This window comes from Chiloscyllium plagiosum, unplaced genomic scaffold (genome assembly GCF_037043375.1).
Source record: "Chiloscyllium plagiosum isolate Xiang-an unplaced genomic scaffold, Cpla_swu_hap1 HiC_scaffold_40, whole genome shotgun sequence".
Lineage (NCBI taxonomy): Eukaryota > Metazoa > Chordata > Chondrichthyes > Orectolobiformes > Hemiscylliidae > Chiloscyllium > Chiloscyllium plagiosum.
This window is the reverse complement of record NW_028270178.1, coordinates 13,639,846-13,711,934: the sequence shown is the minus strand read 5'-3', so window position 1 is coordinate 13,711,934 and position 72,089 is coordinate 13,639,846. Positions and strand designations below refer to the sequence as shown.

General features: G+C 42.8%; 2 protein-coding genes and 1 pseudogene across 2 annotated transcripts; 1 reads left to right on the top strand and 2 right to left on the bottom strand.

Annotated features, from left to right (window-relative positions):
• Positions 1–1,579: 1,579 nt before the first annotated feature.
• LOC148138343 (putative G protein-coupled receptor 139) lies at positions 1,580–3,626 on the bottom strand (annotated as a pseudogene).
• Positions 3,627–31,719: 28,093 nt separating this feature from the next.
• On the top strand, positions 31,720–41,277 carry LOC148138342 (putative G protein-coupled receptor 139). Its single transcript, XM_087981638.1, has 5 exons — positions 31,720–31,786; positions 33,330–34,191; positions 37,391–37,483; positions 40,427–40,505; positions 41,125–41,277. Exons 1-5 carry the CDS (start codon positions 31,720–31,722, stop codon positions 41,275–41,277), a joined length of 1,254 nt encoding a protein of 417 aa, XP_087837764.1.
• A 16,582-nt stretch (positions 41,278–57,859) lies between these two features.
• LOC148138341 (putative G protein-coupled receptor 139) lies at positions 57,860–65,016 on the bottom strand. Its single transcript, XM_087981637.1, has 2 exons — positions 64,947–65,016; positions 57,860–58,815 (listed from the first exon to the last, which is right to left on the bottom strand). Exons 1-2 carry the CDS (start codon positions 65,014–65,016, stop codon positions 57,860–57,862), a joined length of 1,026 nt encoding a protein of 341 aa, XP_087837763.1.
• Positions 65,017–72,089: the final 7,073 nt, after the last annotated feature.

Genomic DNA, 72,089 nt, shown 5'->3' with positions numbered 1-72,089 from the left:
CACACACACACACACACACACACACACACACAAACACACACACACATGCAATCATCGTGTAAAGGGCAGTTACTGATGGGAAATAAATGCTGACCAGCCAAAGATGGCGCCATCCTAATGGTGAGTAACAAACGTGCCGTACTTGAACGTATTCACTCACGCAAACAATATCATACATAGACCGACACAAAAGCAAGCACAACTACAATACACAGACAACCAGACAGGCGTGCACAAAAAGTACGAGACAGACACACTTATACACACAGAAAGGCAAAATAACATACACACTTTATCAAAAACACACAGAGGAAACAACACACGAATGCATAAACTCAAACACAGATTGAAATTCTTAAGACAAACTCATATCCAACTCAACACTACAGAAACACTTGCACTATCACACAAATACGGAGGAAGTGCTTCCACAATAGTAAATTCATGGGAATCAGTAATGCGGAAGCAATATTCCAATAATTCAGTTCATGCCCTCGAGTCACAGATGTTTAATTCTGCCTTCATTAAAATCTGTGCCAAAACACAAAACTCCCTTTTTAACTGCTGCCACAATAGTCCAGCTTGATCACTCCTTTAGGGAAGGAAATCTGCCATCATTACGAGGTTCCAGGGTCTGGTTGACCTCTGTGCAATTGGAACTGAGGTGCAAATGCTGGTTTTGGCAGCAACGCGCAGCAATCCACAAATAAAGAGAAAATAAGCAGCGACTCGCACTCCCATTCACTCATATTTCAAGACACAATGGAAAACAGAAAGACTGGATTACGATTGGTTAATAAGTTGCACGGATGCTAAGTGATGGACCGAATCGATTCTCCTTGACATTGTCGGTGACCAATGGTGATGCTGAGCTGAGGAGGGAATTCTGACAGTGTTTGGTACTTGAACCATCAAAGTCGTTCTTCCTGGATTTTTCCAATTAACCAGGATCTTGGACCACGTGGTGCAGATGTGAGGCAGAGACCATGTTCATTCAATTGGAGAAGAGAGAAGCAGGTCAACCTTAACACTCTCTGTTCGTTACACCAACTACTGGTCACAGGTCAGCCTCTGTCGGAATTACCAACTGGTCGTCCCAGGCGACTGATGTCACGAGTCAACTTCTTGTTTTAACAGTGCTCTCTGTTCAAGGTTGGACATTGGTTAAGCTTTTTCACCAGTCCATGGCTTCAGTTATCTGACTGGCTGATTTATTTATTTTCACGAGTACCAAAGTTCAGTGAAAAGCTTTGTTTATGAGCAGTACAGGCAGATCCTGGAAAGGAAGAATGTACAGATAAAATAAACTTAGACAGAGGCATTCAGATGAAACTTCACAGGGTGTGCGCTAAGCGATATAAATGTTAGCAATATGAGCATTATTTGAGGCGAGAGAGTGCAATCATCTGCCTAATACTGGCTGAAAAGGAACTGTTCCAGAGCCTGTCGGTACATCGGTCCAGGCTTCTGTATTTTCTGCCTGATGGAAGAAGTTGCAGCAGATCATTGTCTGTTTGGCTGATCTGCTTTCAGTTATTGCATGGTGCTCTCTGATTGGCTGGCTGCCCTTGGACAAGTCTCAGTTGCTTTATTTCTTCAGTAATTTAATAATTGCTGTAAAGGGATATTGCAACATGTTCAGGTGTTGCTCTCGAAACTTCTACTGAGTCAACCCATACATGCAGGTATTGATGCAACAATTTGCATCTAGCAACATCCATCCAATTTTTTGAAATATATACTCAGACAATGTGTAATACATCGGAACAGTTCCTGTAATTTTAGAATACAAGAATTCTACAACATACACTGACCACAGAACGATGAAGTTGCCCGAAATGGTGAAAAGTAAAATCACAGACTTCCGTCTGCTCTCCATCTCTGAGTCTCTGGCATTCTCTCCATTGCTCTGACCTCTCAGTCCCTTATGTACTCGACTAGTCACTAAAATGTGTCAGACTGTCAGTGCATTAATCAATAGAATTAAAGTGAAAGAAAGTATAGGGGTTAAAATCCGATCCAACCAATCAAATCCCCCCATCCAGGATCAGTATAATAACTTGGTTTCACAGTGCAGAGCCATGGTACATTGTCGATTATACTCAATGGCTCAAATGTAAAGTAGTATGGGATGTTTCTTAAACAGAGTAGAAAGCAGGTTACTGTTAGAACAATGACTGCAGTTTTCTCAGTGCAATATTCCATTTTCAGCTTCTGGCAACAAATGGCCACAAATCGATCAAAGGAGAAAACAACTGTGAACCAGACAGAGCAGTCTATCGTTGCAGAGGCGAGTACAGTTTTGAGGCTGCACACAAGAGCAATATCCAGCAATGTCCCTGGAAAATAATGATAACTGATGTGCCACAACAAGTTGATTAAACAAATGACTGAAAGATCTGCTATTGCCATGGCCACCAGGTAGCGAGTGGTACAGGTATATAGGTCACACTTTCCACGAGACAGGATCACAAATGCCATTAAATTAGCTGAAAGGAAAGGAATGGAAAATGATGTGAAAATGACTGAACATACATCCTCCAGGTACAATGAAGGTTGTAAGTTTAGCTTGCCGACTGAAGGGAGGAAATCAGAAAAACTATCAGTCAAACTGTGTTTGAACCCCCTCAAATACACAAGGAACTTTTTTAGAAATGATTGCAGTGATCAAATCTGAAAATATTTACGTAAACAGTTGCTGCTATTGAAAGGAGAAGGAGTCTGTTAAGTGAAATCGAGGGAGCTAATTGCATATATCCATTTCCTTTTGGATCTCTGCAAGAAGACGTTCAGACCTTAATTTCATTGTGTTGTGACAGAATGGTCAGAGGGACAGAAGGCAAGTCAATACGTATTGCTGATGGCGTTGATGGATGAGGAGGCATGTTGGAGGATGAGATAAATATCTGTTCACTGATAAGACAATGGGAAACTCGATAAAAAAAATTCTGAACGAGAAGTGAAGAAGTCAAGGAAGGCTCGTGACAGTGATAGACTGTGTGAAGAAACAGTGTTCTGGAACTTCCACCAATACAAACATTAAAATAAAAGATAACATGTATGAAGGTGAATAAGAAGAGGGGACGAATGTTTCTGAAGGTGACTGCATATGAGTATAAAGCAAAACTATACAAAGCATTTAAGGGCAAATGTTTACTTATGCTACCCTGTGTAGAACATACGTATGCAGGAAAACTCAGAAAATACGAAACTCGGGTAGCAACAACAAGAATAAAAAGAAAAAGTAACAATAAAAAGACAAACGTATTGCCTATGGAATTAAATAGACAGTATTCAGACAAAATTAAATTAATTAATGATATGCATGCAGCTGAATAGGTCTGACCTAATAGCCACTGCAGTGACACTGATGTATTAACACCAATCGATATCGGGTAAAGCATCAGGTATAATTCAAAACGATTAACTTAACCAAATCATTTTACTCTTCACGACAACTTATAAGTGTGACAATTAATTTAGCACGAAGTATTATGAGACATACAGTCAAAGCAGAGAGCAACATAATCACACAATATCGCTGGCTATTGTCACTTACCAGGAATTCCAATAACAGCAAATATCATGTAATATAATTTCAGCATATCATCAATTGGACGGGACATTTTCAGTGTGAGGTGCTAACTTTCTCCGAGATGCAGATAGTCTCTCCCTGAATTATAAACTGAAGACTTTAATTCCCCAAGTCTTTCAATTGTAGCCTGTAAGATCACCCCTCTAGGGATATGGCGTTACATTTTCAACTCAATGAAAAACAGATCGTGACAACGTTTCTGTGTGATCAGTAACTGAATACAAAAAAAAATTCTTGAAGAGGTTTATCAGCAATGCCATAGAATTGTGGTATCGTCATTTCAAGCAGAGAGACAAAAGCAGAAAGGGGAGGGAAGAAAAATAGAGAGAAGTGGGGTGAGAGAGTCAAAGACAGAGATAGTGTGAATGAGAGTGGGATGGAGAGATTGAGAGAGAAGAACGAGGGAGACAGAGCGATAGACACGTGGAAATTAAGACAGCAAGTGTGAGAGATAGAAAGAATTAGAGAAAAGATGGAGATCGAGATTGACAGGGACAGAATGGCAGAGGAGACAGTATGAGAAAACAGAGATATACAGATAGAGACAGGTTCAGACAGACATAGACAGAATTAAGGAGGGAGAATAAAAACACACACACACACACACACACATTCAATCCCGCTTTTGTTCTCTAAAATCAATTCTGAAGAATGGTCACTGAAACCGAAAAGGCTATTTTTGCTTCCTCTCGACAGTTGAGGCTATATCTGCTGAGTTTCTCCAGTCTGTTTCGTATGTCCAGCATCCCTGTTTATTTGTTTATTTTTAATTGCTGGTTCATCCTTGTTTAATAAATCCCAGACAAGTCACCCATTTGTTCGAAACAAACAATAAAATGTTAAAGATATCATCAAACACAACATGAAGGTCCACAAAATAATGAAGGTACAGCTCCAGCAGAAATAAGGTTGAGCAGAAATTGACAAGCTATTTAATATGGAGGGTGCACGTGGTTTGAGGAAACAGACAGTGCACTTTCTACGATTTGAAAGAATGTGAGGCAATTCCAGTGAACGTTATGAAATGTTTCATCGGTGGATGTGAATTAGATGATTCCTTTGTCAGGTGACTCCTGGACCAGGCAGCACAGTGTGAGAATTAGAGGTACATGGTTTAAGTTTAAGACAGGGACATATGCAATGGATTACAAATTCAGCTCATCAAGGCTGATCCGCCATTCAATATGATCATGACTGATGGAACACGACAATGTTTTTACTCATCCCATCTCCACAAACTTGCAGCTTCACAAAACCTTGAATAAAAGCATTCTGAAACTATATTTCCAAATCTTTATTTCGATTGTACATGACTGGGTAGGGAGGAATTATCCGTGGTAGGAATTTGCCAATAACTGCGGACATTTCACGAGGTTGGGATTGGGTGATGTGAGACGTGGTTGTTCCAGTCGACTTTAGGGGCGTGAACAACAAACCAGGTTATTGTCTGAACAGCGTTAGATTGGGAAAGGGAGAGGTGCAACAAAATCTGAGAGCTCACCACACACCAGTCGCTCAGGGGATGCATGTATGTGCAGCAAGTGGTGAAGAAGTTAAATGGTGCTTTGGCCTTGAGCGCGAGAGGATTGGATTACAGCTGCGGCGATGTCTTGTTGCGATTGTGCAGGGGTCTTAATGAGACTCCACCTGGAGTAATGTGTGCAGTGTGGGGTCTCCTTCTCTGAGGTAGGATGTACTGGTAATGGAGGGAGACAAAGCATGTGGGTGGCATGATGGCTCAGTGCTTAGTACGGCTACCTCACATTGCCAGCTACCCAGGTTCGATTCTAACCCTGGGCGACTGTCTGTGTGGAGTTTGCACATGCTCCCTGTGTCTGTGTGGGTTGCCTCCGGGTGCTGCAGTTTCCTCCCACTCTCCAAAGATGTGCAGGTGAGGTGAATATCCAAGTTAAATTGCCCATCGTGTCAGGTACCTTAGTTAGGGCTAAGGGTAGGGAAATGAGTCTGGGTGGGTCACTCTTTGGAGGGTCGGTGTGGACTTGTTGGGCCGCAGGGCCTGTTTCCACACTGTAGGGAATCTAGTCTAGTTTCCAAGACTGATTCCTGGGATGGCAGGACTGATGCATGGAGAGAGATTGGATCTGTTAGGATTTGTTCACTGGAGTTGAGAATAATGAGGTGGAACCTCATCGGACCCTGGAAAGTTCTGCTATGGTAAACACAATTAGAATATTTCCGATGACCAGGGATCCCAGAACTAGGGCGTCAGGATACGGGATGGGTAAGTTCATACTGAGATGAGGAGAAATGTTTTCACCCAATGAGTGGGGAACCTATGAATCAATCTGCAATAGGAAGCAGTTCCAACCACAAAATTGTATGTTTACGAGATGGAAGTCAATGTTGTTCTTAGGGCTAAAGGGTTCAAAAGAAATGGCGGAGAGAACAGGAACAGGGGATTGAACTGGGTGATCAGGCAGAGTGCGTTGAATTGCAGATCAGGCTCGCAGGGCCGAAAGACATACTTCTGCTTCTATTTCCTGTGTTTCAATGTTAGACGTAGTGTAAAGCCCTTAAGAATCTTTCTATGTGTCAATATGTGTTTGGGAGGAAACTGCAAACAACACATGACCAGCTGCCTGCATGAAGCTGGCACATTGAGGGCACAGAGTAAATTTCCCAAAAGTGGGACGACTCACACGCACCAATGTGGCTATCTGACCCTGACATATTGCACATCTTATCGCTCTGTCTCGCTGTCCCATCGTCACTTGGAAATATATCAGCGTTTCCTCAGTGCTAATGGGTCAGAATCCAGGAATTCCCTCCCTAAGGGACATTGTGAGTCTGTGCCAGAGTAAATCTCTCACTACGCTGTCCCCGATCAAATATTCCCAGTACAGTGACAGTACGGGTTTGATACAGAGTAAATCTTCCTAAGAAATAAGAAGAGTTTGTTGACGTTATTGAGCTTGTTCTACAGGTCCCCAAGTAGTCAACGGGAATTAGAAGATCAAGTATGCAGAGTGATTGGAGGGACTGGGATTATCAGAGCGTTAAGGGTCCAGATATGAATTTGTTAAGTGCGTTCAGGAAAGTTTCGTTAAGCAGTATGTAAAGAATCCTACTTGGCAAAGAACAAAACCTGACCAATGTTTGAGAAATGGGGCTGGACAAGTGTCACAGGGGACAGTTGGGAGCACTTTGGAACCAATGACTATAGATTATTAATTCTGAAATATTTATGGAAACGGACATAGATGGTCAACAAGTTCAAGTTCTAAAGTGGGGCAAGGCGTATTTTGATTGAATTAGACAGTAGATTGCAGGTGTGGTCTGGAGTACTTTGTTTGCAGGCATAGTGATCTCCGAAAATTTGGAGGGCTTTAAAAGTGAAATAGCTTCAGTTTAAGGTCTACATGCTCCTGTGAGGTGGAAAGGCAAGACTGACAGGGATAGGGAACCCTGGGTGACCAGAGATATTGAGGGTTTGACCAGAAGAAGTGGAGGTATGGCTCAGCTACAAGCATCTGGTACCAAGGGAATCCCTGGAGGTATATCAGGAACGCAGGAGTTTACTGAAGAAGGAAATCAGAAGGGCAAAAAGGGGGCATGAGGTAGGCTTGTCTGAGAAGATTAGTGTGAATCCAAAGAGGTTATTTCAGCATATTAAAGGTAAAACAATAACTAGAGAGAGAATAGTGCACCTCAAGGACCAAAGTAGACATGTATGGGTGATGTCCTCAATGAATACTTCTACTCTATGTTTACTGTGGAGAAATACGTGAAGACTTGGAAACGTGGGAACGTTAGTCGTGATATCATGAGGACCGTTCATATCATAGCAAAGGTGGTGTTGGACATATTAGAATGCATGAAGGTGGATAAATCTCCTAGTGCTGACCACATATATCCAGGAACACCGCAAGAGGCGTGAGAGGAAATTGCCGGGGTCCTGGCTACTATTTTTGCATCATTTGTTGGTATGGTTGAGTTCCTGGAAGACTGGAGGGGAGTGAGTATTGTGTCATTATTCAAAAAGAGCTGGAAAGAAATACCTGGGAACTATAGATGAGTAAACATAAAATTTTGGTGGGCAATTAAGCTGAGAAAATTCAGCGAGGTAAGATATGCATGCATTTGGAACGAGAGGGTTTTATTAGGAATAATGTTGTGCGTAGGAGATCATGCCTCACAAATTTGTTAGAGTTCTTTGATGAAATTATCAGGAAGTATGACGAGGGCAAGGTGGTTGAATTAGTCTAGTGGATATCAGTAAGACCTTGGATAAGGTTGCTCATGGTACGCTGCTCTGGAAGGTTAGAACGCTTGGAATCCAGGGGTCGCTGGAAAACTGTATATGCAACTGGCTTGATGGTAGGAAGCAAAGAGTATCAGCGCAAGGATGCTTTTTGTCCTGGAGGTCTCTGACTAGTGAAGAGATGGAAGAATTTGGAAGATGGAAGAGATCGATGCAGATCCCATTCCTGCTATTATCTATATCAATGATTTGGATCAAAGGTTACAAGCATGAATGGTAATTTTGAAGATGACACTAAAATAGGTGGTATCATGGACAGTGAGGAAGGTTATCAGAAATTGTAACAGGACCTTGATCATCTGGGCAAGTGTTCGAGAAATGGGAAATTAAGCTTTGTGTAGATAATTGTGAGGTCTTGCATTTTGGAAAATCGAATCAAGGTAGAGTTTCATGGTGAGTGGTAAGACCTTAATCCGTACAGTGAGACATGGGGAACTTGGAGTTTAGGTGTATGGTTCTCTGAAAGTGGAGTCGCAGGCAGACAGGGCATTGAAGAAGGCTTTTGGCACACTGGCCTTCATCAGTCAGGGTACTGAGTAGAGAAGTTGGAAAGTTATGTTGTCCATGTTTAAACCAAGACTATAAAGAGGTCAGGCGCTGAGTGACCCTGGCGAAACCCAAACTGGGCGTCACTGAGCAGGTTATTAGTGAGTAGGTGCTGCTTGATAACACTGTTAATGACTCCTTCTATCACTTTATTGATGATCGAGAGTAGACTGGTCATAATTAGCCAGTTTGGATTTATCCTATGTTGTGTTGCAGGTTTCTACATTGTTGGGTGAACGCCGGTGTTGACCAGTGGTCAGCAAGTTCTGAAGCACATGTTTTCAGTACTATTGCTGGAATGTTATGAGACCCCATTGCCTTTGCAGTATCCAGTGGCGTGTATCGACTTGGCTGGAGGCAGGTATCTGCGATGCTGATGACCACTGGCGGAGCTCGACATGGATCACCCACTTGGCGCTTCGGACTGAAGATTGTTGCAAATGCATCAGCCTTATCTTTTGCTCTGATGTGCTGAGCTCCCCCATCATTGAGGATGTGGATATTTGTGAAACATCATTCTCCAGTGAGTTGCTTAATTGTCCACCACCATTCACATTGGATGTGGAACGACTGCAGAGCTTAGATCTGATCTGTTGGTTGTGGGATCGCTTAGCTCTGTCTATCACTTGCTGCTCATGCCGTTTGGCACGCAAGTCGTCCTACTTGGTAGCTTTAGCAGAGTGACACCTCATTATTAGATATGCCTAATATGCTCCTGGCATGCCCTCTTACAGTCTAACCACTGCCCCTTGACATTCAACTGCATTACCATCACTGAATCCTTCATTGTCAACATTCTTGGGATTAACACTGAGCAGAAACTCAATTGAACTCACCACATAAACAGTAGTTGCAAGAGTCGATCAGAGAAGAAGGATACTGCGGCAAGTAATTCACCTCCTGACTCGCTAATATCTATCCATCACCTACAAGGTACAAGTCTGAAGTGTGATAGATTATTCCCCACTTGTCTGGATGGCTCCAGCTCCAAAGAAACTCCGGAAGCTGACACCATCCAGGGGTATGTGCATCTCAATGTCATGGGGTCTCTATTGCTTTGGCACTGAAAACGTTGAAATGGGGTCAAACTTCCTCTCTTCGTAATTCCCCTTGTTTTGAAGGCAATACAATTGATTGTCATGTCGATGCGAGTATCTATGTGTTTGTGCATGTCTGTGTGTGTGCATGTGTGTATGTGCGCACGCGTGCCTGTGTCTGTGTGTGTATTTGTGTGTGTGGAGCACGCGTGCCTGTATCTGTGTGTGTTTCTGGAAGCCTGTCTGTGTGTGTGCCCGCATATGTAACCATGCATGTATGTTTTTCTAAGTATATGTCTGTGCATCTGTGTTTATATCGGTGTATGTTTGTACGTGTGTGCATATGCATATGTGTGCATATGTGTGATAATAATTTAAACATGCTGAACACTGAATGGTCTGGACACCGTGCATTTTAGGAAGACGTTTCCATTCGTGGAGAGTGTAGGACCCGATGGAGCAGGCTTACAGGAAAGGGAAAACCTTTTAGAACGGAGATAAGGAGAAACGTATTCAATCAGAGAGTGGCAAATCTGTGGAATTGACTGCTACAGAGGGCTGTGCAGGATAGATCATCGAATATATTTAAGACAGAAATAGATAAGTTCTTGATTGTCAAGGTGATTGACGGTTATAGGGAGAAAGTGAGACAATGGTATTGATAAATTATCTGCCATGGTTGAAAGGTGAAGCAGACTTGTTGGGCTGAATAGCTCAATTTGTACTCCGACATTTTGTAGTTTTAGGGTCATATTTTGCGTCTGTGTAAGTGTCCATCTGTGTTTGCAATGGGAATCACTTTGCTCTGATGGACGTTTGAATGAATGAATGAATTAAAATGTGGTGAATCTAAGACTCAGAGAATCTCTCGCTCTCTGTCTCTGTGTCCCTCTTTAAAGTAATACAATGCCACCCTCTGCTGGACAGCCCATGCCACTGCACAAGCAGCATTGTTTTATTTTGAGAAAACAACAGTCTGAGAATCTCTCACATAGCACGTTTATTTCACATTTCAAAGAAACCATTGCAATGAACTCCCTGAGGTATGACGTGAAAAATACGAAACTGATCGATGAGGGGAATGCAGTGGATGTTGTCTATATGGATTTTAGTAACACCTTCAATTACATCCCTCATGGCAGGCTAATCCAGAGTATTAGGTGCATGGGATCCATGGTGACTTGGCCGTGTGGACAGAAATTGATGTGTCCATAGAAGTGGTAATGTCGGTGTTGGACTGGGGTGAATAAAGTTAAAAATCGCACAACACCAGGTTATAGTCCAACAGGTTTATTTGGAAATACTATCGTTCAGAGCGCTGCTCCTTCACCATGTCGCTCGTAGGACAGGATCATAGGACACAGATTTTAAAGTAAAAGATCAAATCGCCTTTCAACAGATGTGAAGTATTGATCAAAAATAGATTGCTGTCTAGAGGTGCTGAAAAAGCACAGCAGGTCTATTGCTGATGATGTTTTTTTTGCCCGATACCTCGATTTTCCTGCTCCTCGAATGCTGCCTGACCTGCTGTGCTTTTCCAGCACCACGCTAATCGAGACTCTAATTTCCAGCATCTGCAGTGCTCACTTTTGCCTAAAAATAGAATGCTCTTCTTTAAGTACTTAGAATGTGGATGTAGATTTCTCTATTTTAATATTTATATCTAAGAACTTCCTTCAAGTCACAGTCTCGAGATAACTTAAGGTTTCATCTGAAAAGGTGACATCTCAGCTGAGAAAATGCATTAAAGGTGTAAGTTCCGAGTCTGTCTGTCTCTCAAACTACAGTCAGGTTGGTTTTATTTCCAAAGTAGGAATTTATTAAGTGTCACATGAACTGATTGCCTTCTGGTTGTGTACTTTTAGAACAAAGTAGCAAATACAAATCGGCAAATGCAAATTCACCCCCAGACAACAGTGAAAGATGCAGAAAATGAAATAAAATTCACTCCGTGTCCTCATGAAATGGGACACTCAGAGGTGCCTGTGTACAAATGCAGCAGAAACACTCAATTTAATGTGCATAATGTGAGGAATAGTTCTGAAAGACAGATTATTTCTGCATTGCAGGGAGAGCATAACACACTATTTAATGTGTATAATGTGAGGAATAATTGTGAAGGAAAAATGTTTTCTATGTTGCACAGGGAGCATAACTTTTCTCCACGGATTGTGTTGCACTCTGAGAAAGGTCAGTCCAGTTTCAAACCTGTGCTTCTTTGTGTGTGTGTATGTGTGTGTGTGTGTGTGTGTGTTTCTTTGTGTGAGTGTACGTGTGTGTTTCTCTTTCTGTGTGTGTGTTTCTATGTGTGCCTGTTTCTGCGTGTGTGCGTGTGTGTGCATTTTTCTGCTCTGCACCCATTCGCAGGAAATTATGGCAATTTAGAAATGTCAGTTTATATGCAAAAGATTACATGTGGAGGGGAATGGAGTAAATAAGTAGCCGGGTCAAAGCCCATTTAGAGAGAAAAACAGTTGATCAGAGAAAGGTGAAATTAATGACAGAGGACACGAAGGAAGGAATGGAACGGTAGTCCCGTCGGCGACAGGAACAGAACTTCTCCAAAGTTGGCATGCCTGGAAGAGACGTGGCAGTGAGTTAAATACTGTACCGACCTATCAGTCATTTATTACACATTTCCCACAAAGCTATCTTCTGCATATAAACCGAAATTATTCTACTACCACCAGTTCTGAGGTAGAGTCACTCAACCTGATAAGTTAACTCTGATTTCTCTCCAGAGATGCTGCTGGACTTGCCCAACATTTCCAACAATTTCTGTTCTTGTTTCAGTCATAGGACTGGCGATTGGACTGTCAATAAACAAAACTTTCCCATTCTCTTCGGATCAAATTATCTCCTGTTCTTAGCATTCGACCAAACTTTGTAAGTGTTTGCAGAATAATCAGGAAAGAGGTCATCAGAGCCTGCATAGAGTTTCAAAGATGACTACTCCACGTGTCATTCCCAATTACAGCATAACAAAGTATGCAGGGGGCCTAACGTGACAATGTGTTAGCGTGAGGACAGCTGTGATACTTACACCGGAAATCTGCACATCTCGACATGACAGAAGCCTCAATGTGCAGGGACCAGGAGGGCGAACTGTCAGGCGTTGAGTTCCCTAACGAGAGAGGTTGAGGAGGAGAGAATTTCCAGAAGGGAAGGTTACATTAAGCTTTATAAATCAAAGCAGGGTGCATATCCCTCAACTCCTTTGCTTGCCAAAAGAAAAAAAATACGATATCAGATTGAAAACGAACAACTGATCCGTTTGTGAGAGAGATTTGCAAACCTCTCTCATCGTTTATTTCTGATGTGCAGCGTAATATCTTTGCTGAACGGTCTGACCTTAATTCTCAGACTATGTTCACTCATTCAACAGTCCCTCAACAATTGCAAACCTAGTCTTTTCGTGTTGATACCTTGTGGGGCATAGTGCAGATTGGACCTTAGCCTTCTAAATGCTTGTGAAAATAGGCCTCATTTGTATAAGAAAAAACAGAAGTTGCTCAAAAGGTCAGGCAGCACACGCGGAGAGAAAGCACAGTTAACATTTCAGGTCCAGTGACCCGTCTTCAGAAATAACTTGCATGACCTTTCCTTATACAACCGAATGAATCCGGAAAAGATGACAGAACACAGAAATCTGAAATTGCTACAGCAGCGGTGAAGTTGGGAGTCTCTTTCTGTGGAGAATTGTAATGAGAATGCTGCTCGGTGAATTGTTATCACTGTTCTGGTATCTGGCAGATGAGTCAGTGAGCTGGAGACATTATTTTTTCAGATCAGCGCCAGATTGAAGCAAGTTCAACAATCATAATGTCACACCAGAGGAGCCCAGAAAAGTAAGGTTGGTGTCGAAAACTTTCTAAACTTGATTAGTTGGTCTGAGTATTTTTCTGCACGAGATGTTCTGTCCCTTCAGGCAGCTGACAGGCTTCTTGTTTGAAACTCTGATCTGATACAATCCAGAGACATTGCCTTATACTGTGTGAAAGCTCCTTGGGGAGATCAATGTTACAGCATTACCCAGCTTAGTTACTCTTTTTCAAATTTCTGTAAATGAACAAGTTCATTACAATAACACGTTTAATGTCAAATTATGAAGGCGCTTTGCTGTTCATGCACCGTGATGAAGTAACAAAAACAGAATCTGGGATCTGCCAGCAATAACATTGTCCACTCAAACACCATGAGCTCCGTCCGGAGATCACAAATTATTTCAAACAAAGCTGCATAGAGACAGTTTATTCCAAGTGCAAAAGTATGTCTCAGCGCTGTCTTTCTGTGCTCTGGTGTAGCAGCTTCCCCATTACACAAGAACATTGAGTTGATTGAAATGTGATTCCTCTCACACTCTGAATGTGCGTATTGCTGCCAAGGTCAGCAATTATTCCCTATCCCCAAGTGCCCCCATTGAAGTCATATGAAGAAGAAATTGATGAGAACATGCTGTCTTTACAAATCTCATTTGGCTCATCAGGGCACCAATGCTGATATTGATCCTTTGATGAAGGCTTATGGTAATTATAACACTCATGGACTAGAACCACCTGGACTCATTGCTAGTCTGCCGTTGAGTTTCATTTGTTTCGATATTTGCTTCAGAGATGTTACTCAAGACATATGGAGCAGGTTGGAATGATGTCGGTCCTCCTTTCTCAGAGTTAGGGACACCACAAGAGCCCACAAACATATTTTCTACTTATTAATTAACAGAATAATTGGTGTGAATAGATACATAACAGTACTCTGCAACTGCTCTCTGAACCTGGATTGAGTCGCCGTGTAAGTAAAAGTGTTTGTGCAGCAATTGATGTTCTGCAGAATATACCCAACTTGTTCAAAAATATAAAATGAAGTATCATCAAAGTAAGATGAAACGTTAAAGCGATATAGGACATATACAAGCCACAAAAGTATGAAGCTTCCAGAAATGGCGAAGAGTAAAATCACAGATTTCCTTCTGTTCTGCATTTCTGGGTCACAGGGATTCTTGCCCTTGTTGACACTCCTCAGTCCTTCTCGGACTCGACTTGTCAATAAAATGTGTCTGACAGTCAGTGCGTTGAACAATATCATTAAAACAAATGGGGGTATTGGTGTTAAAATTGTATCAAATTGAGAAAATGCTAACCACCCAGGCTCAGTATGAAAACTTGACTTCACAGAACAGAACCATGGTACATTGTCAATTAATTCTCCAGGTTCATATACGAAGTAGAAAGGAATATTTTTCAATAATAGTAAAATGAATGTCATTGCTAGAACAAAACCTGCGGTTTTCTCTGTGCAATATTTGATTTTCTTCTTCTGGCAGCAGATGAACATAAATCGATCAAAGCAGAAAGTGACAGTGAACCAGACCGAACAATCTGTGGCTGCACAACTGAGGACACTGACAATGCTACATACAGGGGTAATGTCCAAGAAACACAGTGGGAAATAATAGCTATTCATGTGTCTCAATATAACCTCAATGATAATGAGCAATAGATCCATCACTGCCATAGTGACGAGGTAACACGTGATGCAGTTGCTAAGTCCACACTTTCTCCAAGACAGAATTATAATGGCCATGATATTGACTGCAAGAGCAGACGGGAAAATAAAGGGAATTAGTCACAAACACATTTTCTTTCATGAGCCAAGACATTTTGGTGTTGAAGTTAGCACCCATAACAATACATTGAATATGATCAGATGTTTATGAATGTCAGTCAATGGTTCACATCTTCTCAATATGAACTGTTTGGATTATTAACTGAATTAGGTTAGAGAGAGAGTGGTGTGTCATCATAGGAGGGGGAACACATATAATTTTTATGTAGACTGCCCTGATTAAAACAATTACTGTATTAATAATGCTCAAGTCATCGTATTCTTACCAAACCATTTAGCTGCTCTCTCTTTAGAGAGAAATGACTGGTGATGATTTAACCTTAGGGCCACCACGCCTCAGGTGAGTGAAGAGAATGAGTAGGAGAGAGCTTCATGTTCATCTCAGATAGTGATAGGAATTCCAAGGATGCAGAGATTTAAGGAAACGGTGCAAGTTAAAATAAGTGTATCTCGTAGTGATTGTAGGAGAATGCAACAATGTACATAAACACAGAAACACACAAAAAAAATTAGGATCCAGTATACACGATTTTGCCCTTTGAGCCTGTGCAGGCATTCAATATGATCGTGGATTGTTATCCAACTCAGTCCCCTGTTCCTTTTTATCTATCCATATCCATTTGTTTCTACAACGCAAGGGCTATAATGCAACTCTTTCTTGAACCATACAATCCTTAGGTTTTGAATGCATTATCTAGTAATACATGCCACAGGCTGTGGAGGGAAAAAATTCTTAACATCTCAATCCTGCATGTCTCACCGTGTATCCTTAAACTGTGACCCCTGGATCTCCAGTTGCTGGTCATTTGGAACATCCTTCCTGTGTTTACCGCGAACAGTCCTGCTAGGATTTTACAATGTCCTATGCGAGTTCACCTCTCATTCATCTGAACTCCAGCAAATACAAAACGATCTGATTCTATTCTTAAGTGGAAGGCAGGGTTGATTCAATGAAGTCAAGTGTATGATCAAAGCCAATAAGTGTCAAGTGGAGAGTGATCCAATGTCGGGAGAACAGTGCTACCTGACCCTGCATTAGCCTTTCGCTGTCTTGTCAGGATACAATGGAATACAGGAAGAGAATGAGGAGGCTCTGAATGGATCATTTAAGCAATTGGGCAGGAGGTAAAAATGTCGGTCCTCCACAGTCATAAAGCTGGAATACTGCTGCTGCCATATGCTGATAAAAGTGGGAATATGGGGATAGACCAGATTAATGCATAGCTGAGGAGCTGTTGCAGGCGGGAAGGTTTCACATTTTTGGATCATTGGAATTTCTTCTGGGGTAGATGTGACTGGAGTGGAAGGACGATTGGTGCTGAATCAGAAGGGAAACAATATACTAGCGGGGAGATTTGCAGGAGCTCTCGAGCAGGCTTAAACTCAATAATTGGTGAGGGGTCAGGGGGTGGGGAAATGTAGTGAGAAAGGTGCTAAGTTTGAGGCTGGTACCGTTGAGAAGTGGAGCAAGTCAAATAGTTAAGGCAGGAGGGAAAAGACAGCAAATGCTTTAAGACTGATAAATCACACTTCCTTTGTCACAATGTAAGACGCCTGACAGGTAAGGCAGATGCACTCAGTGTGGTTGGTGACATGGGACAGGGACATCACAGATATTTCAGAAGCATGGCTCAAAGCAGGGCAGGACTGACAGGGTTCTATGATTACTGGTAAATCAGTGATTACTATCGCTCACAGTACAGTTAGATCTTCAAGGTGTGGTATTTCCTGCTGTTATGAACGCAAATTTTGTGTGCCTTTACCATGATCACATCTCTAATTTGTGCAACATTGAGTTACACAAGTGCTGGGATCGTCTGAGGAAGCCACCGAGACTGAATACATGTTAAAACTATCACAACATCAGTTTATAGTTTAACAGGCTTATTTGGAAGCACCAACGTTCGGAGCACTGCTCCTTCCCCGAAAGCTAGTGATTACAGATAAGCCAGTTGGACTATAACCTGTCGTTGTGTGATTTTTGACTTTGTCCATCCCAGTCCAACACCGGTTTCTTCACATCATGGTTACGGAATATATTGATATTCGAATAATGAATCCCTCCAACGAGTGGCCATTTGACCAAATGATCCAGTAGGTGAATTAACTTTGCAAACTTGGATGGTGGCACACGATCTCAATAAAACATGGAATCCTCTCCATATAATGAACCAGACACAGTGTAATTTAACATTACATTGTGTTCCTCCTTCGCCCGGACAATTATTTCCCCTCAAGTGGAAATCAAAAGTCCGCAGTGCTGCTAAATGCCAAAGATGGGCAGAATGAGCAATGTGTGTGAGACATAAGATCAGGTGTTCAGGAAATGAAATCGAGCAAAACGGCAGAGTTAAACGAGGAAGATCATCTTTCTGGATATAGCAAATAAATGGGAATGCTGGAGATCTGTATCAAAATCAGAAGCTGTGGGGGAAACTCAGCATGTCTGGCAGAATCGATGTAGAGAGAGAAAGCAGAATTAACGTTTCGAGTGCAGTGCGACTTGTTCAGAACTCAATGAAGTCTGGACTCGAAACGTTAACTCTGCTTTCTCTCTCTCTCCACAGACACAGATAAACCTGCTGAGTTTCCCACACTTTCTGTTTTTGTTACATGTTTGTTTAAGTTATTTGTTATGGCTAAGCAAAGGTTTCAGGTTGGCACAGTTAAATGGGGCTGCACGATGGCTTAGTAGTAAGCACGGCTGCCTCATAGCGCCAGGGACCCAGGCTGAATATCATCCTCGTGCGACTGTCTGTGTGGAGTTTCCACACTCCCCCCGTGACTGCATGGGTTTCTTCCGCCTGCTCCCTTATCCTCCCACAGTCTAAAGATATGCAGTTTGGGTGGCTTGGCCTGCTAAATAGCCCACAGTGTCCAGGTGGATTGCCTGTGGGAAATGCAGTGTCATAGGGATAGATTAGGGCGTTTACTCTGGCCAGCATGTAATTTGGAGAATCTCTGTGGACAGATTAAGCCAAATGGCCGGTTTCCATACTGCAGGGATTGTATGGAAATTCTGATTTATGCTGTAGAGGCAGACCAGAAAAATGAACTCAATTCCCTACCCTGCCTGAGGTTACTACGAAGTACTTCCCTCCTCAATCTCTCCCCTTACCTCAGACGTAATGATCCTTGAGCTCAAACACCACCAGTCAACTCTCTCTCTCTCTCAAGTGAAATAATGGCTCTCTTTTTGGGTGAGAACACGCTGATTAGCACTGAACAAGATAACGGAACAACATGCGACTGCCTATCAATCCGACAACAAAGACAGTAACCAAGTAAAAACTGAAATAACTGCGGACGCTGGAAACTAAAACAGAAATGGCTGGAAAAGCTCAGGAGGTCAGGCAGCATCTGTGGAGAAAAAGCAGGGAATATGTTAAGTTTGATTTCTGTCACAGATGCTGCCAAACCTGTAGAGATCTCACAGCAATTTCTGTTTTAGCAAAAACAATAACAGTTCCCCAACAGATTCAGAAACCTGAACTTGTTATTGTCACTTACCAGGCACTCCAATGATGGCGATGATTGCGTACACTATTTTAGTAATACTGTGGAATACTTCAAGCATTTTGTTCTCCGTTAATTGGTCTGTGATTTTGAATCCGAATAATTTAAAATTAAGGCATGACGTTGTTGCAATCTGCGATTTATACCTGTGGGAAGACTACAGGGAATTTACAGTTGTCAGACCTCTTTGCTTGAGATCCAAGAAACAAGAATACCCATTTGTCAAAAATAAAGACAGCAGACTTGAGGATTGGGGGTAGTTTTGATTTCAGCAAAGTAGAACAAAGTGTTGATTAAGAGGGGAAGAGAGAGAGAATGAGTGTGAACATGCACAGAAATTTTTTTAAAATTCTCAAACATATTATGGGAATATCAGGAGAAAATGATTAATAAGGAGGAATAACTCAAAATAAGGGAATTAAAACTGTGGAAAATGGTTGAAAATCCTGGAAATACATATTTTAGTTCTGTCTTAACAACGGAGGGCGTAAATAAAGCACTAGTAATACTGGGGACAGAGTCTAGTGCGATGAAGGAGCCATAGAGGCTCTTCAGCCCATCGAGTTTGCACCTCAAAACAAATTATCCAACGTCTGTGCTAGACCTATGTTCCAGCATTCGGCCCACAGCCTTGAATGATCTCACATTTCGAGTACATACCCCAATACTTTATAAAAAGATTTTTAGGTTTCTGCCTCCACTATCCTCATAGGTCATGCATTCCTGATACCCGCCGGCCTCTGGTTTCCCTCATTCCCCTTTTAACCTCCTGCTTGTCACTTTAATATCATCCCCCGGCTCGGCCTTCCTTATTATTGATCCTAAGCAAACAGCCGCTTGTTATCCACATTGCCATGCCTCCCATAATCTTCAACACCTTGCTCAGATCCCCAATCAACTTTCTCTGCTCTAAACAGAAAAAGAAGGACACCATCATTCGTCAGAAAAATGGTGTTGGGTAAACGGATCACATTAAAGGCTGATAAATCACTCGGCTCAAATAACCTGCATTCCAGCGTACTTAAGGACGTGGCCACTAGAATATTGGATGCATTGATGATGACCTTCCAAGGTTCTATTAACTCTGGAACAAACGAGCACAAAACATAAGAGCCAGGGATAAATTGAAGCAATTCAAACCTTCAAGCTAGCTGCACCATTCATTGGTGATCTCAGGTTGGCCGCAATTCTACTTTCCTGTCCCCTCTGCATCGCCCCTCAATCATTACTGATTAAACACTTGTCCATCTGCTCCTTAAATTTACTCAATGTCCCTCATCCACTGCACTGTGGGAGAGTGAATTTACGACCTTTGAGAGATGTAAATCCTCCACATTTCTGTTCCCCCTTCCCCTAAAAATATGACCTCGACTTCTTGACTATGAGAGAACATCCTCTCCCCGTTTACTTTGCCAATCCCCGCTACTCAATTAGATCTCTTCTCATTCATCAAAACCCCAGGGCGAATAGGCATAATCTGCTCAATCTCTCTTCACAGGACAGTTGCTGCGGACTGAAGGGTCACTAATGTAGGTTAGATTAGATTAGATTACCCGCAGTGTGTAAACAGGCCCTTCGACCTAACAAGTCCATGCTGACTCTCCGAAGAGAACCCCCCCCCTATATTTACTCCTGACTAATCCACCTAACACTACGGGCAATTTAGCATGGCCAGTTCTCCTACCCTGCACATCTTTGGACTGTGGGAGGAAAGCTGAGCACCCGGAGGAAACCTGCGCCGACACGGGGAGAACGTGAAAACTCCACACCGACAGTCGCCCGAGGCGGGAATTGAACCCGGGTCCCTGGCGCTGTGAGGCAGCAGTGCTAACAACTGAGCCTCCGTGCTGCCCCGTAATTCTATTATTAAATGTGAGAAAACAGCAAAAGAAAGATGAGTTGGCCTGAAATCGAAATCGGAACTAATGCAGTTTTGGATTTTTTTTTAAAGCTATGCTTAAACTTCACCTCACCTCAGACATCCATAAAGAGATTTCAGCTACTTATCTGAGACCACATAAATATCGAACATCATCAAACAGGGAACGTGCAGGAAGCACGTTCCAGAACCAGGAGTCAGAATGCAAATGATTGTTTTTGTTACTTCATTTACTTTGCAAAGATAGGGGATAGTGAATATTATAGCTTAAGTTCGTTCTCTGTTAGTAAAGACAGTATAGATCTGAACGGCTTCATCAACTGTACACAAGGATTTATTTGTATGAAGAAAATGTAATTTTGTATATAACTCTGTGTATTGCGCCCTGCTGTTGCTTCAGCTAAAATGCCAAGAGGTTGATTGCAAACACAGAGAATGGTGAACATCAAGGCTTCATTTCTTCTCTGTATGTAAAGAGTGTATAGATGTCAACACCTTCGTTAATTGCACATGTACATAAGGATGTATTTTTATGAAGAATGTATATTTTTGCAAGAAAATCCATACGCTAGTGTACAGAAACGAACTACTTTAGTGACTATTTGCGTCCATGAAGATACTTTTATGAATAAAGTATGTTTCTGAAATTTAAAAAAAAATGAGGACAGAGTGTTGCGAAAGATGGACTTGGTCTCATCGCCACCGAATTGTCCAGGTAGTTGGATCGCTCCTTATCACCTGTCCCTCATGCAAAGAGAAACACCTTTGACCACAGTCTCTCAGGAAGTGGAGAGTAGGTAGCTTTCGTGAGATCCTGCGGAAAAATCTGAGGGTGGGTTCTGTCGCGCGCTTCCCTGGGCAGGCTGTCAGATTCACTTGGTAGAATGCCTCAACAGCAGTATTTTTCAAACAAGAACCAAGACATGCCATGGTTAGTGTCGAGAAGAATACTGCCTGTCAGAAACCACATATATGCCCGGTGGATCTGTACCACCATACGCTGCCCTCGAAGCTGTTGGGGGTGTGGGAGTGTGGAGATGTACTATAGACTATCACACATCTCCTTCTGGAATTTGCCTTTGCCAAGTATGCAACAGACATCGACTGCTCCTGGAGGACCAAGAGGTTGATAAAAAGACGCTCATCGATGTGTCCAAACTTGTTGGTCTTCCAGAACAAGGAGTTGATCCTGACCAAGTGTTGCAGATGGGCACATTCCAAGGTCCAGAACTATTTTGTGAGGGCCACGCGATAGCTTGAGGCAGATGCCTCCATGGTGCAGTGGCGAAAGAACACCATTTAAAGGTCTTTCAGCCAATGCACGATGAAGCTTCATTCAATTATGGGATCCTTCCAGTGCCTCAAATGCACTTAAGTATTGCCTTTATGTGTAAGAGATGTCTTTGGCTTTTTGGAGCGAGACAAACTCCTTTCTTTGTCCCTTGTCATGCTGTTGTACAGAACCATCCTACATTTGTGACTATTTCTATATGAAGGTCTTTCAAATGGATGAAATATATTTTTGAAGTAAAAAGAAATGCATGAATGTGGTATAATAGAATATTGATAATTGAAAAATGACTACGCCAGTTCATATTCGACGCGTGATTTAAAGCTATATTTATAGGCGATGTATTCAATACAATAAGATAGAAAGGAAATTTTCCTCGCAATCCCACCTAATTTCTTCAGAATGCCTCTGTCTCAACCTTTCAAAGTTAAAACTCATACAACAACAGGTTATGGTCCAACAGGTTTGTTTGAGAGCACTAGCTTTCGGAGCCCTGCTCCTTCATCAGGTGGCTATCAAGCAGGACCATAAGACACAGAATTTATAGCAAAACCTTTCAAGGTCATGCAACTGAAATGATACATTGAACAAACCTAGATTGTTGTTAAGTCTTTCGTCTTTTAGAATAGATTGCAGGTTTCAGTTCACTGAATGGGAGGGTGAACAGCCTTGGCCTTGGTGCATATCGGCACCAACGATATAAGTAAAGAACAAGATGAGGTCCTGAAAACAGAACTCAGGGAACTGGGAGAGAAGTCAAAAAGGAGGACTCAAAGGTACTGATCTCGGGATTACTACCAGCGCCACGTGCGAGCCAGCGTAGAAATGAAAAAATAGGCAGGATGAACACGTGGCTTCAGGGGTAGTGGAAGAGGGAAGGGTTCAGATTGTTTGAACATTGGGACCAGTTCTGGGGCAGGTGGTACTATTACAAATTGGACGGTCTCCACTTGAACCAGACTCGAACCAATGTCCTTGGGGGAGTTTTTGCTGCTGCTGTTGGGGAGGTTTTAAACTAATGTGGCAGAGGGCTGGGAACCAAGAGAAGACAGGTAGACAGCGAGGTGGAAACTGGAGACTATAAGAATCATACAGTTAGCATTATTAAGGGGAAGAGTAGGCAGAGAGGAAATGAATGCAAAATGACTGGTGGCCTGAAGTGCATATACTTTAATGCAAGGAGTATAGTGGGAAAGGCAGATGTACGTATGGCTTGTGTTGGTATTTTGGAGAATTACATTATTGCAATCACAGATACTTTGTTGAAGGAAGGGCATGATTGGCAAATAAATGCTCCAAGATATAGACGCTTCAGATAGGAAAGGGAGAGAAGTAAAAGGGGCGGGTGGCGGAGTTGTATTGCTGGCAAGGGAAGGTATCACGGCTGCACTAATGGAGGACACTATGGAGCGCTTGAGTCGTGAGGCATTATGGGTGGAATTGAGAAATAGGAAGGGTGCAGTTACATTGTTGCGGCTATATTACAGGCATCCCTAAAATGAGCATGAGGTAGAAGAAAAAATAAGTCAAAAGATTATTTCAATAGTCCGACGAGGAAAGGCGCCATATTGGACCTGGTGTTGGGGAATGAGCCAGGCCAGGTGGTAGAAGTCGTGGTGCGGGATTTCCTTGGGTACAGTGACCACAATTCCATAACTCTTACAATACGCATAGACAAAGGTGATTGTGGTCTAAAGGGAAGAGTACTAAACTGGGCCAAAGCCAATGAATCAAAATTAGGCAGAAGCTAGGAAATGTGGATTGGGGGCAGCTATTTGAAAGGAAGTCCACATTTGATATGTGGGAGACTTTCAAAGATAAGCTAAAGATAGTGCAGATTAGGCATGTCACCTTGAAACCAAAGGATAGGAAAAACAAGATTCATGAACCGTGGATGACAGGAGAAATAATACGACTAGTCAAGAGGAAAAGGGAAGCATACATGAGGTCCAAGCAGCTAAGAACAAAACAGGCCATGGAGGAATATTGGGAGAATAGGATCAGTCTTAAACGAGGAATCGTGCAGGCAAAAACGGGACATGAAATAACTTTAGCAAGCAGAATTCAGGTGAATCCCAAAGACTTTTATTCTTATATAAGAAGCAAGCGGGTAACTAGAGAAAGGACTGGTCCACTAAAGGATAAGGAAAGAAGGCTATATGTCGAACCTGAGAAAATGGGTGAGACTTTGAATGATTACTTTTGTATCAGTGTTCACTGAGGAGAGGGACATGATGAATTTTGAAATTAGAGATAGAAGTTTGGTTACTCCGGATCACATTGACAAAAGTAGCGAATATATGTTAAGGAGGACAAATCCCCACGACCTGATGGGATCTCTGCCAGGTTGCCGAGGCAGGCGATAGAGGAAATAATTGGGACCATGACAGATATCTTTGTAGCATCCTTAAACACAGGTGAGGTTCCAGAGGACTGGAGGGTTAATTATTTTGTCCCCTGTACAAGAAAGGTAGTATGGAAATTCCGTGTAACTACGGACCAGTGAGCCTGATGGCAATGGTGGGAAAGTTGCTGTGGAAGGTACTGAGGGATGACATCGATTTATATTTGGAAAAGAATGGGCTTATCAGGCAACATGATTTTGTGCTGGAGAGACCACGCCTTACCAACTTAATAGAGTTCTTTGAGGAAGCGACCAAGCTGATAGATGGAGGAAGGACAGTAGATGTCATAGCCATGGACTTTAGTCCGGCGTTTGATAAGGTTTCCCATGGTAAACAAATGGAGAACGTGCTGTCACATATTCCGCAGGGTGTTCTAGTTAGGTGGTTAAGAACTGGTTGTGCAACAGGAGACAGAGAGTAGTTGCTGAAGGGAGTTGCTCAAAATGGAGAAAGGTGAACGGTTGTGTTCCACAGTAGTCAGTGCTGGGGCCACTGTTGTTTGTAACATACATAAACGACCTGGAAGAGGGCACTGTTGGTATGATCAGCAAGTTTGCAGATGACAGGATGATTGGTGGAGTAGCAGGAATCACAGAAGACTGTCATAGAGTCATAGAGACGAACAGCATGGAAACAGACCCTTCAGTCCAACCCATCCATGCCGACCAGATACCCCAACCGAACATAGTCCCACCTGCCAGCACCCGGCCCATATCCCTCCAAACCCTTCCTGTTCACATACCCATCCAAATCCTCTTAAATGTTGCAATTGTACCAGCCTCCACCACGTCCTCTGGCAGCTCATTCCATACATGCACACCCCTCTGAATGAAAAAGTTGCCCCTTAGGTCTCCTTATATCTTTCCCCTCTCACCCTAAACCTATGTGCTCTAGTTCTGCACTCCCCGACCCCAGGGAAAAGACTTTGTCTATTTATCCTACCCATGCCCCTCATAATTTTATAAACCTCTATAAGGTCACCCCTCAGTCTCCGACACTCCAGGGAAAACACCCCCAGCCTGTTCAGCCTCTCCCTGTAGCTCAAATCCTCCAACCCTGGCAACATCCTTGTCAATCTTTTCTGAACCCTTTCAAGTTTCACAATATCTTTTTGATAGGAAGGAGACCAGAATTGCACGCAATATTCCAACAGTGGCCTAACCAGTGTCCTGTACAGCCGCAACATGACCTCACAACTCCTGTACTCAATACTCTGACCAATAAAGGAAAGCATACCAAATGCCTTCTTCACTATCCTATCCACCTACGACTCCACTTTCAAGGAGATTTGAACCAACACTCCCAGGTCTCTGTTCAGCAACACTCCCGAGGACCTTACCATTAAGTGTATAAGTCCTGCTAAGATTTGCTTTCCCAAAATGCAGTACCTCGCATTTATCTGAATTAAACTCCATCTGCCACTTTTCAGTCCATTGGCCCATCTGGTCCAGATCCTGTTGTAATCTGAGGTAACCCACTTCGCTGTCCACTACACCTGCAATTTTGGTGTCATCCGCAAACTTACGAACTGTATCTCTTATGCTCACATCCAAATCGTTTATGTAAATGACAAAAAGTAGAGGATCCAGCACCGATCCTTGTGGCACTCCACTGGTCACAGGCCTCCAGTCTGAAAAGCAACCCTCCTACACCACCCTCTGTCTTCTACCTTTAAGCCAGTTCTGTACTCAAGTGGCTAGTTCTCCCTGTATTCCATGAGATCTAACCTTGCTAATCAGTGTCCCATGGGGAACCTTGTCGAACGCCTTACTCCAGTCCACATAGATCACACCTACTGCTCTGCCCTCATCAATCCTCTTTGTTACGTCTTCAAAAAACCTCAATCAACTGTCAACGAATACAGGAGAATTTAGATATTCTGGAGAGTTGGGCGGAGAAGTGGCAGATTGAATTCAATCCAGGAAAATGTGAGGTGATGCATTTTGGGAAGTAATTCTCGAGTGAATTATACAGTGAACGGAAGAGCATTGGGAAAAGTTGATGACCAGAGAGATCTGGGAGTTCAGGTCCTTTGTACCTTGAAGGTTGCCGCACAGGTGGATAAAATGGTCGAGAGGGCATATTATATGCTTGCCTTCATCGGACAGGGTATTGAGTGTAAGAACTGGCACGTCATGTTAAAATTGTACAAAGCATTGGTTTGGCCGCATTTGGAATACTTTGCACAGTGCTGGTCACCATATTACCAATTGGATGCGGACATTTTGGAGAGGGTGTAGAGAAAGTTTACGAGGATGTTGCTTGGTATGAAAGGTGCGAGCTATGAAGAGAGGTTGAGAAGGTTTGGATTGTTTTCATTAGAAAAAAAAAAGGAGATTGAGGGGGGACATGCTTGAGGTCTACAAAATCATGAAGGGTATCGACAGGGTAGATAGAGATAAGCTTTTTTCACACAGTGAAGGATTCAATAACGACAGGTCGCACTTTCAAGGTGAAAAGTGAAAAGTTTAAGGGGGATACACGTGGCAAGTACTTTACACAAAGGATGGTAGGTGCCTGGAACACGTTGCCAGCAGAGCTCGGAGAAACAGGCACTATAGATTCATTTAAGATATTTCTGGATAAAAACATGAGTAGATGGGGAGCAGAGGGATACAGATGCTTAGGAATTGGGCGACAGGTTTAGACAATGGATTTGGATCGGCTCAGGCTTGTAGGGCCAAAGGACCTGGTCCTAGGCTGTAAATCTTCTTTGTTCTTCCTTGTTCTTTCTATGCCAGTACTTGTTTTAAGTCACATTCTCTAGACGACTTAAGGTTTTCAAAAAAAAAGTGACATCGGAGCGCAAACAATGCATTGAAGTTGTGAGGCTAGAGTCTGTCTGTATCCCAATCGTGAGTCAGACTGATTCTATTTCCAAAGTGGAATTTTTAAAAAATACATGGAATGATTTCCTGCATTGACTGCCTGCAGATTGTGTATTTTTGAGCAAAATAGAATGTTCCTGCAAACATAATTCTGCAAATCCAAATGCAGCCTGATTGACTTATATATGTGTCGTGGGGCTGCGAGAGAGAATGCATGTGCATGTGAGTATATGTATGTTAGTGTGAGTACACGTGAGACGGTGTGTATTATCGTGTGTACAAGATTGGTAAACTGTGGGAGTGTGATAGAGTATAAGCTTGTGAGCGGGTGTATACGTGGGTTTGAGTGTGGGGACTGTATGTCTGTGTGTGTATGAGACAGAGAATGTGCGTGAGTGCATGAAAATGTAAGATGGTGTGTGTGTGTCCATGAGAGAGAGAGTGTATAATGTAGTGCGGTCACCTCTAGTGTGACATGAACCCAAGGTACCAGTTGAAGCCATCCTGATGGGTCACAAACTTAGCTATCAGCCTCTGCGCAGCCACTTTGCGTTGTTGCATTTAATCGTAGCTACTATCAACTTATTAAAAGAGAGTTAGAGTTTGCACAGTGTTCTTGGCCCTGTACTGGAAAGCAAGACATGTCATGCTTTCAGTTGTAACAGAAGTCAATGATTTGAAAATCCACATAGAATTTGTCATTTACTGTCCTCTTAAACTAAAGTTAACAGGAAGCATTTATTTCTCCATTTCAGCCATGGGAGTTGAGAGAGCGGAAGCCAGGGGGCAGCTGGGAAGTGAAATTTAAATATTAAATGCTTACCTCATGAATCAACTGAGCGAAGGCTGAACAGGAGTGGAAGTGTACATGGCGACTGCTAGGTACATGAACTAATATATTCGGGCAGTGATTAAACCTGAAACACTACACGTGTAAGGTTATGTATCCGTCTTCCTCTTCCTATCTAATAAAAGACTCAATATGGAGCATTAATCAGGTAAGGATTTAAAAAAATCTTTTTGGCAATTTAGATCGGAGTGCGTGTGTGTATCTGCACACACACACACACCACACACACACACACGGAGACGCACATAGACGCACACAGTCATACATACATGGTCATGCATGCACATGGTCACACATACCCATACACACATGCACACAGGAACACACAGACACAAACAGAAATACACAGAGACATACACACACGTGCATACAGACACACAGTAAGAGAAAATACATGCACACAGATACATGTATGTCCACACACTCAGAAAGAAACACACACAGAATCAAACATACACACATTCACACTGCCACATGCAAGGTCACACATACGAATTTACTCTTGCACACGGCCTCTCACAAACAGACAAGGTCACACAAACTCAAACAGTCTCACAGACCCACATCAAGTCATACGCACACACGCAGTCACACACACACACGCAGTCACACACAGACACCTTCACACACAAGCAGTCACATACACACACAGACATGCGCACACACATAGACACTCACATCCATGCAGTCACACTGTCACACACATGGTCAGAATCACACAGACATGTGGTCACTAACACTTGTGGTCTCACACATATGTATGGCCCCATACACGCATACACGGTCTCTAACATGCAGTATCATACACACAGAAAAGCACAGTCACTCACAGACACACGGTCCCATGCACACAGTCAGTCACACATGCACACAAACACACACACACGCACACATATAAGCAGTCACACGCACTGGCATGGTCTCACACGCACATACACGCACACACAGCAATTCACACACACGGTGACATCATCACACACAGATATGATCACACAAACACTGGTGGTCACCCACACATGCAATCTCACATCCACACACGCAGTCACACACATGCATCAACATACGCATGGTCACACACACACTTACATGCAGTCTCGCGTGCATATGGTATGTCACACACGTGGTCAATCACACACACAATCACACACAAATTCAGTCACTCACCCCAACACACATGGTCTCTCTCTCACACACACATACACACACAGACATACACAGACTCGCACACAAATGTGGTCTCACACACCCAAATGCAGTGACACACACACGCTATCACATGCAAACACATGGTTATCCACAAACGCAGTCACTCAAACGCTCATGGTTTCTCACAAACACACACACACGCACGTTCACACACATACACATGGTCACACAGTGGCCTGCACATGCACAGTCACACAAATGCATGGTCTCTCTCACACACACACGATCGCTTATACATGGTCTAACACACACAATTGATCTCACACACACGTGTTCTCTCACACACTTGAGAACCCACACACGTGTGGTCCCACACGCAGTCACTCACACATCTGTGATCACATACAGTAACTTACACAAGCACAATCTCACACACACACACACACACACACACACAGGAAATCTCATACAAACATACAGTGACATGCACGTGGTCATATCCGCTCCAACAATCATTCGCAATCACAATCACTCACAAGTAGTTGCATGCATGTGATCTCTCACACAACACATAATCACATAGTCATCCACATAGTTACTCTCTCACACACAGACACGCTCACACAAACACACATACACATTCACACACACATGCACACGAGCACACAGTCTTACAGCAACATGCAGTCACAGATACAGACACGATGTCACATACATAGTCACTCACACACGCACACGGTCACACAGTCACACATACATGTGGTCACTCGCACATATATGGTCACTCACATACAGTCACACACATGCGATCAGGCATACACACAGTCACTCACACGCAGTCATTGTCAGAGACACGCACGAGCATTCAGATGCACAGACAGAGCAGTCACATATAATTGAGATTGCACAGTCACACAAATGGACACTCACAACTGCGTGCGCTCTTTTCTCACACACGCATACACGCAGACACACATATGTGCGCATATGCGCACACACACACACACACACACACATATGGTCACATATGCGCTCACTCACACGTGTGGTCTCATAAACACATGCAGTCTCACACGTTTGCGCTTACACATGTGCATGCAGGTTCACACACTCATAGTCACACATGTACACACACACAGCCACTCATACAAACACATATATGATCTCAAACACATGGACACACACATGCATGTACACATTGTCTCCTGAATGTACGTGGTCACACTGTGACACACACAAACATGGTCAAATATTCAACATAACTTTAGTTAAGACAAATTAAATATATCCATTTTTTATCTCTGCCATATCCTTGTGTTCTATGAGCATGTTACAGTGCTCTCTCCTTATGGACCTCATTTTATTCTTCTCTTTTGATCATGATTAATGTCTTAATATATAATTAAAGGTGAAAGTTAATATCTCATCATTTCCTGAAGGATTTATTCTAAAATCAGTAATGGATCCGGATGGCCAATGGCAACAAGAGTGAGGTCAGGGAAGCATCTAGATTAGAGTGGTGCTGGAAAAGCACAGCAGGTCAGGCAGCATCCGAGGAGTAGGAAAATCGACGCTTTGGGCAAACGTCCTTCATCTTGCTCCTCGGATGCTGCCCGACCTGCTGCGCTTTTCCAGCACCACTCTAACCTAGACACTGATTTCCAGCATCTGCAGTACTGACTTTTGTCCAGTGAAGCATCTAGTTGGATTGTGACAATAGGAGTGAGGTGAGTGATTTACTTGGATGGAGAATGATAGCAAGACTGAGATCAGTGATGAATCTGGGTGGGCAGTGAAAATCAGAGTGATTTCAGTGTTGTATCTGAACAAAGAGTGACAGGGAAAGAGAAGTCCGGAACGTATTTGGATGTACAGTGAAGTCAGTCATGTCTATAATGTTGGAAGTCCTTCTTGTTCACTGAGTCCCGTGCTCTCAGATACGGCAGTATATTCACCTCACTTGTTTTTTCATGTGACTATAGATCCTAGCAATGGGGGATGGGGAAGAACTGTTGACCTCAGCAGCAATGCATTCATTCACTGAGGTGGACGAGGTGGTTTTCGACTGGAGTGGGCAAAGTTCAAAATCACACAACACCAGGTGATATTCAATGGGTTTACTTGGAAGCACTAGCTTTCAGAGCACTGCTCCTTTATCAAGTAGTTGATGAAAGAGCAGCACTCTGAAAGGTAATGCTTCCGAATAAACCTGTTGGACTATTAGCTGTTGTGTGATTATTAACCGCATTCAGTGTGTGAAATGAATCATATTTTAATCAGCCAGTGAAATGTTTTTGTTTATAGGGAGCAGCCCCTACCATAGAGTGCAGAAGAACAGCTCTGAGACATATATTCACGCTTGGAATAAGCTGTCCCGCTGCAGAATCGATTGAAATAATTCATAATCTTGGGATGGAGCTCTTGATATTTGTGTGGACAGCGTTATTGCTGCCAGATTCCAGATTCTGTTTTAGTTATTTCATGACAATGTTCTAAGCAGCATCAGGTCTTCATAATTAGGATTAAACTCATCATTGCAATTAGTTTGTCCACTGACTGAAATGTGAAAAACAGCAACAAAACTGAGCAATGCTCTCACCTCGATCTCCCCAAGGAGCTTCGACTCAATATAAGGCAGCGTCCCTGGGACTGTATCAGCTCAGGATTTTAAAAACGGAGCTTGTCAGCTGCCTGAAGGGACAAATCACCTCGCAGAGAAATGAATCTAACGATTGAACTTTTGGAAATAGTGTTTTACACCATCCTTGCATTTATCGGGATCCCTGGTATGGCATTATGATAAGTGAACTTGTATTAATCTGCTGCTGATACGCTCTTTGCTGTCATGTCACAAGCTCACTAGCTGGTCAGCATTATTCAGAATCTGGATAATTCACCAGCAATTCACTGAGCAGCATTCTTGGTACAATTCTCTGCTGATAGAGACTCCCAACTTCACTGCTGCTGCTGCTGCATTTTCTGATCTCTGTGTTCTGCCATCTGTTCTGGTTTCATGCGGTTTGAAGGTATGAGGAGTGATCATGCAAATTACTTCTGCAGAAGGGTCTCTGGAAATGTTACATTAAACTCTGCTTTCTCTCCACCGATGTTCCTGGCATGCTGAGTAATTTCTGCTTTTGTTATTCAGATGAGGACTTTGGGGAATCTAGAGTGAGGAAGCACAGTCTGAGAATTAGGGCCAGAGTGTTCAGGAGAGATGTTTGTCAGCACTATGACGCACAAAGGTCGGGAAAGTTTGAAACTCTGTTCCAGAAACCGCAATGGAGATCCTGAATTTTAAATCAAAGACAGATTAGTTTTTTGTTATAACAAAGGAGTTGAAGTATATGCCGCATGAAAAAATAAACAGAAGTTGCTGGAAAAGCTCAGCAGGTCTGGCAGCATCTGTGAAGAGAAATTAAAGTTAACGTTTCAGGGCTGGGGACTCTTCCTCAGAATGAACCTGAAATGTTAATTTTGATCAACTTCGGTTTGAAGCGTCTGAGTATTGTGAATATGCAGTCTGTTTTGATTCGTAAAGCCTCATATAATTACCCTCCCTTCTGGAAATTCTCTTCTCCTCAGCCCGTCTGGTCAGGAGATTCAAATCTTGACAGAATGTCCTCCTAATCTCTGTTCCTCGAGACATTTTTCATGTGCAGATGTGTGGAATTCCAGTCTAAACATCACAGTCTGACACTTTTACGTTGTCACTAAAGGAGCTCTGTATGCTCTGATATGCTGCACTTGCACAAGACACTTGGAGCAATATTGACTGATCATTGGTTTCCCCTTCTGTTGAGGCTCTGATCAGGATTTGGTCCAATGCTACGAACCGGGGATGACCTGATCCAAGGGGAAAAGGAGAATATGGTTTATTGACAGTCTAATCGCCAGTGCTATGATTTATTTGGGAACCGGGTTTTTTCATCAGGTTCTGTTTTGGCCAAAATTGGAGCTGAGACCTTTAAGAATCTATTACAGATATTCACGCAGTTATTTTACAAGTGAACATAATCAAAACCTTCCCTCTGCTTTCTACGGAGGGCTGGTGAGTTCAGTCTTTGTCCACACTCCACAATCTTTAGAGTCATTGGGCACTCAGGTGTGTCTCAGATTCTTAAAATTGCACACTCAGTCTAGAGATTGTGGAGTTTGGACGAAGACTGAACTCATGGCCCCTCACTCAATGAATTTCACTCAATCCCTCCAACTTCCACTCACAGGGTGTGCTGATTTTTGTGGTAAAATCTTATTGTAACTGTCTGGAAAAGGCAGGGGGTTTCTGATCAGTAATTCACCACGTCATTTGGTATTTGTCTTCCACAGTTAATTTGCTGGCAATTGTCATCTTTTCCCGGGGAAAGTGTGATGTTTCCCCTTGCACAACTCGCTATCTGGTGGTCATGGCAGCTGCCGATCTGATGGTCATTATCACTGATATTCTGCTGACGAGTTTTCGCTTTTATTATTATCCTCAGTCTTTCCTGTCCATCACTCCTGTTTGCAGTGTTATTGGGGCCCTGATACGTGCAGCAAGAGACTGTTCTGTCTGGTTCACGGTCACTTTCTCGTTTGACCGATTTGTGACGATTTGTTGTCAGAAGCTGAGAACAAAATATTGCACTGAGAAAACGGCTACTGTGGTCTTAGCAACAACCTGCATCCTGCTCTGTCTGAAAAACATCCCTTTCTACTTTGAATATGAACCTATGATGATAATCAACAATGTGCCATTCTACTGTTATACAAAATCAAGCTACTTCACTGAGACTTGGTGGGTGGCATTAGATTGGCTTGATATGGTTTTAACCCCTTTACTGCCATTTGCTTTGATTCTTTTGTTCAATGCTCTGACAGTCAGGCATATTTTAGTGACCAGTCGAGTCCGGAAGAGGCTGAAGGGTGAGAGTATAGGTGAGAATCACAGAGACCCAGAGATGGAGAGCAGAAAGAAGTCTGTAATTTTGCTCTTCACCATTTCTGGAAGCTTCATCCTCCTGTGGTTAATCGTTGTCATAGATTTCTTATATTATGCCATCCAAAAAATCCACCCTGATGATTACGCACCTTTTCTGTACCACTTCAGTATTGTTGGTTTTATGCTGCAGAACCTAAGTTGTTGCACAAACACGTTCATTTATGCAGCAACGTTGTCTAGATTTAGAGCGGAGATATGTAATGCAGTAAAGTACCTGTTTGAAAAACTTTCTTGCGCTTTCAATAAATAAAAGTCATTTGTGAAGATCACAGTAGATATCTATGGTTTCCACACGATACATATCATTTTTAATTCTCACTTGCGGGATGTGTGCGTCACCGCTTTGCTCAAAATTCAATACCCATGCCTACATAACGCCACTATGAAGGAGTTGTCAGCTGTCATCTTGAACTGCTGCAATCCATGTGCTGTAAATAGATTCTCCTCGCCCTGCGGGAGGGAATTTTTGAATCTTGACCCAACGACAGTGAAGAAACGGCAGCATGGTGAGAGATTTGCAGGGGAAGTTGCAGGCAGTGATGTTCCCTTGTATCTGTTGCCCTTGTCCTTCTAGATCGAATTGGTGTGGGCTCGCAAGGTAATGTCTCAGGGTCTTTGGTGACGTTTTACAGTATTCCACGAAGATGGTATATTCTGCTGTTACAGAGCATCCTTGGAAGAGGGACGGGATGTTAGTGGCTGTGGTATCAATCAAGAGGGGTCTGCTTTGTCCTGGATGGTGCCGAGCTTCTTGAGTGTTATTGGATTTGACCCAACAAGGGAAAATGGGGGATATTCTATCACACTCCTCACATAGAGTACTCAGGACCAGTGCAGGGTCAGTGTTGAACTGGGGACCTGCGAATTCCTCATTTTAGCACATTCCAAAGGAATTGTCTGGGGAAGTGGAATTTACTCCTGGATAAAGGCTGTCAGCCTGGAACCCTCTGTAAGTCTCCAACAAATCAGATGCTTTGGTGGGTTTTGATGAAATTAAATAGAAACGTTCATCAGAAAATGTTTGACGATTAAATATCTGGTCTCACTGCTCAGTAACAATTCAACAGAGTGTAGACTTATGTCACAAACAGCTACTATGAGCATCTTCGACGTGAAAAATTGGATCATGTGATTACAAGACCAATCTTAACAAATGGCTGGGCTTGCTATTTGTCAGCATCAATCTTCCCAATCCAATGGGCTGCTACTCTAATGCATTCTCATCAGGCATTTCCTGTCAATGTGTGCAGAGTCCTAATGATGCAACCAACCTCTCATGTTTTGAAAATGATACAAGACTACCCTCTGATGGCCTCCCCTCGCTAGTGCAGTTGGGAGTGATGCAAGGTGAAAATCCTCAAGGATTCAGTCAGTGACGCGGAGAGGGAGTTCATAATCTCACTGCACCATCCAAACTGACAGCATCATCCACAAACACGTGTATACACACACACACACACACAAGCACAAATAGGTCTCCCTCTGATGTGGACTGAAACGTTACTCACAAACTCTTAGATATTCATAGCAAACTCTGTTCCCGTCAATACCTTCATGTTGAAATGTTGTACTATCCAGTCAGAAATTGTCACAAGTCTGGAAGTTTTGTCTTCACTGGATTTACGACATCTTCCATCAGCATTGCACAGAGTGGTAGAGTTTTACACCACGAAAGCAGACCCTTCGCACCAACTTATCCATGCTGAGCAGATATCTTAATTTAATCTAGTCCCATTTGCCAGAATATGGCAAATATCCCTCTAAACCCTTCCTATTCATATACCCATCCAGATTTAAATGTTGCAATTGTACCAGACTCCACCACTTCCTCTGGCAACTTATTCCACACACATATCACCCATTGGGTGAAAAAGTTTAAATCCCGTTTAAATCTTTCCGCTCTCACCTTAACCCGAAGACCTCTAATTCTGGACTGCCAAAACCTAAAGCAAAGATGTTATTTGTTCATCCTAAACATGCATCTCTTGATTTTTATAAACTTCTATAAGGTCACCCCTCTCCTCCAATGCTCCAGGAAAAACAGACCCAACCTATTGAGACTTTCCAGTAAATACAGTTTATACTCGGTAATGATATCGCTGGATGACAGGTGGGAGTGATGTTTACTGTAGTTGAATACCCAGTAAAAAATCAAATAACTAATGCGTTATATGAACTAATCTAAATGCATTGCATTGGTCCATATCTCAGCTACACCTTGAATCATGAGTGTTTGATAATCAGTGGAGATAGTTTAAACCCAACATTGGCGCCGTTTATTTGCAGTAACAAACGCAGATATTCCTTTCGTGTTTAATTTTAAGGACGCCCCAGCCTCTCATCCATATTCAATCAAAAGGAATAAGACAACAGTAGCCTGATAAATGAAGACTTCTGACTACGTAAACCGAGACAGATTGCTCTTTCTATAATATATGCAATGCCAAGTTGATCCATCTAGTTTAGGAACTAACGCTGATGGCAACGCCCAGCTAAACTGTCTTTGAGTCAGCACTGCTCTCTTGACCTGTTCTATCTGCTCCAGTTTCCCCAGCAATCTCTCACAATTACCCCGCACCTGCATCCACCAATCTTGCCACCGACCCTATCCCTAGCCCCGCCTCCTCCATTTACTTCCATTTGGGCGGCACGGCGGCTCAGTGGTTAGCATTGCTGCCTCACAGCACAAGGGTCCCAGGTTCAATTCCAGCCTCGGGCGACTGCCCGTGTGGAGTTTGCACATTCTCTCCGTGTCTGCGTGGGTTTCCTCCGGGAGCTCCGGTTTCCTCCTACAATCCAAAGATGTGCAGGTCAGGTGAATTGGCCATGCTAAATTGCTCATAGTATTAGGTGCATTAGTCAGGGGTAAATATAGGGGAATGGGTCTGGGTGGGTTGCTCTTCGGAGGGTCGGTGTGGACTTGTTGGGTCGAAAGGCCTGTTTCCACACTGTAGGGAATCTCATCTAATCTCTCATTCCACTTTTCCCTCCACATTCCTGATGCAGTGGTTGTAGTCGAAATTCGACTCTCCTGGCCCTGGGACACTGCCTGACCTGCTGTGCTTTTCCAGCGCCACCCTTTTCCACTCTGGCTCTCCAGCATCTGCTGTCCTCACTTTCTCCTCCTTTGACCGATTTGTGACCATTTGTCAGAAGCTGAGAACAAATTGTTACACTGACAAAACTACGACTGTGGTTCTATCAACAACCTGCACTGCACTCTTCCTGAAAAACATCCCCTTCTACTTTGAATAGGAAACTCGGGTGATCATGAACAATGTGCCATTCCACTGTGAAGTAAAATCAAGCTGATTTACTACGACTTGGTGTGTGGCAATAGGTTGGCCTGATCCGGTTTTAACCTCTTCACCAGCGTTCGCTTTAATTCTGTTGGTCAATGCTCTGACAGACATGTTTTAGTGACAAATCGAGTTCGGACGAAGCTGAAGGATGAAAATAAAGAAGCTAATCCCAGAGACACAGACATGGAGAGCAGAAGGAGGTATGTGATTTTTGCTCTTCACTATACTTGGGAGGGTCATCCTCCTCTGATTAATCACTGTTACACATTTCTTCTGTTACGTTATTCATGTAATCAATCCTGAACCACTTCACTGTTATTGGTTTTATGCAGCAGATGTTATGTTTTTGCAGAAATATATTTATTTATGCTGTAACCTGTGGATTCCCCATTGTAGCATAATCCCAAGGAATTGACCAAGAAAAAGAATTACTCGGTAATTGCTATTAGCTTGCAACCCTCGATACGTCTCCATCAAAATAAATCCTTCGCAGGAGTTTATGGACATTAACTAGAACAGTTAATCAGAAAATAATTGACTATGACATACATGATCACACTCTGTGAATCTATAAGTCTATTATTTTCAGCATCCGTTGCAAGCACAGAATACAATATTTTCTGCCATATACTGGGTTTAATTGGACGTTGCAATCTAGTTGTTAATTTTGAACATGAAGTTGGAATTTGCGATGTTGTAACCATTCTGGGCCCTTCGCAATTCCACGGGGTATAAATCCAAAGCTCTGCAACTATGCTGCCTCCGACTTTAACTCTGAGAGTTGGCCTGAAACACTAAGTTGTTTTGTTTTCATTCTGTTGTTCAACGCGCTAATAATCAGACATATTTTAGTGGCTAGTCATGTCCACAAGGGACTGAAGGATCAGAGCATAGGTGAGCATCAAAATAACCCAGAAATGGCGAGAAGGAGGTTCATGAGTATACTTTTCTCTGTATCCTGCAGTTTATGCTTTTGTCGTTAGTAATTATTCCATTCGTCAACTACGAGAACATTGCAGGAAAAAATCTCAACTATTATACTGGTTCTGGAAATATCTTCCTGCAAATTGCGCTTATGCTGACTGAATTAAATTGTTGCACAAACACAATTAATTATACTGTGACACAGTCCAAGTTCAGAGACCAGTTCAAAAGCATGTTGAAATACTCACTCACATTATTGATATTTTTTCGTAAATAAAAAGGAGTACTAAGCCAAGCCAGAGACAAGTTCCACATTTTATGAACACGTGAAATTTAGACATCTTCTTTGTATCGAATTGGACTGAGAAGTGCTTATGCCCAAGGAATTTAGGATAGAATACCATAGCCTCCCTCCCCCCATCTCTCTCTCTCTTTAATGGCAAGCCACTATTCTGGATATAGAGGGAAGTGGACACATGAGAAAAGAAATGCAGTCACAAGTTTAAGAAGTGAACATGCTAGGACTGGAGATAAAGAACTGTTGGAGTGAAGTCAGTATCAACTGGTCTCATAGTGACCGTTTAACCATTGCCATAAAACGCTTCTGGAATACGAATGCCATTTTGGGGGAAAAGAAATTGTCATCTGTAATTGATCAAGCCCACTTGTAACTTACAGTTGGCATCAATGTAATTGACATAGCGAGTTTTGAGAAGATTTTATAGCTCAGGCTGAGGTTCTGGAAGTAGCTTTGATCGCTGAGCTGGGAGGTTCAGTTCAAGACGTTTTATCACTCTACTAGGTAACATCTTCAGTGCACTTCAGGCGAAGCAGTGTACATGATTCCTTCTTTCTGTTTATATGTTAGGGTTTCTTTGGGTTGGTGATGTTACGTCCAGTGGTGATGTCATTTCCGGTGGTGAAATCTAAATCTTGCCGTTTTAGGTGCATTTATTTATAGGCGTGTAAAGTGCTGTCTCGGAAGCTTTGGTAAATTTCTGCAGGACACACTGCTACGACTGAGTGTTGATGGTGGAGTGGTTGGATGTGTTGCCAATGAAGCATACTGCAATCACAACTTGCAATTATAGTGTTAGTGTTCTGACAATGTCCTGCATTTACCGAGTTGCATAATGATTTTCATCTGCTCCTGCGTTTCCCAATCTGGTTGCAGCGTCCCTGACCAACTGCCACTTCAGTTTTGTGACCAGCATAAGTAAGAAACCATGTGACTACATTCAAACTACCTAAACCTCATAATCAACCATGCCAATTGCCCTTCACAAAATTTATATTGTTGTGACTGCTCATGTACTGTGTTGCTAATTGAGTTTATTAATGTAAAATAACTTGTTCCTCTTAGCATTTTGATTTTTTATTCATTACCAGTTTGGGAAGAGTGTAAAATCTTTTAAACATTTCATTGAATCTATCAACTTGACATGCTTGCATTAGAAAATATCACGCCATGTGGTATTTTTTCCTCGATTATTTATTTACTTATTCTGTTTGTCTATTTTTTCCAACACAAGTCATTATTTCAATCTATACTTGCATCAATTGTTCCATTGCAAGTTAACACCATCTGTGGTGCAACTGACTGAGGAGTATAATCTGAGGCATTTGTTGTGATTTAGTACATGTTCAGTTGATGTTTTTGTTCTGACTCTCGTCATAAAAAGGTGTATCTTTATTTTTCATCCAGTTAACTCCGTGGGAATTGTGATCCTGAATTGAGGCAATTGTGGACTCTCCAAATGCACGACTCACCATTTGTTGGTAATGTCTACAGCAGACATACTTCTTGTCATTCTTAATGTCTTACTTGAACGAATTAACATTCTTTATTTCCCAGTTAATTTCTTATTCATCACTCCTGTGTGCCCTTTGAGAGTTGTTTTGCAATTTGCAGCCCTGGACTGTTTAGTTTGGTTCACGATTGCCTTCACATTTGATCAGTTTGCAGCAATTTGTTGCCGACTCTAAGAGGAAAATGCAGCGGTTATAATAACCATGAGTGCGGTCATCTGTTTGCAGTCAATTACATGGTATTTTGCATTTATACCTTTATTTGTTATTGACAATGTGCCATGGTTTTGTATTGCAGTACCAGACTATTATACATCATTATTTTGGAAAATGATTGTATGGATTAATGCAATAATTACACCATTGCTTCCAATTGTATTGATTTTGGCACTCAATGCTCTCTCTGTCAGGAATGTTATCACAGCCAACCGGATCCGCTGTCGCCTTCAGAACCAGGGAAATAGACAGAACAATACTGATCCAGAGTTGGTAAACCAGAGAAAATCCATCATCTTGCTCTTCACATTGTCTGCTTATTTTATATTGTTGTGGATGATGCATGTCATACCCTCTTTCAACTGTCAGGAAGTAACATATAATTATGAAGATGAAGCGTTTAATGATCGAATATTTGTATTTCATGAAATTGGATTCACGCTCTGGCTTCTGAATTCCTGCACCAACACCTGCATTTATGCTCTAGCGCAAACTAAATTCAGAGAGGAGTTTATCAATGGATTAAATATCCATTTACCGTAATTATTAAAATATGCAAATCATTCAACAGGTCTGACATCTCTTTGAAAATGCATCCTCAATCATAAAACAGAATTTCCAATTTGAAACAGCTCGTGGAATTTCCCTTGCTGCATCAAATGAAAAGATTTCCATTTTCTAGGAATTGAAAAGGAACCTCTCAGCCACTCAAATGGGAAATAATCTGCTCTGCATTATAATTAACGAGTTGAAATTAGAATAATATTTCAACGGGATTGAGTATCTGTCAAAGACGATGCTGCCGAAAAGGCTGAGAATTTGTTTTTGTGCTCCATTTGAGAACTTTTCCTATTTTGAATGTATTTTTACCTGTGCACTTCGTTGTGAATAGATTTATGATCTTGTGTTGAAAGGACAGCGGAAGCCTCATGTGAATATGTTCCATGACGAACTACCAAGGCAACTAAATGCAAAGATTAAACTGAAAACCTTCCAAAAATGCTTTCAACATGGATTTGATTTAACCGATATTAATCGCAGCTAGAACCATAATACATAATATTCAAAACAGATTGCCGTGATTCACGTTCAATCTCGAGCTGTGCTTTCTATAACCAACTCGTCCGTTTGTTGCAAACCATTACCCTAATATCAGTCTTTTAATCTACCCGACCGTCAGTTCTCCAGAACCTTCTTCGTTGGGTGTGCCTAGCATTTTTAAGCTGTGATACAATGCTAGTTGCGGTTTGTGGTGCAATGATAACGATCTCTTTCAGTATTGTAAAACAAACCAACTGGTCATTTACCTCAGGAAGATATGAGAAGAAGGAGCCCCTATCTACATCCATGGAGCTGAGGTGGAGAGGGTCGAAGGCATCACTTTCCAATGACTGACCATAACCAACTACCTCCCACATAGATGCTACGGTCAAGACGGCAAAACAACAGCTGATCATCCGCAGGCATCTTCAGAAATTCGGCTTGGCCATAAAGACCGTCTCCAACCTTTGCAGATGCACCATAGGCCGCAGTTTATCCAGATGCATAAATGCTTGGAATAGCCACCTCTCTGCCCAGGACCATAAGAAACTACAGAAAGTTGTTTGTACAGCCCAGACAATTATGGAAGCCAGAGACTCTATTTGCACTTCTCGTTGCTAAGGAAAGGCTGCCAACATCATCAAAAGTTCCTCACACTCCGTAATGATCTCTTTCTATCTCTTCCATCAGGCGGAAGATACAGAAGCTTAAATATAAGCGGTAACAATTTCAAAGAAAATTTCTTCCCTTGCATTATTAAATTGCTGAATAGATCTCTCCAACTTCATATAATGTTGATCTTAGTAAGTTCGATCTAGCTTTGCGCATCTCCTATGCAGACCCAATCTTGCAGGCCTTATTTCTTCTCAGCACCCTATGAGCAGCCTGTCCTTCTTTACTTTGCGGTACCTCTACTGGTCGCAAACAAATCTTTTCGTTGTATTTAGGTGCATGTGACTACAATAAAATAAACCAAATCATCACCCATCTCCAATGGTGACACTATATTAATACTTTGTCCAATTTATTTCCAGGCACATGAAGTACTACACACAACGGTCCTCATCATACATGAAAGGCTCCCTGAACATTGAGACTGAGCACCAACACTGAAAGAAAGATTGAGCACTGACACTAATTATAAATAAAATTATTGACCACTGAAACGCACTGTGAAGGGAATCCTGACCCAGCCAAAATGTGTTAAAATAAAAGTGCACAAGTGGAAGATCTCCATTACACAGTGGATACGCACATGGTACACATAGCGACAGACTCCCCACCAGCTATGAAAAATACCATTTAATGATTGAAATGAAACTGAATATCAAGTGACTGTGTTAAATCGTTCCTCTCTAACAAAGGATGCGTGACATTTGCTGGCTGAGTGGAACATTGTGTAAACGGTCTATAAAACCATAAGCTGTTCATCAATAATAACAGGAGGAGGCTGTTCGTCCTCAAGCCAACTCCACCATTCAATACGATGATGCTTAGTCCGCATTCCTCACATCCATTTTCCTGCACTTTCCGCACAGCGCTTGACTCTATGACTGATGAAAAATCTGTCTCTTTTCGCCTTAAATTTACATAGGGTGTTCTGCTCCCTAAAACGAGATGCGACAAGGAGATCCGAAGAGTGGTAACCCTCTGAGGGAAGGAATTCCCCCTTTTCTCACTCTGAAATTGACGCCACTTAATCAAATTGCCTACATGGGCACAGCTCCAAGCACTCAAGAAGCTTGATGCCCTGTAGGTCGAAGTAGCTCCCGCTTGAATGGCTTCACACCCACAAACATCCCCTCCATTTGTCACCAACATGAAATAGGAGCAGTGTGTACAATCTACAAGATGCACTGCAGAAATTCACCAAAGACCGTTGCATGCTACCTTCCAAGTCCACGACCACTTCCGTCTCAAAGGGCAAGACCAGCAGATAAATGGGAAGATCAATCCGTGCGACTTCTCCTGCAAGTCACCCAGCATCCAGAGTTGAAACCTATCGCTGTCCCTTCAGTGTTGATGGGGGAAAATCATAGAATTCCATCCCAAATGGCATTGTGGGTCACCCAAGAAGGCAGCTCACTATCAATTTCTCAAGAGGCAACTGGGGACGGGCAATAAATTCTGAAGAAGCTGCAAAGCCTGCATCATTGCACAAAGGAAATAAGCTGACCTGACAATTTGTACTCATCAAACCAATTAAAATAGTTGTGGATTTTGGTTCCTCCTTGTGGCAACTGGCACACTCAGTCTGTCAATACACAAGTGACCGTTCTCTTTCATTCCAGATCAGATTTCTAATCAATTCTAAAACGCAATACATTTTTAACCCTGAAATAGCTGCACAGAGAACAGTATTCTGGTGCCTTGTTTCCTTTCATTTACACGTGAATACTACATGGGCTCTGACTAGCTGGTTCAATGTCAGAACCTCGAGGAAGGAGAATCTCCTGTCTTTTTTTTTACTTTCTCTTTTCTTTTTTTTTTAAATTTACAACCTAAACTGCTACCTTAAAGCTGTAGCATTTACATTACCCCGCTTCGCCCGTGCAACCGCGTTTCTGTTTTTCCATTGACTCAGTACATCAGTCAGCATTGATCAAGACTATTATTGTGTATTTCCAACACAGAAAATAAAAATCCATTTGGGTTGGGGGGCGGGGGGGGGGGTGAAACATTAAAAAGCAAAGTCCTGGAAGTGTAAAGCCAAATTGAGAAAAAAAAATTGTGAAAACGGAAGGTCAGGATGGAGTTGGAGAGGACAATCGAGCATTCCACCACAACCACACCCCCACCCCGGTGGTGGTCATTTTTCCCTGCAGGCATCAAGAGAACGTGGCATGTGCAATCTTCAAGGACACCGGTAGTTGAGCATAAATGTGGAAAAAGGGCAGGCTGTCTGCGAATACAATCTCCAGGGTTTTGTTTTTGCACAGAGGCCAGAAAGCCATCACCAAGTACCCCTTTATTTTTGCACGTTTTCAATACATTGGTTGTGATGAGTCAGCTCAGGCCCTAGGCTGAAAGGATTCTTGGTAACCCAAGATGGATAACGAAAAAAATTGTGTCTGAAAAAACTGCTCCTTTTTTGAAGTAGTTGATTTCTTGTGGGGTGATTTTCTTGAATTCCAGGAGCAGTAATCACTGCTTTAGACGCAGTTGCATCGTTTTGGACTACTGGTGAAAAGAAGATCAAAACAGAGTGACTTCTGACAGTTTAGAGTAGAAGGTGGATGATCACCTTGAAAGAGTCAGGGGGGTGGGAACCTAGACTGTAGTTCCAGTCCCCAGGACGTTGAGAGTAATGAGGTTAGAAATGAGATTTTAATGTCGCAAAAGTTCGCTGGCAAGCAGGAAGATGGCTGGAGGGTGTCTATTTCAGCACCTGAACCATCCCGAATGAGCTGGGTGAACTTGTAGCACGGGTTAATACCTGGGACTTTGATGTGGTGGACATTTCAGAGACATGGTCAGAGAAGAGACAGGAATGGTTTTGCAGGTTCCGAGATTTAGACATTTCAGTAAGAGCAGAGAAGATGGTAAAAGAGGCAGAGGTGCGGCATTGTCAGTCAAGGACAGTATTGCAATGGCAGAAAAGATGTTTGAGGACTCGTCTACTGAGCTAGTATGTGCTGAGGTTAGAGACAGGAAAGATGAGTTCACATTTTTGGGAGTTTTCTATTCACCTCCGAATAGATCCAGAGATGTGTTGGAAAGGGTAGCAATGATAATTCTGGATTGGAACGAAAGTAACAGGGTGGTCGCGATAGGGGACTTGTACTTTTCAAATATTGACTGGAAATGCTACAGCTCAAGTACTTTGGTTGAGTCAGTTTTTGTCCAAACTGTGAAGGATAGTTTAGACAAGCTAACAAGAGTGAGGTCAAATTTGATACCCAGTGAAGAATCTGGTTCGATTTGGTGTGAGGTGTCCACTTTGGTTATTATGATCACAATTCGGTTATGTTTACATTAGTGATGGAAAGGACGAGGTATTTCTGGGTTATTGCTGGAGGAAGGAAATTATGTTGGGACTAGGCAAGATTTGTGATGCAGGGGATGGGGAAGGAAATGCACCGGATGGGCACAGTTGAAATGTTGGGCTTAGTCAAGGAACAGCAACTTCGTGTCCTTTGATAATTATATACCTGTCAGGCAGGGATGAAGTGGTCAAGATGAAGAAGAAGGCTTAAGTTAGGATGAGACGTGAAAGCTCAGTTAGAGTGCTAGAGAGTTTACATTTAGCCAGTAAATACTGAAAAAGAGAGCTCAGAGACAGGAGGAGAAATGAGAAGGCGTTGGCAGATTGGATCAAGAAAAACCCTAAAACTTTCGACAGGTATATCAGGAATAAAATAATGACTACGGAAAGATTTGGGTCCCACCAAGGAGAGTAGTGGGATGTCGTACGTAGAATCAGAGAAGATAAGAGAAACACTAAATCAAAGGGCAATGTTGTTGAGGAGGGTACTGAGATACAGGCTACTAGACGAGACGCGAATGAGGTTCATAAGGAGGAGGTGCTAGCAATTCTGGAATGTGTGAAAATAAATAATTCCTCTGGGCCAGATATAATTTCACTTAAGATTCTCTGGGAAGCCAGTGGGCGGGGGTCAGATTTCATAGCTTTTAGCTTTCATTTTTTATGTCATCATTGTCTACAGGAAGAGTAGGGGAAGATTGAAAGATAGCAAATGCTATCCCCTTGTTAGAGACAACCCTGGTAATTATAGACCATGGAGCTTTACTTCTGTTGTGTGTAAACTGTTGAAAAATATGGATTTGTGAATACAATGCCATGCCTCACAAACCTTATTCAGCCCTTTGAGATGGTGACCAAACAGGGGATGGCGTTAAAACAGTTGATGTGGTGAATATGGATTTCAATAAAGCTTTTGCCAAGGTTCCCTTTGTCAGGCTATTGCACAAAATACAGAGGCATGAGATTGAGGGTGATTTATCGGGTTGGATCAGAAATTGACCAGCTAAAGGAAGACGGAGGGTGGTGGTTGATGGGAAATGTTCATCCTGGAGTTCAATTACGAATCAGTTCTGTGGTCACTGCTGTTTGTCATTTTTATAAATGACCTCGATGAGGTCATAGAAGGATGGATTAGTAAATTTGCGGAACATATAAGGTCGCTAGAGTTGTGGACAGTACTGAAGAATGTTGCAGGTTACAGAGGGACATAGATAAGCTGCATAACTGGGCTGAGAGGTGGCAAATGGAGTTTAATGCAGAAAAGTGTGAGGTGATTCTCTTTGGAAGGAGCAAAAATCCATCCAGAGTATTGTGCTAAAGGTAAGATTCTTGGCAGTATAGATGGGCAGAAAGATCTCGGTAACCATGTATAAAGATCCCTGAAAGTTGCTGGCCAGATTGGTATGGTTGTTAAGAAACCATGCGGTGTTTTAGCTTTTATTGGTAGAGGGATTGAGTTTTGGAACCACGAGGTCATGCTGCAGCCATGCAAAACTCTGGTGCAGCTGCACTTGGAGTATTGTGTATATTTCTGGTCACCACAATATGGAAAGGTTATGGAAACTTTTGAAAGGGTTCAGAGGAGTTTTCTGAAAATATTGCCTGCTATGGAGGGAAGGTATTATGAGGAAATATTGAGAGGCTGGCGGCTGTTTTTGTTAGAGAGAAGAATGCTGAGAGGTAACTTAATTGACATATAAGAATATCAGAGGGTTAGATAGGGTAGACTGTGAGAGGCTTTTTCCTCGGCTCGCACAATGGAACACGGCTTTATACTGATGGGAGATAGATACTGGAGAGATGTCAGAGATAGTTTCTTTACACAGAGAGTAGTGGGGGCGTGAAACGCACTGCCTTGCAACAGTAGTGGACTCGCCAACTTTACAGGCATTTCAATGGTCATTGAATAGGCATATGGATGAGAATGTAATAGGGTAGGACAGTTGGGTTTCAGGTTGGTTCCACAGATCGGCGCAACATCGAGGGCAGAGAGGCCTGTAACTCTGCTGTAATTTTCTGTGTTCTGTGAGTCTGTCTTTGGTTCAAAGCAGTGCAACAGCGAAGAATGGCAGAGGGTGAGACAGAAAGAAAGAGAGAGAAAAACCCAGATACAGAGAAGAAAAGAGAACACAGACAGCGACAGAGATGGAGAGACATCAAGTGTGAGAAAGGGAAAAACACTGCTTCTCTGAATCAATTCCTTGTGAAAACACACAGAGACAACTCTGAGCAGTTACGAAAAAGGGAAATCTCTTCAGGAATTTAATGGGATGCATGTTACCTGAAACAAACTTGCGTGGATAAATGATACAATTTCTCTGAGGAGAATGATACGCATCTCAGACAGTGACATTACACACACTGATGGGATCCACTGGTTTGTGGTGAAAGCTGTCTCTATTTTCCAGTCCTGCCTTTCCACCAGCCGACAGTGATGACCCAATTCCATCAAAGATCACCTGAAACTATTGCGTATGAAATAAATAAAGCAATTGCTCAAAGCAGGTTTGATTGCATTTTTAGTGAGAAATCAGAGTAAAAGCGCCAGTTCTCGTGACCCTTCCTCAGACCGGAAATCATCCAGCTTTAAATCCTCTTGACCAATTTGTGCACATTGTGCTCAATGAATCCATTTCTTCCTCCGATTCTAATTATTCAATACCAAATGTGGCAAGCATAGATAATTAAGCAACATTGGATTGTAACAGAGACTTCCAGGCAAAGTGAAGATTTATCTTCTCAGAACGCTTGTACTGCTTGATTTAGCTGTTTGATTGAGCAGTTAAAAGTCAAGCACGTTGTGAATGCCGGTTTGATCACCTACAAAGAAGAAATCCCTTCTCATCTCCGTCCTAAGTGGATGCCCCTTAATCCACTCACTCACATGGGGAGAGCTCTACCCCATACAAGAAGCGTCACACCATCCAGGACAAGATGTGGAGGAGGCCGTGTTGGACAAAGGTGGACAAAATTAAACATCACACAACCCAGGTTATAGTGTGATTGTTCTTCCACCTGATGAAGGAGCAGCGCTCTGAAAACTTGTGCTTCCAAACAAACCTGTCGGAATATAACCTTAAAAATCACACAACGCCAGGTTATAGTCCAACAGGTTTAATTGGAAGCACTAGCTTTCAAGCGACGCTCCTTCATCAGGTGATTGTGACAATCACCTGATGAAGGAGCGTCACTCCGAAAGCTAGTGATTTTTAACTTTGTACACCCCAGTCCAACACCGGCATCTCCAAATCAGGAGTATAACCTGGTATTGTGTAATGTTCAACTTCATCTTTAATACCTTTTCCTGTTTTCCTTCTCTGTCAAAGTACTTTTTGAACATATTCACATGAACACACTCTGTGAGGCTTTTCATTTCTGGAGTCCATATCAAGTAGTTCATCTCACTATTGCCAGAGCGGCGAGGAAAGAAGGAGAGGTGAAGCGAGGGCTGCCGGGAAGGGCGAGTATACCCGCATTAAAACGGACTTACCTCGCGAGTCGGGCCTCCATTTGCCGAGAGGTATGAGGGAGGAGCGAAGGACTTCTGGGAAGTCATATATTTGTTTGGTTGCGTTACCCGAAACACTACTCGGGTAATGTCTCCCACCCATCATCCTCCTCTAACCAAAAGAAAAGTACCTCTGCACCAAATTGGTAAGGTAACGAGTTATTTTTTATTCCTTATTTTTTTTCAACAGTCTCTTTGGGAATTTAGAATAGTGGGAATGGAGGTTAGGACAGTTGAACGTTCCTCCTGCAGAATATGGGAGGTAAGGGTCACCACTAGTGTCCCTGCTGACTACATTTGCGGGAAATGCACCCAACTCCAGCTCCTCGAAAACCGCGTTAGGGAACTGGAGCTGGAGCTGGATGAACTTCGGATCATTCGGGAGGCAGAGGGGGTTATTGAGAGGAGTTACAGAAGAGGAGCAGAGCAGTAGTCACTAGGGTCTCCATAGTTAGGGGGACAGATAGGAGGTTCTGTGGGGATGAGAGAGACTCACGTTTGGTGTGTTGCCTCCCAGGTGCCAGGGTTCGTTATGTCTCTGATCGTGTTTTTGGGATCCTTAAGGGGGAGGGGGAGTAGCCCCAGGTCGTGGTCCACATAAGCACCAATGACATAGGTAGGAAAAGAGATGGGGATGTCAGGCAGAAATTCAGGGAGCTAAGATGGAAGCTTAGAGCTACGACGAACAAAGTTGTTGTCTCTGGTTTGTTGCCCGTGCCACGTGCTAGTGAGGCAAGGAATACGGGGAGAGAGGAGTTGAACACGTGGCTACAGGGATCATGCAGGAGGGAGGGTTTTGGATTCTTGGATAATTGGGGCTCTTTCTGGGGTAGGTAGGACCTCTACAAGAAGGATGGTCTTCATCTGAACCAGAGGGGTACCAATATCCTGGGGCGGTAATTCGCTAAGGCTATTGGGGTGGGTTTAAACTAATCCAACAGGGGGATGGGAACCAAAATTGTAGTTCGAGGAGAGAAAAGGTTGAGAGTAGGGAGGTCCAAAATCAAGTTTGAGGGATGCAAGATGGCACCATTAAGCAAAAAGTTGTTTTGAAGTGCGTCTACTTCAATGCCAGGAGCATCCGGAATTAGGTAGGTGAACTTGCAGCATGGATTGGCACCTGGGACTTCAATGTTGTGGCCATTTCGGAGACATGGTTAGAGCAGGGACAGGAATGGATGTTGCAAGTTCCAGGATTTAGATGTTTCAATAAGAACAGAGAAGATGGTAAACGATGGGAAGGTGTGGCATTGTTGGTCAAGGACAGTATTACAGTTGCAGAAAGGATGTTTGGGGACTCAGCCACTGAGCTAGTATGGCATGAAGTTAGAAACAGGAAAGGAGAGGTGACCCTGTTGGGAGTTTTCTATAGGTCTCCGAATAGTTTCAGAGATGTAGAGGAAAGGATAGCAAAGATGATTCTCCATAGGAGTGAGAGAGACAGGGTAGTTGTCATGGGGGACTTCAACTTTCCAAATATTGACTGGGAACACTATACGACGAGTACTAAAGATGGGTCAGTTTTTGTCGAATGTGCGCAGGAGGGCTTCCTGGCACAGTATGTAGACAGACCAACAAGGGGCGAAGCCACATTATATTTGGTACTGGGTTGACTTGAAAGTAGGTGAGCACTTTGAAGATAGCGATCACAATTCTGTTATGTTCACTTTAGTGATAGAAAGGGATAGGTGCATACCACTGGGCAAGAGTTACAGCTGGGGGAAAGGCAATTATGATGCGATTAGGCAAGATTTAGGAAGTTCAAAGTTTGGGAGAAGACTTGTAGCTCGGGTGCTCATTGTTGTGGTTCTGTTCGCCGAGCAAGGAATTTGTGTTGCAGACGTTTCATCCCCTGTCTAGGTGACATCCTCAGTGCTTGGGAGCCTCCTGTGAAGCGCTTCTGTGCTGTTTCTTCCGGCATTTATAGGGATGGAATCATCACAGAAGGGCTTCACAGAAGGCTCCCAAGCACTGACGATGTCACTTAGACAGGGGACGAAATGTCTGCAACACAAATTCCTAGCTCGGCGAACAGAACCACAACAAGATTTAGGAAGCATAGGATGGGGAAGGAAACTGCGTGGGATAGGCACATTAGAAATGTGGAGCTTATTCAAGGAAAAGCTACTGTGTGTCCTAACTAAGTATGTACCTGTCAGGCAGGGAGGAAGCTGTAGAGCGTGGGAGCCGTGGTTTATGAAGGAAGTGGACTCTCTGGTCAAGTGGAAGAAGAAGGCTTATATTAGCATGAGATGTCAGGGCGTTTGAGCGTTACAAGTTAGCCAGGAAAGACCTAAAGAGAGAGCTCAGAAGAGCCAGGAGGAGACATGAGAAGTTGTTGGCGGATAGGATCAGGGTAAGCCCTAAGGCTTTCTATAGGTATTTAAGGAATTAAAGAATGACGAGAGTAAGATTAGGGCCAATCAAGGATAGTAGTGGGAAGTTGTGTGTAGAGTCAGAGGAGATAGGAGAAGTACTAAATGAATATTTTTCGACAGTATTCACTCTAGAAAACTACAATGTTGTCGAGGAGATTACTGAGACACAGGCTCCTCGACTAGGTGTGATTGAGGTTCACAAGGAAGAGGTATTAGAAATCCCGCAGAGTGTGAAAATAGATAAGTCCCCTGGGCCGGATGGGATTTATCCTAGGATCCTCTGGGAAGCCAGGGAGGAGATTGCCGAGCCTTTGACATTGATCTTTAAATCGTCATTGTCTACAGGAATAGTGCCAGAAGACTGGAGGACAGCAAATGTGGTTCCCCTGTTCAAGAAGGGGAGTAGAGACATATCCTGGTAATTATAAACCAGTGAGTCTTACTTCAGTTGTTGGTAAAGTGTTGGAAAAGTTTAGAAGACAGAGGATTTATAATCATCCAGAAAATAATAATTTGATTAGGGATGGTCAGCATGGTTTTGTGAAGGGTAGATCATGCCTCACAAACCTTATTGAGTTCTTTGAGAAGGTGACCAAACAGGTAGATGAGTAAATCGGTTGATATGGTGTATATGGATTTCAGCAAAGCGTTGAATAAGTTCCCCACAGTAGGCTATTGTACAAAATGTGGAAGAATGGAATTATGGGAGATATAGCAGTTTGTATCAGTAATTGGCTTCCTGAAAGAAGACAGAGGGTTGTGGTTGATGGGAAATGTTCATCCTGGAGTCCAGTTACTAGTGGTGTACCGCAAGGGTCGGTGTTGGGTCCACTGCTTTTCGTCATTTTTATAAATGACCTGGATGAGGGCATAGAAGGGTGGGTTAGTAAATTTGCAGACAACACTAAGGTCGGTGGAGTTGTGGATAGTGACGAAGGATGTTGTAGGTTGCAGAGAGACATAGGTAACCTGCAGAGCTGGGCTGAGAGGTGGCAAATGGTGTTTAATGCGAACAAGTGTGAGGTGATTCACTTTGGTCGGAGTAACCGGAATGCAAAGTACTGGGCTAATGGTAAGATTCTTGGTAGTGTAGATAAGCAGAGAGATCTCGGTGTCCAGGTACACAGATGTTTGAAACTTGCCACCAAGGTTGACTAGGTTGTTAAGATGGCTTACAGTGTTTTAGCTTTTATTAATAGAGGGATCGAGTTCCGGAACCATGAGGTTATGCTACAGCTGTACAAAACTCTGGTGGGGCCGCACTTGGAGTATTGTGTGCACTTCTCGTCACCGCATTATAAGAAAGCTGTGGAAGCTTTGGAAAGGGTGCAGAGGAGATTTACTGGGATATTGACTGATATGGAGGGGAGGTCTTACGAGGAAAGGCTGAGGGACTTGAGGTTGTTTTTGTTAGAGAGAAGAAAGTTGAGAGGTGACTTAATAGAGACATATAAGATAATCAGAGGGTTAGATAGGGTGGACAGGGAGAGCTTTTTTCAAAGAATGGTGATGGCGAGCACAAGGGGGCATAGCTTTAAATTGAGGGGTGATAGATATAGGACAGATGTCAGAGGTAGTTCCTTTACTCAGAGAGTAGTAAGGGTATGGAATGCTTTGCCTGCAACAGTAGTAGATTCGCCAACTTTAAGTACATTTTTTTCGTCATTGGACAAGCATATGGAATACATGGAATAGTGTAGGTTAGATGGGCTTCAGATTGATATGACAGGTAGGCGCAACATCGAGGGCCGAAGGGCCTGTACTGCGCTGTAATGTTCTATGTTCACTCAATTTCCTCTCGATTTGATAAGGTCCACTAAACCTTGCTTTTAAAGGTTTACCTATTCCTGGAAGTAACTCCAATACCTTGTCCCCAACGACAAAATGACGAATTTTAGACTTCTTGAACACTTCCTGTTTCATTGTATTCGGGGATACCTTTAAGCACTGTCTAGCCAACTCTCCAGCACTATTTATTCGCTCTCTAGGATTTGACATATCATCCAAATTTGTGGCGAATTTGTTGTAGCTTATTAATTTCTCCTTTATCGATTTTAACTGTTTTTTTTACTTCATGCCCAAAAATTAATTCGAAGGGACTGAATTTGGGCGATTCATTTGGAGCATCTCTTCTCACAAAAAGCACAAACGGAACTCCCTTATCCCAATCATCTTGATAATCCTGAGCATAAGCCCTCAGCATGGTCTTTAACATTTGATTCCGCCTTTGATTCTGGAATGAACACAGTAGATATGAACTGTTTTCTTCACAAACATCCATAAACTCGTTGAATAGTTTGGATATATCTTTTGACCCTTTATCTGACTGTACCTCTAGTGGTAGTCCATATTTCGTGAAAAAGAAAGAGCAGTTCTTGTCCAACCCTTCTAGCTGCCTTGGGAAATTTGTCAATAAACATATTATTGTCAATAAATGCTTAATCACACTTTTTGTTTGAGGTAGGGAACCTAAACAACCAATCAAAGTGCTCTTGTGAAAGGTGCGCAAAATAGTGGAATACTTATTAAAGGTGCAGACAATTTTTTTAATTGCCTGTGGTTAACCGATTAGCTCACATGTATGACATGTTTGGCAATATTTAACTACATCCTTGTGTAGTCCAAGGAAGTCTTTGTATTTTCGCCGGTGTTTCCCTCACTCCGAAATGACCTCCAAGTGATAGCTCATGCGCCACTTGCAGCACTTCCTTTCCATACCCTTCTGGCAAACGAGCTGATTAGCTTCTGCCTGTTTCTCATCTGTTTACAAGTGTGATTGTCTCTTTCATCATTATACCATTTGTATAGTAATAACACACAGGAATGCATTCACTCTGCATCCTTGCATATGGCTTTTGACATAACTGCGTCAAGTTCTCGTCTTTCTGCTGTAAGTCAGCAGGCTTAGCTGAGCAAATGGTACTAGCATTTTTAACATTTGTCTCCTGCTCTGTCCCACTTACTGGATCAAAAAAATTCTTTGATAATGCTTCTTCAGCCTTCATTATCTGTGCCGTTTGATCTCTCCTGATTCAGCTTGTGACTCTCCGATCTCGCGAAGACACAGTCTGGGAAGATTCCTGGATAAACATCCTGCATTGCTTCATTTGCCTGCACCTCCACTCGCTTTTCAACTAGAAAGTAAGCAGCGCTCCTACTGGTGAACCAGCTATATCATTTGGAAGGACAAATTGTATTCCTGGAGCTGAGAGTTTGTCTTGCATTCCTACCACAAATTTTCCACCCTTTTCTTGTCATTCTAGCTTCACTTGAATATAACTGAGTGTTTTTCGTCCCGCTGTGAATTCCCGTTACCAGTACCTTTTCTGGCAATAGTCCTTCAGGAGTACATATCTCCTCATCTTTCAGTATCACAGACTCTCCTGTAATATTATGACCTCTTTACCTGTTACTCCTAGCCGATGTGAATACGCATATTTTTTAAGCAAATCTGGAAATTTCTCCTTAATCAAACTTTAAACAACTTATGGACTCTGATGCAGCTTTCCCTTGTGGTTTCTGTAACCAGTCCAATTAAAGTGTCCTGATTTCCTCCATCTAACTTTCTCCTAGCCCAGCAACACTCTCATTTCACGTGTATTTCCACTGTATTTGCAATGAAAACAACGGAGCTTTATGCCTTCTTTTTCCCCTTCAAGCGTTTCCCTTTTACCCTGTGGTAAGTTATCCTTATGATCTTCACGGGGATCTACCTTTCCCTTTCCACATGAGGATATTCCTTTGCCCCAATTTCTATCCCTCATGGATTGAAATTGATCCTGAAAGCCAAGCTGTGTTTTATGGACCAGCTCATAATCATCAGCCACTTCAGCTGCTAACCTTGTATGGATCAACAAAGCCCATATGGTCACTCGCCACTGCATTTAGATTAGATTAGATTACTTAGATTAGATTACTTACAGTGTGGAAACAGGCCCTTCGGCCCAACAAGTCCACACCGCCCCGCCGAAGCGCAACCCACCCATACCCCTACATTTACCCCTTACCTAACACTACGGGCAATTTAGCATGTCCAATTCACCTGACCTGCACATCTTTGGACTGTGGGAGGAAACCGGAGCACCCGGAGGAAACCCACGCAGACACGGGGAGAACGTGCAAACTCCACACAGTCAGTCGCCTGAGGCGGGAATCGAACCCGGGTCTCGAGCGCTGTGAGGCAGCAGTGCTAACCACTGTGCCACCGTGCCGCCCACTGTTTCGCCACTTGCTCAAATTAGATGAAAAAAGGTATTCACGTCCTTCTTATCATAATTAGGCAATGTTTGAACATACTGAAACGTTTTCTCAAGAGGCATTTAACTACCAGGGGCTTGCTCATCCTCACTACCAGGGGATTCCTCACTCATTTTAATTTCAGCATTCATCTCCAGCTTTTTAAGCTGACTTCTCTTTTTAACTGTCAATTTCTGAAGTTCGAAAGCTGTCTCCTGTTCTTTCTCTTCTGCTAAAGCCCTTCGTACTTTTTATTTCCCTTCTGCTTTGAACCGTAACTTAAGCTGTTTAATTTGTGCTGCCCTTTCCTTATCCCTCGCCTCTAACTCAAGCTGATCCAATTGCAATTGAATATTTGCCACCTCTACAATTTCTAATGGACTTTCCAGCGAGTTTAAATGCTGAGCTATTCCTATAACGATCTCTCCTTTCCTCAAAGAAGGAGGCAGCGCCGACCCCAGCTTGTCTGCTCATTCCAGTAGCTTGGCCTGAATCACCTTTTGTAAAACTACCACGCTCACGTCGTCCACCTCCAGAAATCTCTTGGCGACTGAAAGAGCCATCACTCTCCCAACCCTTGTCTGGCCAACCAAACCAACACCCGAAATAAGGACAGGAGCAACTACCTTTTGCTCTTTAATTCCCTCGAAGACCCCCCAATCTGTTATGGATGAGGCCAGACCACTCACAACATTCCCATGCAGGCAGCCCAGACTTAAACATTGCTATTTGTTTCATTAATTGTACAGTGAAATTTACTCGGAGTACGTCAACTAGGTTGACTGCCAGGTTTTAAAACAGATGAAACTTTATTCACAAAATTATTTAATGAATCGCAAAGAACCAAATACTGAATACCTACAGTACTTAGTCTGTCTTAACTAGACTTAACTGTGCTGTTCCAACAATACACAACAGTCCCAATAAACAAACCACTTGAACACAGAGGCTTTCAGGTTGAAGTGAGAAGGGCAGAAGGAGAGAGAGATGTTCCAGACTAAGTTAACTGACTTCAACAGCCTTTCTCCACACACACCACTACTGAAGTGACTAAAAACAAGAATTCAGGTTTCAGGACTGACATCCCCACCCCCTTTCTTCATACAGGTAACATCTAAATCATAAAAACTTTGGCCTGAAGACCCAATTGTTCACATGCAAACAAAACGGCGTCCCAATACCTTTTACATCTCTGTACCACTTCGGGCGATTCAGAGCCGGAGCTGTTGAACAACCACTCTTAATAAAAGAAACAAGGGCACAGTATCTTTGACAAAAGGATCGCTTGTTTGTTTTTCAAATGAAGGACCAGCTTTGTGACAAATGGCATCACAACACTGTACGTTCAAATGACTTTGTCCTCTTTTCAGTTCATACAGTCTGAAAGACAACTTCTGTAATGTTCCACTGAGTCACCAAATTCCACATATCCCTTGTTAGAGAAAGTGGCTTTGTAAAGTCATTTGAAACTCAGTTCCATTGCAAACATCAATTGGTTTCTTTTGCAAGAAAGTTGGTGGTTTTACCATGCGCTCATATGACGGACAAAATGCATCATGGGGCTGTTTGTACTTTTACTTCAGCACACCCTGACCGGTCCATAATCTCCTTCGCAACGTTTATCAGTAGTCAGTAAGTTTCTCGATAATTAGTGTCAGTGCTCAATATTTCTTCCACAGTGAAACTTGGCGCTCAGCCTCAATGCTCAGGGAGCTGCTCAGTTATGGTGAGGAAAATGACCATCTACTGTGCATTGTACTTTCGGTGACCGGAAATAAACTGCGGAAAGTATCAAAAATGAGCCAGAATTGCAGAAATGAATGGAAACCTCAACTGTAATGAGTCTTTTTTTTATAAAAAGCAATACAAAATGAAAGGCACACCGAATGAAGAATTTTCAGAAATGTTGACTGTGCAGTCGATTAAAGATGGATTGTGGGTGATAGGACAAAATAGTTGGGGCAACAAGGCACCTTTTTTTCCTAAAGTACAACCAAAGACCGAAAGTGAATTGTGGAAAAGGCTTCAGAATATTGTATGTTATGGCCACAGCTGCTAAAAATACAAGTCAAATCAGATCCCAGAATGACAGAAGTTTGGAATATTTAAAGTTTAATTTTTGCATTTGATTGCCGTGGTAGTTAATCAGTGAAAATATTCACATGACGCTGCCGCTGGCCTTACAGTGCAAGAACATCAAGTTATTAATGAGAAAAAAACAATATCATAAAAACATCAGAATTGGAGAATGTCTCAACACGAAACACGAAAGAAAAATACAGCTTTTTCACCAGCAACATCCTTTGCAGATATTCAGTTTTCATTGAAAAAATCATACTAAAATCAACTCGTTAATTTTCACCAGAACTGATTATTTCCAAATTGTGTGGCCATAAGGCACATTTCCAATTCTGAATACATGGACGTCGTTGCATTTAATACAGCCAGGGAAATGCCACTGTCCATTTCAACCTGCAGATTATGTTTCTGAATGAAAAATCTGTCTCAAACGAAGGTCAGAACTTTTGACCAATTTGCATATTTTAACCATTCGATTAAATGGATATTTTACTCCATTGATTAGCTCCTCTCTGAATTTTGTTTGCATTAAAGCATAAATGCAGGTGTTGGTGCAGGAACTCAGAAGCCGGAGCATGAATCCAATTTCTTGAAAGACAAATACTGGATGATCAAAAGTCGTGTCTTCATAATTATAGTTTATTTCTTGCCAGTTAAAGGAGCGCACGACATGGGTCATCCACAACAGTGTAAAATTTGCGGACAATGCAATGAGCAAGATGATTGATTTTCTCCGGTTTACCATCTCTGGGTCAGTATTCGTCTGTCCATTTCCCTGGATCTGTAGGCGACAGCGGATGCGGTTGGATATTATAATATGTCTGACAGTCAGAGCATTGAATGCCAAAATCAATACAATTGGAAGCAATGGTATCATTATATTGTCAATCCATACATACACTTTCCAAAATAATGCTGTAAAATAGTCTGATATTGCAATGCAAAACCACGGCACATTGTCAATAACAATTAAAGGACTAAACACAAAATACCAAGTAATTGACCGCAAACAGCTGACCACACTCACAGTAATTATGACCACAAATGCAGATCTCTTATTACAATATCTTGCTCTCAGCTTCTGGCAACAAATTGCAACAAACCGATCAAAGGTGAAAGCAACTGTGAACCAAACTGAGCAGTCCAGGGCTGCAAGGTACAGAACGACTCTTGAGGCACAGAGAGGAGTGATGAACAAGAAATTAACCGGAAAATAAAGAATGTTAATTCGATCGAGTAAGACATTAAGGATGACGAGAAGTAGATCTGCTATAGACATTGCCAGCAAATAGCGGGTGATGCATGGGGAGAGCCCACAATTGCCTCGATTCAGGATCACAATTCCCATGCAGTTAACTGTAAGAAAATAAAGAAAGATACACCTCTTCATGACTTTATTGACAGCAACGTTGTCTTAATATGTCTGCTAAATGACACCAGCTGCCTCAGATCAACTTATGAAATCAATTAGACTATACATGGTGAAAAGTGACAAGTGTATTATTGACTTAAGCAAACCGGAATTAAATAAAGGTATTCTTTGAACGAATAGATGAACAGAATAAATAAATAAACAAGGAATGAAATCTATCATGATTGAAATATGTTAATGCAAGTATGGCATCCTGGCGAATTCACCAAAGGGTTCAGTAGATTTTTGATGGTTATTGTATTGTTAATGAATAAAATAAATCAAATTAACGTGGTAATAAGGCGAAGATCAGTATTGAGGCATGGCATCCGAAGCATAGTAGCTCGTGAGAATTGTTATGAAACTCGGTGAAGGCGGCAATTTGTTCGAAAAATGTTATGGCCCAGATCAAACTATCGTCAAAATATATCCAAAATAAAGCCCTTTTCTTCTTTTAAAACCAAATTCCAGGTCTTGCATTCCAAATGCAATTCAATTGAATAACTTACCAGAGCTGAAGTACAGAATTTTATTCATGCCTCCTACTTAAAATGCAACGGGAGAAAGAAGAAATTAGAATGAATTAACTCTATTGGAAATCTTAAGAGAATGATAGATTATTAAATTACTAATCAGTAACTGTTCCAGTTCAGTAACATGCTATAAACACACCCTTGAGGGGAAAATTCGGTAAAACAGTTTGCCTCAATTCAATTCTGGCAGCAGGCAGAGAACCCCCAGATTTTAGATACAACCAAAAGATAAATAAAATGGCTTCTACAGCTTTAAAAAATAATTGATGCCCCTGAAAAGCTAAAGTTAGAAGTCATATTTGGATAGGAGCTTGCCCCACCCAAGCTCTTCTATTGTTCCAACATTTTAATAAAAAAGACTCCAAGAATTGAAGCGATTTACTTCAATGGCTTTCAATAGATATCTTGTTACCTCTGTCTTCAAATCTCTTTTCAAACAAACACAGGACAAATTTCACATCTTGAAGCCACAGTCTCGTCACAACTCTCCCCACGAAGTAACACATCAATATACATTGATCTTAAATAACCTTTAGTCTTACACTACTTGTACACAGCAATAAATATATCTGATATTCACTTTGAGCATACAAGCATTCATAGAACATAGAACAATACAGCACAGAACAGGCCCTTCGGCCCACGATGTTGTGCCGAACTTCTAACCTAGATTAAGTACCCATCCATGTACCTATCCAAATGCCGCTTAAAGGTCGCCAATGATTCCGACTCTACCACTCCCACGGGCAGCGCATTCCATGCCCCCACCACTCTCTGGGTAAAGAACCCACCCCTGACATCTCCCCTATACCTTCCACCCTTCACCTTAAATTTATGTCCCCTTGTAACACTCTGTTGTACCCGGGGAAAAAGTTTCTGACTGTCTACTCTATCTATTCCTCTGATCATCTTATAAACCTCTATCAAGTCACCCCTCATCCTTCGCCGTTCCAACGAGAAAAGGCCGAGAACTCTCAACCTATCCTCGTACGACTTCCTCTCCATTCCAGGCAACATCCTGGTAAATCTTCTCTGCACCCTCTCCAAAGCTTCCACATCTTTCCTAAAGTGAGGCGACCAGAACTGCACACAGTACTCCAACTGTGGCCTAACCAAAGTCCTGTACAGCTGCAACATCACTTCACGACTCTTGAATTCAATCCCTCTGCTAATGAACGATAATACTCCATAGGCCTTCTTACAAACTCTATCCACCTGAGTGGCAACCTTCAAAGATCTATGTACATAGACCCCAAGATCCCTCTGTTCCTCCACCTGACTAAGAACCCTACCATTAACCCTGTATTCCGCATTCTTATTTGTTCTTCCAAAATGGACAACCTCACACTTGGCAGGGTTGAACTCCATCTGCCACTCCTCAGCCCAGCTCTGCATCATATCTAAGTCCCTCTGCAGCCGACAACAGCCCTCCTCACTGTCCACAACTCCACCTATCTTCGTATCATCTGCAAATTTACTGACCCACCCTTCGACTCCCTCATCTAAGTCATTAATAAAAATTACAAACAGCAGAGGACCCAGAACTGATCCCTGCGGAACTCCACTTGTAACTGGGCTCCAGGCTGAATATTTACCATCTACCACCACTCTCTGCCTTCGACCGGTTAGCCAGTTTTCTATCCAATTGGCCAAATTTCCCTCTATCCCATGCCTCCTGACTTTCCGCATAAGCCTACCATGGGGAACCTTATCAAATGCCTTACTAAAATCCATGTACACTACATCCACTGCTCTTCCCTCATCCACATGCTTGGTCACCTCCTCGAAGAATTCAATAAGACTTGTAAGGCAAGACCTACCCTTCCCAAATCCGTGCTGGCTGTCCCTAATCAAGCAGTGTCTTTCCAGATACTCATAAATCCTATCCCTCAGTACCCTTTCCATTACTTTGCCTACCACAGAAGTAAGACTAACAGGCCTGTAATTCCCGGGGTTATCCCTATTCCCTTTTTTGAACAGGGGCACAACATTCGCTACTCTCCAGTCCCCTGGTACCACCCCCGTTGCCAGTGAAGACGAGAAGATCATTGCCAACGGTACTGCAATTTCCTCTCTTGCTTCCCACATAATCCTAGGATATATCCCGTCAGGCCCGGGGGACTTGTCTATCCTCAAGTTGTTCAAAATGTCCAACACATCTTCCTTCCTAACAGGTATCTCTTCTAGCTTACCAGTCCATTTCACACTCTCCTCTTCTACAATACGGTCCCTCTCGTTCGTAAATACTGAAGAGAAGTACTTGTTCAAGACCTCTCCTATCTCTTCCGACTCAATACACAGTCTCCCACTACTGTCCTTGATCGGACCTACTCTCGTTCTCGTCATTCTCAGGTTTCTCACATACGCATAAAATGCCTTGGGGTTATCCTTGATCCTATCCGCCAACGATTTTTCATGCCCTCTTAGCTCTCCTAATCCCTTTCTTCAGGTCCCTTCTGGCTATCCTGTATCCCTCCACTGCTCTGTCTGAATCCTGTTTCCTCAACCTTATGTAAGCCTCCTTCTTCCTCTTTACCAGACATTCAACCTCTCTCGTCAACCAAGGCTCCCTCACACGACCATTTCTTTCCTGCCTGATAGGTACATACATATCATGGACACGTTGTATCTGCTCTTTGAAAAAGTTCCACATTTCCACCACATCCTTCCCTGACAGCCTATGCTCCCAACGTATGCTCCTCAAATCCTGCCTTACAGCATCGTAATTTCCCTTCCCCCAATTATAAAATCTACCTTGTTGTGCGCACCTATCTCTCTCCATAACCAAGGTGAAAGTCACAGAATTGTGGTCACCATCACCAAAATGTTCACCCACTAACAAACCCACCACTTGTCCCGGTTCATTACCGAGTACCAAATCCAATATGGCCTCCCCTCTGGTTGGACAATCTACATACTGCGTTAGAAAAGCTTCCTGGACACACTGCACAAACACCGCCCCATCCAATCTACTTGATCTAAAGAGCTTCCAATCAATATTTGGGAAGTTGAAGTCGCCCATGACTACGACCCTGTGGCTTCTGCACCTTTCCAAAATCTGTTTCCCAATCTGTTTCTCCACATCTCTGCTGCTATTGGGGGGCCTATAGTAAACACCCAACAAGGTGACTGCACCTTTCCTATTTCTGACTTCAGCCCATACTACCTCCAGAGGCAGATCCCCCTCAAACTTCCTTTCTGCAGCCGTTATACCATTTCTAATTAGCAATGCCACCCCCCCTCCTTTTTTCCCACCCTCCCTAATCTTACTGAAACACCTGTAACCAGGAACCTCCAACAGCCATTCCTGTCCCACATCTATCCACGTTTCCGTGATGGCCACAACATCGTAGTCCCAGGTACCAATCCACGCCTTAAGTTCACCCACCTTATTTCTGATACTCCTTGCGTTGAAGTATACGCACTTGAGCCCATCTCTGTGTCCGCAAGTAGTCCCTGTCAGTGCTACCTTCTCCACAGCCTCCCTACAGTCTTGGGCATCCTGACAAACAGCTAAACTACCTGCTGGACTACAAGTCCGGATCCCATCCCCCTGCCAAATTAGTTTAAACCCCCCCGAAGAGTGCTAGCAAACCTACCCCCCAGGATATTGGTGCCCACTCAAATACTAATCATTTACCTTCCCGCCCAGCTATGCGCTCCAACCTCACTTCCGCTGCTCCCACTCAAATAACCGTTGGTGATTAAAGGGTGAGTATTTATACTCACAGTTCTCCTTCCCGGCTGCCCCTCTGTTTGCCGTCACTTCCTCTGCTGCTCCCGCTCTTTTTGTGAAGAGAGAATAAAAAACACCGCTGCCCGCTACAGGTAAGTAATTTTGAAACAAACTGTTTTACCTCAGCTGTAGTCTCCCGGGTTCGCCTTTACTCGGCCGCTGCCATTTCAGTCCGTATTCCTTTTCTTCCATCAAACACTTACAACTTTCTTCCCCAAAATCAGGTAAATGCATCAGCAATTATGTCCTCTCGTCGTGCCCTGTGCACATTTCTCAAGTTCTACAGTAATGAGCTCCACCTAAGCAGTCTGAAATTTTGATACTTTTTTTTCCATAAACTTTAAAGGGTCATGATCATTATATTCAACTATCTCAAGTCACTGCCAATGTATAAGTTGACATGGTGCAACACCAACAGCAAGCTCAATATCTCTTTTTGCCAAGTTAGATGAACTCAGAGCTTTGGTAAGTGGTTTGAAATATGACATCATTGCAATTACGAAGACTTGGCTGAAAGCAGGACAAGGTTGGCAGCTGAATGTCCCAGGTTTTAGATGTTTCAGGTGTGATAGAAAGGGATGAAAAAGCGGTGGACGAGATCGAATACTTTTCAATGAGTATCTCACGGTAATACTGACGGCCCGTGGAGTGAAGCAAGTTGGTTAGAACTCAGGAATAGGGAAAGTTAATTCTCAATGCTGGGGTATACCATAGACCTCACAACAGCCACGGGAGATTGAAGAGAGAATACGCATACAGATTTTCGAAAGATGCTCAAAACTTTGGAAACAGCAGGACAGATATGGTGAGTGATACGGTGACTGAAATGGTATTGACTGCTACTCACTTCGTGCTGGGGCCTTGGATGGGCAGAAGTTGTAACGACCATTTAGGAGAGTTTATTTTACACAATATGTAAACAGTCTAACCAAGCAAGGAATTATACTAGCCCTGCTTTTTGGAAATGAGCCCGGACAGATGAGTGGAGTTTTAGAGGGGGACAATTTCGGGAGTATGACCCAAAATTTATTGAGTTTTACGTCCTCGGTGAATGATTTAAATTAATGGAAGTTGAACTACAACACCTCGAATGTGGTTTGGAAATATACCAGTCATCATTGAATGGCGGAGCAGAATTGATGGACAGAACAGCCGACTTCTGTTCACCAAGTTTCTTCAGACAGTTCCCTGTCACCCTCACAGCTACTACTGTCTAGAAGCAGCAGGTGTACAAGAATGACAGCACTTGTAAGTTTCCTTTAAACCACTCACCTTCCTGGCTGGAAACACATCATTGTTCCTTCATTTTTGCTGGACTTAAAACAGTTTAAACACAATTGGATGTCTACACGTTTAGGAAAGGTGTAGCGGGACATGAGTCAAGTGCTGGCAAATGTGAATAGTTAGGTTCAGGAAACCTGGTCGGCAGGGACGAGTTAAATTGAAAAGTATGTTTCCATGCTGGATGTCTCTGTAACTATACACGGATGGTCTTAACGCCAATTGTCTGCAGTGTTTTGAGAAAGTAGCTCAGCACCACTTTCTCAAGTGTAACTTTGGATGGCCAATCCTGCTGTCTCAGTCTGCTCTATGATACAATTAAACAGTCTGTAAAATATTTATTGCGAAACCTGATTACACGGATGGAAGGAAACAACAGTAAAAAAAAACAACTCCTGGTGAAACCACGGGAAATGCAAAAGGTTACAATTAACTAAAGCCGAGCAGCCTGCGTCAAATTTCAATAAAGAATGGGGGAGTAGAGTTAAATAGGTTTACACAAACATAGACATATGTACGGACTTACCAACAATGCCAACAGCTGCAAGTATTGGGTAGTAAATTCGTGCTACCTGTAAGATTACTGAGTATTTCATTATGTCCCAGTCAGGTCGTCTGTTAGAAGAGAGACAATGATTCTGTCTGCTGAAAAATAATAATAACGTCAACATAACCTCATTTTATTGAGAAGCTAAATGTCCCGTGAGACAATAAAGACGTTTGGATCACTGACTGAGTTAATTGCAGTAAGCTGAACAGCAGCAAAGTAACAACTTTCCTCTGAGGGCTACTTCACAGTTTTGAAGAATAAAATGTCACTAATTTCCTGAGTGTTAGTATTTGATTATATTTTCAATGTACTCAAGTACAGACGTACAGGAGTACAGCGAAAAGTGCACAATGTCTCCATTCCCGGGGCCATCTTACATACAAGGACGCCCAGATCCAAAGTAGAAAAGTGAAGAAAGCGAGTTAAAATTAAACAGTACAGGCTTTATTCATATTAAGTTCATGTCATACTGAGATAAAGCTTTATTGCCTTTGAAATCAACATAACACTGGGGCAGATTTCCCAGTTCATGGCAAACTAGCACCGATTATCTCGGGCCCTTTTCTTTCTCATGAGTGTCTAGAGCGTTGCCGTTCTGAGAGCAGATTTCATTTAGGGTGTCCTGCAGAATGAGGACTCGTTCTTCCACACTAAAATAACTTTTCTGGCTAGAACTGCTTTATAATTCAGACAGGAGCAATGATTTGGCAGTGCTGCAAGAGTCAGATTCCAGTTGTTTCATGATGTCGTGTAACAGGTGAATAGGAAGCAAGGTGCTTATAGTGCCACATATGTAGGCTGCCAAATAGGGAGGTGTTATAATGCGAACTCGGGCATGGTTTATGTAATAATTCAAACGTGGCCAGCGAGATAGATCTCATTATGAGTTCCGCGACTGGGGCTGTTACTCTTGTCCAATGAGAGAACGCTGCCTCACATATCTAAACAGGATCGTGGAATCCATAGAATCCCTTAAGTGAGGGGACAGGCCACTCAGTCCAACCAGTCCACAACGACTCTCCGAACAGTAACCTGCACAGACCCATTTCCCTACCCTATTATTCTGCATTTACCCCAACTAAGGCACCTGATTTGCATATCCCGGAACACAATGGGCAATTTAGCATGGCGAATCCACCCTCACCTGCACATCTTTGTACTCTGGGAGGAAGCCGGAGCACCCAGAGGAAACCCATGGAAACACGGTGAGAATGTGCAAACTCCACACAGGTACTCGCCCGAGGCTGGAATCGAACTACTGCGCCACTGTGCCTCCACACTGTCAGGGGTTTTGTTCACTCGGAGAACTGGCTCTGATTGAGCTGGATCACTTTGAAGCACTATGCGCGTGCAAGTTAAGTGTCATTTTGCGATGGGGTACCGGCCTCTGTGGAGTTATTTCAGAGGAGATGAGACTGGGATTACTGTTTTAACCGTGAAAAAAAAAACTCATTTTTTGCTGAAGCCCTTCTGTACTTCAAACGGACACTTGAAAAGGCTTTGCCTTCAGGAAATGTGTCAAGTGGAGCATGTGGTCTGCAGGGTATGCTGTTGGGAAGTGGGCGCTCTCGCCAGGCCAGTTGAGCTTCAGGGGCACCGGTTCAGTGAAGGCAATTGTATCGCTTCACTCAGGGCATATCCTGAACAGTGGGAGTCCAGGTCATCCCACAGCAATAAACCCAAGACATAGCCAGCGTTAGCCAAGCAGGTCACATTTCCTGCAGTCCCCGGCCGGCAAGCAAGAGTAATCAGTTCCAGTTTGCACACGAGATACTGCAAGAGTTCCACTTGGCCCGAATGAAATGAGAGAACTTATAAGCTGATATTCAGGAGACTGGCCACGCTGGCAAGCTCACCTACATCTCGCTTGGAACGGTCAATTTGTTGTTTGCTTGCAAAATAACCAACTGGCTAAATGGTCATTTGTTTCTAATGGAGGTTTATATGGTAGGGCTGTATAACTGACTTAGAGCACGTTGTTAACAAAATTCATTCTGGATTTCAAACCTCATGTTTGCAAATGCGATTGGCTACACTGAGAATCTAAACCGAGGAACAGTTACAGGTTAAGGGTACCACATTGGCTTCGATCTTGCATGAGACACATCTCCTTCAGCTGCCACTCATTGTGGTAAAAGACTCTGGACAAGTCCGATGGGATAAAATTTGTTGAGAAAGATTCACTTTGATTGGCCCTGCATTTTAATTTTAGTAAACGGCTGTCTGAGTGAAGTCACAATTAAATACCTGGGAGTTTTTCAGCAAGGTCGGATGGTTACCAAAGGAACCAATCTTATCTCGCAGGTTGGCCAGGATGCAATTCTGTAAGACCCGCCCAGTGCCATTTACGTTTTGGGCAACAGCAGAGGCAGATATCGATGGTTGGGAGGTGGAGGGTGTGTGTGTGATACAGTGATTGGAATGAAGGGCAGATGGATCTCATTGACTATGCTGTCCTTGATTGGGGTTGTCCACCTGCACAAATCTGGGCGTGCTGGCTGACAGATATAAACAGGTCACCCTCTGTGCTGACTGCCTGCACCCCACTGCAGTTATGTTTGAGCTCAGATGTCCTTGCAGAGGGAGTACGCGTTGTCCACGAATGCCTCGAGGGAGAGGTGGACACCACGGACAATGGAGTGCATTCTTTCCTCCTCCTCCAACCCTATTTGTGTTTTATCCCTCCCCTCCTACGTATTTTTTTATCACATAGATATTGACCTTATCACTTTTTGCTTGTTAATGTTTCATTGGCCACGTGGGTGATTTCCATGCCGGTGAAAATGTGTAAGAAATATCTTTCATAATTGTGTCTTTCTTTACTGAGTCCTCAAACATGCACGTGTGCATACACATACACACACACACAGACCCAAGAGAGCACTGGTGATGTGAGTGAGTGATAAGCGTTACTGCTTTGCACTGGAAGTGTATGGTACAAACAAAATTAATAGAAAATGGACATTTTTATGGGTGTACGTTTGCTCGCTGAGCTGTAGGTTTGATATCCAGACGTTTCATTACCTGGCTAGGGAACATCATCAGTGGCGACCTCCAAGTGAAGCGAAGCTGTTGTCTCCTGCTTTCTATTTGTATCTTTCTCCTGGATGGGGTTCCTGGGGTTTGTGGTGATGTCATTTCCTCTTCGTTTTCTGAGGGGTTGATAGATGGCATCTAGATCTATGTGTTTGTTTATGGCGTTGCGGTTGGAGTGCCAGGCCTCTAGGAATTCTCTGGCATGTCTTTGCTTAGCCTGTCCCAGGATAGCTGTGTTGTCCCAGTCGAAATGGTGTTTTGTTTTTCATCGTAGGGCTACGAGGGAAAGAGGATCATGTCTTTTTGTTACTAGCTGGTGTTCGTATATCCTGGTGGCTAACTTTCTTCCTGTTTGTCCTACGTAGTGTTTCTGGCAGTCCTTGCATGGAATTGTTTTTGTTGATGACGTTGGTTTTGTCCATGGGCTGTACTGGGTCTTTTAAGTTTGTTAGTTTTTGTTTGAGAGTGTTGGTGGGTTTGTGTGCTACTAGGATTCTGAGGGGTCTTAGTAGTCAGGCTGTCATTTCTGAAACTTATTTGATGTATGGTAAGGTGGTTAGGGTTTCTGATTGTGTTTGGTCTGCTTGTCGTGGTTTGTTCTTGAGGAATCTGCGCACTGTATTTTTTGAGTATCCGTTCTTCTTGAATACGTGCTATAGGATTCCTGAAGAAGGGCTTATGCCCGAAACGTCGAATCTCCTGCTCCTTTGATGTTGCCTGACCTGCTGCGCTTTTCCAGCAACACATTTTTTCAGCTCTGATCTCCAGCATCTGCAGTCCTCACTTTCTCCTATAGGTGGTTCTGCTCTGTTTTCCGAACTTCGTCTGTGCTGCAGTGTGAGGAAGGCTCGTTGGAATAGTGTTCTGATACAGCTTTGTTTGTGTGTGTTGGGATGGTTGCTGGTGTAGTTAAGTATTTGGTCAGTGTTTGTCGGTTTGTAATTCTCCGTTGTCCTTTCTTTCGACTGTGACGTCCAGGAATGCGAGTTTGTTGTCGGTTTCTTCCTCCTTGGTGAACTTTATGCCGGTGAGGGTGTTGTTGATGATGTTTAATGTCCCTTCTATCTTGTTTCGTTTTGTGATGACATTTACGTGGCACACCCAGATTTTTGCTTTGATGGTTGGTAGGGCTGTTTGTTCTAGTCTTTGCATTACTGCTTCTGCTATGAATCCTGATAGCGGAGATCCCATGGGTGTGCCGTTGGTTTGTTTGTAGACTATGTTGCTGAAAGTGAAGTGGGTGGTGAGGCACAGGTCCACGAGCTTCATGATGTTTTCATTGGTAATGTGATTGATGGTGGTTGGTGTGTGTGTGTTGGTCTGTTCTAAAAGTGTGGTAAGTGTTTCCTTTGCCAGGTCGATGTTGATGGAGGTGAACAGTGCTGTTACGTCGAACGAGATCATTTCTAAAAATAAATGAACACGAGAATCTCCTCACTCTTGGGACTGGCTTTGAGCTGGTTGGTCAGAGAACATGTGCTGTGCACATGTTAATAAAGTGTGTCTGGGTGAATGAATACCGGCCTATGTGCAGTTATTGCAGTGTCAAATGAATGCAAAAATCTGAACTGAAATTTAAGAAAACAGTTACAAGTTAGCCAGTAAAGACTGAAAGTGGGAGCAAAGAAAGGCCAGAATTGGACAGGAGAAGACTTTGGCTTATAGGAGCTTAAAGCTTTCTGTAGGCAAAAATCAGGAATAAAAGAATGAGTCGAGTTAGATTAGGGCCAATCAAGGACAGTGGTTGAAAGTTGTGTGGAGTCCAAGGAGATAGCGGAAGCGCTAAATGAATATTTTTCTTCAGTATTCATACTGGAAAAACACACTGTTGTGAGGAGAATAATGAGATCTCGTCTACTAGACTCGACGGGATTGAGGTTCACAAGGAGGAGGCGTTAGCAATTCTGCAAAGTGTGAAAATAGATAGGTCCCCTGGGCCGGATGGGATTTATCCAAGTATTCTCTGGTAAGACAGGGAGGGGACTGCAGAGCCTTTGGCTTTCATCTTTATGTCGTCATTGTCGACTGAAATAGTGCCAGAAGACTGGAGGTTAGCAAATGCTGTTTCCTCGTTCAAGAAGGGGAGGAGAGACAACCCTGGTCATTATAGGTCAGTGAGCCTTACTTCGATTGTGTGCAAAGTGTTGGAGAAGTGTATAAGAAATAGGATTTATACTTATCTAGATGGGAATAAATTAATTTGGGATCGTCAACACAGTATTGTGAAGGGTACGTCATGCCTCACAGACTTTATTGAGTTCTTTGAGAAGGTGACCAATCAGGTGGATGAGGGTAAAGAGGTTGATGTGGTGTAAATGGATTTCAGTAAGGCATTTCTAAAGGTTCCACATGGCAGGCTATTGCAGAAAATACAGAGGGACGGGATTGAGGGTGATTTCACGGTTTGGATCAATAATTGGCTAGCTGAAAGAAGGCGGACAGTGATGGTTGATGGGAAACGTTCATCCTGGAGTTCAGTTGCACGTGGTTTACCGCAAGGATCTGTTTTGGCGTCACTGCTGTTTGTCATTTTCATAAATGAACTGGATGATGACATAGAAGAATGATTTAGTAAATTTGCGGAGGACATTAAGGTCGATGGAGTTGTGGATAGTGCTGAAGGATGTTGGTAGGTTACAGAGAGACATCGATAAGCTGCAGAGCTGAGCTGAGAGGTGGAAAAAGGTGTTTAATCAGAAATGTGTGAGTTTATTAACTCTAGGTGGAGCATCAGCAATAAAGAGTACTGGGTTAATGTTAAGATTCTTGTCAGCATAAATGAGCAGACTCATCTTGGTGCCCATGTACATAGATCCCTAAAAGTTGCCACCAAGGTTGATAGTGTTGTCAGGAAGGCATATGGCGCATTAGCTTTTATTGGTAGAGGGATTGTGTTTCGGAGCCACGAGGTCATGCTGCACCTGTACAAAACTCCGCTGCGGCCGCACTTGGAATATTGTGTATTTTCTGAATTTTGTTTGTGGTGGTGCAGGAAATCAGAAGGCGTAGCACGAATCCAACTTCTGTGAAAGACAAATATTGGATGATTAAAAGTCTTGTCCTCATAATTGTAGTTTATTTCTTTGCATTTTAAGGCGTGTATGCCACATGTAATCCAAAATAGTCCAAAATTGTCAGACAATGTCCCCACAGTAGGCTATTATACAAAATGCGGAGGAATGGGATTGTGGGAAACATAGCAGTTTGGAACAGTAATTGGCTTGCTGAAAGACAACAGAGGGTTGTAGTTGATGGAACATGTTCATCTTGGTGTCCAGTTACTAGCGGCGTACCGCAAGGGTTGGCTTTTGGGTCCACTGCTGTTCGTCATTTTTATAAATGACCTGGATGAGGGCTTAGAAGGGTGGGTTAGTTATTTTGCGGATGACACTAAGGTCGGTGGAGTTGTGGATAGTGACGAAGGATGTAGTAGGTTGCAGAGAGACATAGATAGGATGCAGAGCTGGGCTGAGAGGTGGCAAATGGAGTTCAATGTGGACAAGTGTGAGGTGATACACTTTGGATGGAGTCATTGGAATCAAAGTACTGGGCTAATGGTAAGATTCTTGGGAGTGCATATGAGCAGAGAGATCTCGGTGTCCATGTACACAGATCCCTGAAAGTTGCCACCCTGATTGACAGGGTTGTTAAGAAGGCATACAGTGTTTTGGCCTTTATTAATAGAGGGATTGAGTTCCGGAACCAGGAGGTTATGCTGCAGCTGTACAAAGCTCTGGTATGGCCACACTTGGAGTATTGTGTACAGTTCTTGTCACCGCATTATAAGAAAGATGTGGAAGCTTTGGAAAGGATGCAGAGGAGATTTACTAGGATGTTGCCTGATATGGAAGGAATGTCTTACGAGGAAAGGCTGAGGGCCTTGAGGCTGTTCTCGTTAGAGAGAAGAAGATTGAGAAGTGACTTCATAGAGACATATAAGATAATCAGAGGGTTAGATAGGGTGGACAGGGAGAGCCTTTTTCCAAGTATGGTGACGGTGAGCACGAGGGGACACAACTTTAAATTGAGGGGTGATAGGTATAAGACAGATGTCAGAGGTAGTTTCTTTACTCAGAGAGTAGT

Coding starts and splice junctions, on each gene's coding strand:
- LOC148138342 (XM_087981638.1), top strand. CDS start 31,720: ATGAATCTAACGATTGAACTTTTGGAAATAGTGTTTTACACCATCCTT. Junction 31,787..33,329: donor TGCATTTATCGGGATCCCTG/GTATGGCATTAT, acceptor TGTCTTCCACAG/TTAATTTGCTGGCAATTGTC. Junction 40,506..41,124: donor ACAATACTGATCCAGAGTTG/GTAAACCAGAGA, acceptor CGTTGTGAATAG/ATTTATGATCTTGTGTTGAA.
- LOC148138341 (XM_087981637.1), bottom strand. CDS start 65,016: ATGAAATACTCAGTAATCTTACAGGTAGCACGAATTTACTACCCAATA. Junction 58,816..64,946: donor TGCAGCTGTTGGCATTGTTG/GTAAGTCCGTAC, acceptor ATTTTCTTACAG/TTAACTGCATGGGAATTGTG.